Consider the following 72,089-nt stretch of genomic DNA (forward strand, 5'->3'; position numbering starts at 1 on the left):
CTTAAAAATGTTCTATTTCACCCATTTCATGTCCATTTCTTTCCAAAAAATTAACCAATGATCTAATTACCATTTAAGGACCTCCAATTTAAAATTTCATAGCAACTTGACACCTCTAGCTCCTAGAACTCAAGTTTTGCACTTTTTACAATTTAGTCCCTTTGATTAAATTAAGTGCTTAAACGTCAAAATTTTCGAACGAAATTTTCACAAAACAATTCCATAAAATTGTAGACCATAAAAAATATAATAAAAATGAATTTTACTATGTCCGATTTGTGATCCCGATACCACTGTTCTGACTAAGCCCAAAATCGAGTTGTTACATATTTAACATTCCACTTTAATAATTCACCACTCATACATATACACTAAACCATCTTTCCCTTTTAATTACACATTTTATCATAATTACTCAAAAATCATATTTCATTTCATGTAATCACATACCCCTTAAAGCTTTATTTACCTGTTGAACCAATGAAACAACCTCGAATACTCAGAAAATACTCATATAACCATTTAATTTTCTAAGCACACAACAAACATAACTAGATAACATATTTATAGACATATGAAACATATAATTACACCAAGGCATTAATATTCATTACCAAACTATACTAATCAAAACATTCATCTCGTATAATTCAATATACACAATGGTTCAAATGAAAGCAATCCAAGCTTTAGACACATATTGCAGCACCTCATACCTGGCTTAGATTGTAACACCCCGAACCCGAGAGCGTCGCCGGAGTCGAACACGAGGTGTTAACAGACTTCAAACCACTTATTCGACATTTCCCAGACAAGCTGCCAATCTGCGTACTAGTCGCTTTAAAAATCATATCTTGAGTTCTGAAACTCGAAATCCAGTTCCGTAAATTTTCCCTGGAACTAGACTCATATACCTATATGGTAGAATTTTTGTAGAATTTTTGGTCGGGCCAATTAGTACAGTTTATTAGTTAAATTCTCCCCTATTACAGGGTGCGACTACACTGACCTTCATGCATTACGATTTGGATAACTCCCTGCACAAAGCTTCAATACTGATGCTGTTTGTTTCTATAGAAACTAGACTCAGAGAGGAATCTATACATATATGGCATGACTCCTAATTATCTCTGGTTAATTTATAATGAATTTCCAAAGTCGGAGCAGGGAACCCAGAAACCGTTCTGGCCCTGTCTCACGAGAACCTGAATATCTCTTAACATACTGTCCATATGATCATTTCGTTACTTCTATATGAAAATAGACTCATCGAGCTTCGATTACATAATTTATTCACTATTTAGTTCCATTCCTACTAATTTTTTTAATTTTTCAATCCCACGTCACTGCTGCTGCCAGCATCTGTTACTGAAGCAACTATGCCCATTTCGTGATTTCTCATTGATCTAACTAGTAATTCATCATACATATCACAAAATTATAATCATGACTAGCCATACCAAAGGCTAATCATTGTCAAACATCTCCCTACTACACTATTGCCATATCATGAATCTTAACACCAAAATTAATCAGCCATGACATATGGCATAAAAATCGAATTACCAAGACTTACGACCTAACGTTATAAAACCAAATTCAACCGAACATTTATGCCATTTTCGCATGGCTAAAAGTTTACATACCAAATCTCAACAAAACATATTAGCCTATACATGCCGAAACGTTCTCCTAGACCGACTAAAAAGAAGATACCAAAAGTTGCTAGCCGGTGTGATGACTCCGATGACGGCCCGATCACGCAAAAAGAGACGAGTCCAAGAAACCTAAAATAGGTGACAAGGAAACACCGAGTGAGTATATAACTCAGTAAGTCATAAGCAATGCACTACCATCCATTAATAACATTATCACAAGAGGAAGCAAAATGGAACGAGGCTAGTTACTCCATCCATACCGAACCATACCATAGTTCCTCAAACCTATCGGTTCAATCTCATACCAAGTCATGCATTCACATTCCATATACTAATCAATAGGATATTCGAGGCATTTTCATACATCATTTTATTTTCGTTACAATCATACAACTAAACGACCTTTCACCTATTCCACGATAAATCTTATGTACGTGACTTCAATTATAATTGTCACATAGGTTCAAACTTACCAAGCTCAACTTCAAATATAAACATAACGCCTATTAGTCACGAACTCAAGGTACTTACCCGATCCGCTGTCCGTGATCAACTCAATAATGTCGCACACTTAGTGTCCATAATGATTCAAAAGTATATATTAAGTCCGCACACTCAGTGCTATATAATCAACTCGCACACTTAGTGCTATATAATCAAACTCGCACACTTAGTGCTACATAATCAAACTCGCACACTTAGTGCTACATAATCAAGCTCGCACACTTAGTGCTACATAATCAAACTCGCACACTTAGTGCTGTACAATTTAAACCCGCACACTTAGCGCCAATCTCATGATCATAAATGTTTATACCCGCACTCTTAGTGCCGAGATCAACAACTCAATACATCTCACCTCTTTTCTCTTCATTCAACACTTTCATCACCACATACATACATGTATATATATGTATATTTATCATTCCATTCAGCATCATTACATAGACGTTATGATCATTTAAATTAATACAAACTATATGCTTAATGACTTACTTTGTGTTGGGTAAGACGGTTCCAACTCGGCTACTCGATGATCTTTTCTTTGCCTTTGCTTGATTCTCCTCCTTTAACTCCTTGAGCTTAATCAATAAATCAACTAGTTTAACCATCTTGCTAAACATTTATAATTCAATTACACATGCATATGTATGTCTGTATATTCGGCAACCATCCTCACTAATTACCCATTTAGTCGATTATACACATAATTAAAGGTAACATCACGAATGGGCATACTTATGTATATGTATATATGTATATATATATATATTTCGGAATGGGCATCACAATTAGATTTAACACCACCTTCATACTCAATTAGATGGCCGAATGCATGTATATATGCACAATGTCAACTATAACATCATTTAAACACCTAATTTCATCTCATGAACACTCGACCCATTTTTACCCCATATGGCCGAATGTGTAAGATTACATTCAACACCACCGATGTACTTAGTTAGGTGGCCAAATATACCAAGTTAGACTTGACATTATACGTCACAAGAACTCTAATTTAATTTGTCAATTGCTTGGCCAAGAACTCACAAGTGCCTTATCTACAACCTATTCGGCCTTACTACTTAAACTTAGCCTTTCATACACTTATCTCTATTGTTTTAGAAGGCCGAATCCTTATGTGTTCCAACATCTAGCTTACTCAATTCAACACATCAAAACGACATTTAGGCCGATTTTGCTAGCACACAAGCCTTTGACCGAATGTCCTTGACCTCTAGTCACCTAAATTTTTATTCTTTAAAACTCATCCAACTCATATTTTTCATTGACAACCTCCTTAACTTCAATTTATTCACATCTTTAATCATGCTACATTCGACCATTATTTAACAATAATTCATGTATCCTTTTTATTAAACACTCAAAATCAACCATCTTCATACCTCATCACCAAAGACATCAAAATACCAACCAAGAATGTAACATTCATGGCTGAATATCATCTCCATCAATTAACAAAATTTGAACCATGGCTAGGTAGATTTCAAACTTACAACTTAAAATATACATGAATCTCAAAGAATAATATCAAACATACCTCAATCTAGTTACATGCATGGCCAAACTTCTTAGAAACTTTTCCCCTAGGCACCGAATATTCAAGAGCTTCTTAATCAACTTGAAGATGACCAAATGCCTTAACTTCACTTTCTTCTTTTTCTTTCTTTAGGTACGACAATTGTGATAAGGAAAAGGATGAACACTCCTTCTTCCTCCCTTATTTTATTCATCTTTTTTTCTTTTTAATTCCTTTCTTTTATTTATTCAAATTTACTTACCAATATTAAATAATAAACAACATAAACTTGGAGGAATGGAACCATGCTTGGCCGGCCACTTATCAAGAATTGGGCACTTTGACATGCAAACCCAAACTTTCCTATTTTAATACTATTTGGTCCTTACTTATTTACCTATCATAATTTTCTAAGTCTCTCAACTAGATCCTTTCAAGCAAAATTCACATTCCTAATACAAAATTAAAACATCAAATTTTTATACAAGTACTATCACACATATAAGAAATGCAAATAAAATTTTAACTAAATTTTATGACTCGATTTTGTGGTCCCGAAACCACTTCCCGACTAGGGTCAATTTTGGGCTGTCACATAGATGCTAGGCCAAATATAGAGATGTCGCATCACCGTCTCATGTCATATACAACAAGTAAAAGTTTATTCTAAACGAAACGTCTTTCATATCATCATCCGTATGGGTTTTAAGTTAATTATACTAGCTAGTTATCATTGTCACGTGCTAAACTTACATTAAATAGTCTTATAAACATATTAAAACATGTATAAGGTCCATTCAGTAAAATTCTCAAACCAGGTCCATAGGTATCGATACTAACACTAAGATATCAATATTTTTTTTAAGTGCTATTGATACCACCTGGAAAAACGATACCAAACTTGCATTCCATTTCTCGCCAAATTTCAAAACACCTAAAAATATCGGTATCTTTCGCAAGGTATCGATAATTACACCATCAGTATCAATACTTAGGCTAAAGTATCTATACCAAATATCTATTCTAACTTCCTGCATATTTCAAAACACAGAGGTATCAATTTTAAAACTCGATTATCGATACTTTTGCTCTAGACCTCAAAAATGCAGTATATATAAGTAATTAATCCATTCCAATTTAGTTCCTAAACATCATGCATCAATTACCTTGACAAATAATCATTCAATGGCCTAATTAATAGGTCAATATTTCAAAATCGTGTTCGAGCAAGTAACGTCAATCCATCCTCAAGTTCGTGAACCCAAGCATAACAATAACATGTAATTCTTATAAATCGAACCAAAACCAGCAAATTGCCTAAAAGTTAACATGGCCATAAACAAGTCTACCATATTTCTTTATTCCCCAAAATGTAAATAAATATAGAACACCTATGAAAATAATACAAAAGTCTTGGTTGGATCACCTCTCGAAACCACACCACTCACACCGGCACAAAACTAATCTGCAATGGTTAAAGAAGAGAGTGGGTGAGCTTAACAAGCTTAATGAATGCCTAGAACAACTACAATGCAAACAATTCATCAAGCATTAATGAAACAACCATATAGCATAGCCTTAACAGTTCCAAATTTAGTGTCATAATATTCTTACTTGTGCATTATTATTAGTTCTTTTACATGGTAAACATATTCACTTTTAAGCAGTTATCCTATTACACATATAATCACCTAACGTTCAAGCATATATCAAAATATTTAAAGCATCTTTTTAGATAAATTACATACTGGTTACACGTCATATAAACACATATCACAATACACACATATTCATAATTTAAGATAATTTGGCACTTGAGCTATGAAACATAAAAGTGAATTCTATCATCACTCATCGGATACACGAATCTCCAACACACTACATAGACTCATAGAGTCAAACATGTCCCAAAAGTGAAGCATAAAGCTAACACTCTCCTTATTTCCCCTCACATGTCTCGTTGAATGGAGCTTAGCTCACATTCCCTTATCCCTCCAACATGTCCTAGGGCCTCAAAGCCCAGAATCACTGTCCATATAGGTGAGTACTCACAATCCTATGGCATGTCAAGTATATCCAACGGTTTCAAGATCACAAGGCCAAAAGATCTAAAATCAAACACATATCACTTACTAATTATCCATGCACTATCGCTACATATTTGCATATTTAGCAAAAACACTATCACTAACATTTAACATATACATAACATGTACACATTTTCACTTTCACAACAATTATCATAACCACATATCACATGTTATAGCATCTCATCTCAATTCACATATTCACAAACACATAACCACATAGTTCAAAAGAAAACATAGGTATGAGAAAGCTTACACACGGAACTTAGTGTAGGGGTTTAGGCTACTACTAAATTCCCAAGTAACGTATTGAATGATGTCCACAAGCAATTATTCCAAACACTCACCAATTACGCTTTCGCCGAAAAGCCAAATGCTCAAACTAGCTTTTCCTTGCCTTTATCTCTACTCATAAAAGGTTCTATCAAATCTGAAACTTCAACAAAACAAATTTACAGAACAATACATCCAAAAATTAGTCAAGGACTCATTACAAGCATACAAAATATAAGCCTAAACTAAGTTCTCATGTAACCGAAACCTTTAACATAGCCAACTTAAACTCAAATATCTCAATCTATACTCAATCTTTTCACCTAAAACCAATTCCGTTAATCTTATAATTCACCTACGACTAATTTTCGACCTTTAAAATACAATAAAATACTATAGTATCAACTTTTTTGACATGCTTTATGGATATTTTCCTAACATTCATTAAATCTCAAAAATTCTTTAACAAAACTTCAAAGTAAGTTTAAAAACCTTCTAATCATATTAAACAAGTTGAAAAACACTTTGAAATCACGTTTTTATGCAAAATCCCAAAATTCACCATTAACAACCCGTTTTTTGGCTTTTATTTAAAGCATGTCTTTCAATGGCTACAAATTCAATTTAAGTGATTAGATATCATTTAAAACGCATAGAAACTCGAACGATTATCTTCGATGGAAGAAAAATGAGCTTTGATGCAAATCCTGAAAAACCCACATTTGGAGAAGAAGATATAGATGATGAAGTTTTTGGGTGATTTTCTTTGTTTTCATAGGGGTTTATGATTCAAAGGTGATACATATCAAAGCAGATTAGGAATTAGAGTTCAAAATTGATTGGAATAGCAAGACAGAACAAGGGACGACAAACACTAGTTTTGAGGGTTGTTTTTACGTGAAATTATTTGGAGAATAGGGTTTTTTAGCTTGAATTTTAAAATCTTGTTAAATTCCTTCATAAAAACTCTCAATTTTAGCTCTTTTACAAATTAGTCCTATTTTTAAAATTAAAGGTATTTAAAACTCTTTTTCAGAAATTGATTTAATTTTTTAAAAATAAGAATTGAAAACATTACTGGTATGCCATGTCACAAAATTTTGAACACTCTAAAGCTAAAATTTCTAAAATACCCCTAAAACTCCTAGGCCCTATTTTGGGGTGTTACACATATACATATATACACAAACATTTCATTATACATAAATCCAACTCAAAGAGTAATTTAATATTTAAACGTAAAATTCCATGGCCCGTTGAACTATAGCAAATTGACTTGAATACTCGGGTTTTCCCCCAAAACACACTAGAGAGCATCGAAATGCTAACAGAGGCACCAAAGTGCAAACAAAGGCACCAAATTGTGATCCCATACAAGCCCGCGTACTAACCCTATTGGCATGCCAATCATATCCTAATCGTTTACTATGTCCAAACGGGCAATTTAACAAATTTCGTAACTTTCATAAATCAAGGGTTCCATGTTTTTCAATACACATGTTGTAACCAAACCGTTTCGTAACTTTCATAAATCAAGGGTTCCATGTTTTTCAATACACATGTTGTAACCAAACCGTAATCATTCCAAAATCAAATATATCATATTTCACAAATATTCAACAGTTTTCAAATAAGTCCTTTCTCACATTATATTCAGTTATAATATTTCAGTTCTCAACTCACAAATTAAACATCATATATATACATTCACAAATCAGTAATAAACATTATATATATATAAATATGTACATTTCTTTACCTATGAACTTAACTAATTTGATTTTGTAGTAAACACGACTCCAAGGACTAATTAGAAATTTTTCTTTTTTCACATTTGTCCATCGATTGATTCGTTTCTTGATCTATATATATTAATTTAATTCAATTATCCAATTAAAATACTTTAAAATACTTAAATTATATAATTTACCCTTTATCAAAATTTTACACTTTTACCTTAAACTTTCACCTTTTATTCAATTTAGTCCCTAAACGCTAAACTTCAAATTTAACATAATTAAACTCAAATCATGCTGAACGAATGTTCCATAATCCCTATACAACCCATATTTATTACATTTTTCACAAGAATTTCATGTAATTTTACTATTTTAACAGCTTAGTCCCTAAATACAAAATTAACAAAATTTACTTTACAAAATTATCCTATTTAACTATCAAACTCAAAATATATCATAAAACTTCAAAAACATCACCAATTCATCAATGGAAACTTCTAAAAACTTTACAGTTTCACGAAATAGGACCTGGGCTAGCTAATTGCAGCTCCCGAGATTCCAAAAATATAAAAATTACAAGAAACGAGCTAGAAAAACTCACCAATTTGAACCACAAAGGATTGACCGAAAGCTTTAAAACCAACCCTAGCTTTTATTTTCTTTTCTTTTTGTGGGAAGAAATGATAAATGAAAGGAATGAAATGCTTTCCTTTTTGTTTATTTTTCTTTAACTGTTATTCATTAGAATATGATTATAATATAATACATTTTAGTTAAAGAATTCCTTCCACTACCGTCCATTCACTATTGAAAATGGTATAATTACCATTTAAATGCTTAAACCAATTTTAGTCATGCATTTTAGTTAATAAAATCAATAGAGATTAACTTTTACATCTTTTACAATTTAGTCTTTTTTTTTAATTAACTAACAAAACACTAAAATTTTTGGACCGAACTTCAATACACCATATACTAACTCCATAAATATTTAATAAAAATATTTATGGATCGAGTTAAGGAAACGAGGTCTCAAAACCTCATTTTTAAAAACCATTTGATATTAGGGACAAACCACTTGAACTTAACTATTCATTTAAATAACAAAAATTATCAAAACACAATTTATTATAATATTCTATTTGACTCGAAAATATTAAATGATTAAATACAAGCTTGCTTTTCAAAATCATGATCTTGAAACCACTATTTCTGACATCACTGAAAACGAGCTATTACATTTACTCCTTACAGGGCTTCCACAGTTATCTCTCCTTTGAAGCAAGGAAGATAATGAAATAAGGGAAGAAAATGAGGCAGAATTGAGATGAATCCTCTTTCAAAAGTCACCTCTCAGCTATTTATAGCCTTTCTTGCATGGTCTACAACCATGTAAAATCCACCCTTTAAAAATCATTATGTTTCCCACTTACGAGTCAACAAGTTTAAATCCAACCAAACTGGCCTTAGATTTCAACCAAATCCTAAATTGGTTACTTCCTCCCCTCGATTTTCCAATAAAGGTCACCAAATTATGTCTCCTTTCAATTTAATCCGTCAATTATTTCTAAATTTCCAGACCTAATGAAAACTAAAAGAAAAATTAATTATAAATAAGCATACCAACCTACTAATTCGCATTGAAATCTATTGCATAAAACTATATAGCTCCAAATTATCAAAATATACCAAACCATCAAAATAAACACCATGTCACAAGACTCAACCTAGGTACATGCCAATAACATTATATACATACAAAAGAACACGAAGTTGATTTGAGTTGAGTTGAGCCACTGACGTTGTATGCTTTTTGACTTTGATCTACTAAAAACCTGCTCAAGACCTATGTACGGAAACAAATATAACAAAACATTGAGTATTGAATACTTAGTGGTGCTAACATAATTTGAAATCAATATATAAACAAATTGAAACTAAATTAAGCAACATAGGTAGAAATCATTGAATCACGTATTAACAAGCTTTAGATTAACCTTTCAATTTATATAATATTCCATGTTATTTGTAACACCCCACACCCAACATAATTGTCGAATCCAAGATGTGAGATGTTACATTCTTTGCCAAAGCAACTACAATTTCATTTCAATATTCAAAAGACAAATCATGCAAACGATTGAGTATTAAAACTTCTAAAAACATTAATTCTTCAAAATTAGGTTATAAGTAAGCTTACGAAAGCTCTTACGAATCTTTGGTAATAAATAAGGGACTAAAATGTAAAATTGACTAATATAGGGGTGTTGCTGCGACATCAAATGATGAATGTCGTGACATTGAGGGCAGTAGTTTGATGTCGTGACTTCAATAGGGATGAGTCACGACCATGAAGACAATAACTCGATGTTACAACTTCAACTAGGGCATGTCGCAACATTGAAAGTAGAGGGCTTAATTCGCGACTTTAGCTAAAGAATGTCACGACAATGAAGGAAGTTCCCTAAATTTTTGCATCTTTTTCCTCAACCCTACCAGGCGTCCATTTCATTTGATCCAAATGACCCAAAAATTCAACTTATTACTTTTTACGTATTAACACAAATACCAAATTACCATTCTTGACATATCAAACACCTATCAATACATGATCACAAGTACATAAACATATTCATTTACTTGGCAAACAAGAACAACTAAATCACAAGCATAACATGGCCAATTAGGCAAGTAAACCATTAACTCACTAGATGAATACATATACATATAAATTTATATGGTCATGCTCAAAAAGTAAACTTTTCCTATCATATGTACCAAACGGACAATTTGAACCCAAGGACCAACTCAAGCATTAGGTACACACCATTTTCTATAAACATAAAAAAAACTATACAAACTTAGCTGAGCCGAGAGTTGAATTTTGGATATTGTCGTACTCTCAAATTCTCAAGATCTAATGATACCTGTGTACAGAAATAAATAAACCATACACTGAGCAATAGGGCTTTGTGATGCTAACATGATTTAAACAATAATCAAATAGAAGCAAGATATCAAATGCAACCAAATTGTGATCCAACTATCAACTAAATCAAGTTTGCATTTCTTGTCTCATATGCATAACCTCATATCATACATCATTTAACATTTCATACAGAACATCAATTTCCTATTACCTTTATATCTTAATTACATATATGGCATAGCATATCACAAAATCCATTCCATTTTCTCATTACTATTTCAAATCCACTAATTCATTTTACAACCGAATTGGCCCTTAGGGCTCGTAATATGTAACAGCCAAATTTTTCAGTGGTGTCGGAAACAGTGATTCGAGATCACTAAATCCGATGAGTAAGTTTAGAAATTTTAACAAATAATGATTATAGGCCAAGCGCGAACTTAAAAGAATTGTTTTTAATTTGTGAATTTTGCGATTTTAAAAGAATTAATCAGGTAAATTGGGTTGAAAACTAGGTATCGAGACCTAGGATTCATAAACCGAGCCATAAATATTTTTATAAATACTTATGGAGTGTTATTAAGTTAGTATTAAAGTTTCGTTAGAAATTTTTAACGTTTGGTTAGTCAATTAATTAAAAAGGACTAAATTGAAAATAATGTGAAATTTATTAAATTGTGATTAAATAGTTTAAGTGATTAAAAAGGAGGGATTTAAAAGGAAATTGGGCCCAAATTGTATGGACTGGACGGTTGGGCAAGAAAATCAGCAAAAAAAAAAGACAATGAGAAACAAGGGCAAAATGGGAAATTTTGCAAATTAAACATATAAAACAAGACAAATTTGAAAAATCTAGAGATATCATCATTTTTCTTCAGAAAAAACGCCATGGGAGGTCTGAAAGCTGCTAGTTTTTCATACTTTGACATATGTGAGTTCAATTCTTGTCCTTTTCTTTGAGATTTTTATGTTTTTGTGACTTTTACAATTAGGTCCAAGTGTTTAATTCATTAGTTTTTGATTTTATGAACAAAATTAAAAGCTATCATTGATAAGTGTTGGCTGTTTATGATGAAATAAAATGAATTTTAAGCTTTGATTTTGTTTTTTTATGATTTTATCAAGTAATTTCAATAGAAATTGATTTTAGGACCTAATTGTGAAAAAGTTGTGAATTAAGGTTTAGTGTTAAAATTCTGATTTTAAAAGGTTGTATAATAGTTTAGAATGATGGAATAAAATGTTAAATGATAAAAATTATCTTAATAGATGGGCTAATTAAGCAAGAACTGAATTGTATGACCTGTGAAATTTAGAGGAAAAAATGTAATAAACATCTTGAACTAAAATAGTTTTGAACAGCAGCAGTAGGTTGACTTTGAAAAATCACCATAAATTTTAAAAATCGAATTAGAGGATTAATTATATATGAAATTAAAGCTTATTGAGTCTAGTTTCTCATAGAAGAAATGGCGTAAGCAATTGAATTGTAAATTATGAGATATAATGAATTTTGTGAGACAATGTTAGAATGAATTCGGGTTCCCCTGTTTTGACTTTGGAAAATCACCAAAAATTGGATAAAATTAATTAGAGGCTAAAATTTATATTCTTAGAATCCGTAATGAGTCTATTTTCAATATAAATCAACAGGAACATTATCCGAGTTCTGTACTGTGATATAATTAATTTTTAGTGAAGAGGGGTCAGAACTGTTTGATAGTGAAATATGGGAAATTTAAATGAATAAACTGTACGAATTGGCTACACCAAAAATTCTGAAAATTTTATGGTGGAATTATATGTGAGTCTAGTTTCATAAAAAATTTACGGATCTTAATTTGGAGCTTTGTAGCTCAAATTATAAATAATTTAGTGACTATGACTCGTGTGAATAGCTTGATGTGAGCATTAATAAGTAAATTGTGAAATTGTACTCACAAGAATGTTATATACATTAAGGATGTGGAATGGAGAGGAGGAGGAAAACAAATTATATATGTTTATAAGAAAACAGTATGAGAATGATACATATCATGACATGTATATATATGACTAGTTTCAATATGATGCTTGTTGGGTATGAAGTTGGATTGAAATGTCTAAGGCAAGTATTTTATTCCGCGCATCTGAAATGTGGTATTTTATAAAGATATGATCTAGCTTTAAATAAAAATGCTTGATAATTAAGCTGAAAATATTTGGTAAGATGATAATCATGGTATAAAAGTATAAGTGGTACCATAATAGACAAGGTAAAATGAGTATGAGAGACACATGTATGATGACATATAAATGCTATGTTTGTAGTTTAATTGAGAATGTTTAATCATTAAATTAATATCATGTTATATGTTTTTGATTTTGTATAAGTGCGTAAGAGATTAAGATTGACCAAGGCTTGGAAATAGGTTAGACATTGACCACACAGGCAGAGACACGGCCGTGTGTCTCAGCCGTATATGGAACACGACTTTAGGACACGGGCGTGCGATGTGGCCGTGTGCCCCTAAATTGATAATGATGTCATAAACAGAAAGCTCCACGGACAAGGGACACAGGCGTGTCCCAAGCCACACGGGCGTGTGGAATCCACACGGCCTAATCACACGAGCGTGTGGGTATTGTTCACAAGTAAAATTGTTTTAAAAAAAATTAAGCGAAAAATTTTATGAGATATCAGTTGAGCTCCGACTTGATTTTAATGTTCATGTTGGGCTTCGAGGGCCCAAATAAAGGTCGTTATATATATATGATCTCAGAAAGTGAATAGTAATGTTTCGATTAATCTGTAAATGTTCTGTATGTATTGGTAACACTCTGTAACCCTGTTTCGGCGATGGATACGGGTTAAGGGTGTTACATAATAACTAGATCATATGATCTTTCACATGCCATACTTTTAATGCTTAAAAATCTAGATACCATTATACAATTTAATATCAAATATCAATAGACAAAATAGATATTTTCATAATCCCTATTAACTGAACATGGATTTAAGATAGATAGGCGAATAATCTAACCATCATACCATCATAATCGGCATCTAGTGCCTCATTGGTATAAACCGAAGTATATAAATGTGCCTAGAACCTCATCAGTACGTCCGAAGTATAATATGCTCTTTATGCCTCATCAATATAAATTGAAGTAAAACCTCATACACCAATCCTATGGCATGCCAACTATACCCCACTCGACCTAAGACTATTAATAGTGTCACATCCCAAATTTTGGTCTAGTAGATTCGGGTTAGTGGACCAGGCAGCTGATTCGGGTCTAGGAATTAAATTCGAGTCTAGGAATTAAATTTGGGAATAATAATAATAAAATAATAGTGGTCTAAATTTTCGTTAAGGAATTTAGAATTAAGTGGTCGGAAAATGATTACTTTAACATAGTTTTTAAAAACAAAATCGGATTTAAAAAGAATTAAGCAAAAAAGTGTTTTAATTAAAAGATGACTGATTTGTAAAAGGGTCAAACTTTAAAGTTGCCCAAAAGCAATTAATACAAGTTTTAAAAATCATTTTTTTGTAGGCAACTATAAAACCATTCACCTTTCTTCCCTCCTTTATTTTCTCATTTGAATTTTTATCAAACACCAATCTAAACATTTTTTCTCTCCAAATAAATAGATCATTCTGATTTTCTCACCTCCCAAACACTATATTTTCTCTCAATTTTAAAGAAAACACTCAAATTCTTCCTTAATTTCTTCATTCTTCTCTAAAGATTTTTCAAGCAACTAAAGCTTCAACTAATTTTCTTCTTTAATAATGGTTAGATTCTGGTTCTTGATCATATTTTTAAGTATGTTGCTTTTACAAACCAATATTTGATCATTTATAATAGATTTCTATGGATCTAAAGTTTTAAGTTGAAAATCAACTTGAAAATGGTGAAATTTAGATTTTTAAGTTAAATTATTGTTTCTAAATGATTTTTATCTTATTTTAATATGATTAAAAGGTTTTTAAACTCAATTTAACATATTATTAAAAGATTTTAGAGAATTTATGATTTTCCCTCTCGAATGCTCACATGTGATTATTTTTTCAAAAAATTGAAACCTGAGTTGCTAGGTGTTTAAAATGGTTTATAAATATTTAATATGATATATTAGATATTTTGAATCATGTTGAAGTAATAGAAATAATAATTTATTAAGGGAATTAATTATTTCAGTAAATCTAGTCAAACTTTCAGTTTAAAATGGAAGAAGATGTATTTGTGTTTTTGTTTTTGTTGATGTTTAAATGTGATTGTGGATGCTAATGATTATTTTACCTTGTGTTTAATTTGTATACAAAGTTTTGGATCCGTCAGATCCCTCTACAAGTAAGGCGAAAGGCAAGGAAAAGCTCGTTTAAACTTTCGACAATCGAGCGACAGCTAAATCAATGAGTGATCTGAAGTGCTACATGTAAGCACGATTCATAGAGTTAATTGAGAGCTTAGGTTAGCCTAAAGACCTATCCTAAATTCCGAGTGTAAGCCTTCTTACTCAATCTTGTTTTACCTTGCAAATAATGCTTGTATGTTGTGAGATGTGATCTATAATGAGTTTATAACAAAATGTGATGTGTTTATATCAATATATGACTTATGATTTGTTGGTTTTATACAAACAGATGAGATTATAGTGTTTGTGGCTCAAAGAGCATTGTGTTGGCACTTGAAAGTGCAGTACATGTGATGTGATAGTGTTGTGAATGTGGACAAACAAGAATGTGCATAAAATAATAAATAATTGTATTTAAATGGATATGTTGGCCTTGTGATCTCGTGAAATCATTGGATATAGTTGGCATGTCATAGGATTTGAGTACTCACACGTGTTTTGTATATAGGCATTGAAGCCCCAGTATATGTTGGAGAAAAAAGGGAAAGTTGAGCTTTGACTTCATTCAATAGGACATGTTAGTGTATTGGAGAGTGATAGCTTATGCTACACTTATATGGGACATGATAGGCTCTTTGAGTCATTGATGTGTTGGAGATCCATTTATCCTATGAGATATGTTTGAATATATGTTTTTTGAATCACAAGTAGCCAATATATCAATTGCGAATTGATTAAATTATGCTTAAAAGTGCAATATTGATCGCCTTAGTATGCTTTCCTTTAACCTCAGATATTGTGTATTATTGTGGCATCCTTGAGCACTCACTGAGCTTTGAAAAGCTCACACTCGTGTTTACACATTTTGTAGAGAGATAGCTCAGTCGAGAAGAAGGAAGTAGGCAAGCAAAGTGATCCATTCAAGGCTATTTGGTTGAGCATGTGTTGAGGTTTTTGAACTCCTTAACAAAGGCAATGTGGGTAGTTTTTATGGGACTATATTATTTCAATGTTGGTACTGTATAACGAACTTTAAGGAATGTTGTGAAGAAATTTAAACTTGGGTTGAGATCTTTTGATTGCTTGTGAATGATGATTTTGATGATGCATGATTGCTTATTAAAGTTTTGTGTTAAAGGTTTGCTTGAATCTTGGACAAAAATGTGACAAAAATGGTTTAACGGTATCCTAGAAGTTTTGGTATGTTTTAAATGACCAAATAGGTCTAAAATAAGCATTTAGGATCTTTAGGAAAGCATGAATTGTTTTTATGGTATGTTGTCTGATTGAGTGTGAAGTTAAGGACTTATATGCTAGCATAACAAATTACTTGGAGTGTCAAATTTTGCTAAGGTGTATAAAAATGTATTAGAGCATGTTTTGAATTATGTATGCTTGCAATATGACATGTTAGAATAGAGAAATAGGCCTAAATGTACGAAATTGTATGTTTGGTAATGAGTCAAAATGAAAAATGCAGGTTGATGGGTTGTTTCTACAGAAATTACATATGACGTTGCAACAAAATTTGAACGACGTTGCGACGAGGGATCGATATTACGACACCCAAGTTCGTGTCATCGTGACAAGGGTCCTTTTCTAGATTACGTTGCGACGTGACAATCGTGTCGTCACAACGTGGCACACCGAATGCATATGCCTTGTTTTGCTTCCTTTGCAATCTAGTCCCAAGTTTTAGGAAATGAAATTGGAATCCAAAATGCAATAAAGTGCTTTGAAAATTTGCATGAATGAGGTTTTGATGGTTAATTTTTTTTGGTGCTACTTACAATTTTGTAAAATGGTTACTTCATACAATTTGTTGTTGTTTTTACGATTTGGTCCCTAAAAACTTTATTTTTTTAAAATTAATCGAGGATTATTGATTAGTTTAAATTGATTCTTTGAATATTGTTTTTAACATAACTATAGATTTGAAATTTATTTTTAAAATTGTTATTTATGAGTGATTCATATGATGAATGCAAAATAACGATTTTGCCCTTGAATGACTTTTGAATAATTTGTTAGATAAGCGAGATTTATAGGATTTGTATGATTATCCTAAACGATTTAATTTCTAATTATGTGTGAAAATGTTGTGGTGTGAATGGTGGTTTATGATGTAGTCACATAAGTGACTAATGTGACGTTCCGAATTCGAGTCGGACCATCCCGGTTGGATTTGGGGCACTACAAATAGAGTAATCAATATTCCAGAACATACATGTTTCACATATTATGAATCATGACATAGTAAGTTTGTAACACCCATTACTCGACCCGATCGCCGAGTCTAGGTACCAAGTATTTCTAAATAATCTAAGTTGCTTAATTAAAAATATAGCTTATTCTATTCACAACTTTAAGTACACCATGATTAATTCGAATTTACCAATTAAATATGTCTTTTATTCACAACAGGTTTCAAAATAGAACTACAATTTAACTTTCTACCAGTTCTACACTTCTTATGTACTTTCTACCAGTTCTACACTTCTCACGTACAATTCTCCTTAACAAGCATGAATAATTAATTACATTAACTTGAAGCCTAAGACTTCACTACAGACACACTTAAGCAAATCCTCTGAGGTGTAGCCTTTAGGGTGCCCTTTTTTATGCATACGTTTATGATTTATGCATTACATAATATATATTATGTTTTTGTTTTTATAATATATTATATTTTTGTTTTACTATTATATTGTTTGTGTTTTTTATATGTTTACGTTTAGTATAATTATGACAAATCTATATTGTTATTTTTTTTAAATAATATTTATTATAAATATAAAATAATAGAATATAATTTTTGAAAATTTTAAATATATATGTAAAAATAATTCATCACCATATCAAAATTTCATATTAATGTCTTTAATAGTCATTTTCTATTTTCACCTCACCGCTACAACTAAATTTTAATCTAAACAAAATGCTATTTTTACTCTCATTGCTACCATAATCAATCTCACTGCTACAATAACTAATTTTACTACCACCATTATTTTTCATCTCACCAAAGTCAATCTCATACACCACCATCATTTTTAATCTCACTAAAACCAATCTTACTAATCCAAAAAAGAAAAATTTATACCTAAAAGAGGAAAATCTCACTGCTCATAAAAAAAATCGTAAACCGGGAAATGAGGGATTTCAGGAAAACCACAAAGCCTGAAGCCTAAATGTGGGGTTTTGAAAATTTCAAAAGCTGAAGTTTATGCATAATTGATTAGTTTAAATCCCAATTTGAAAATTTGATTTAACTTGAAAAGTGGATTGTTTAAAATTGCTTATGAATAAAAAAAAAAACATGGCTCAGCATGAAATGCTACTTTGAGATGCAATTCTAAACAAACCCTAACCCTGGCCAAAAAAACCGTGTTGATTCAAGTCAAAAGTTGACGTCTAATATCGGATTCAAACCCCAGACAACTTTTAGCAACTACAGAATCTCGTCAACCCATGGCGGAGTTTTTTCTTTTTTCGGCCAAAACCATTGCTACTTAATAGAACAGACAATAAAGCATATATACAGAGTTGGAGTTGACATATCAACATCGGCTTATCATACAAGGGAACTTACCAGGGAAGGAAAATTTTCCCCTACACATGAAATAGATTATAAAACAATGAAAACAAAATGCAAGTTGTAATAGTAAATGGAATATAATGTACATATGGTCCAAACTGATACAAAATTTAGTGCAACAGGCTTAATCAGGCAACTGCATTTGAAGCTTGAAACATGGCGACCTAAGGCCGAGGCTCAAGAATTGTACTTCAGAGTCTTGGATCAATGATTACATGTCTGAAATATGCTACAGAAAATAGAATAAAGCACCCGTACAATCCCATTATCATCTTTTGCTACAGCTGACCTAACTTTTCCTGTTAGAGAACATGAGAAGCAACCATGTTTAGAATATAATAGCAAGCAATATTTAAGCATATCATAACTATGTTACTCCAACTCCTTATTTTTTCCTAGAAGTACTCATGTCCAACATATTCAGAGTTAGAGGGACATGAAACTTTAAGAATACTCCAACTATATGAAAATGCTTTAAAAAATTTAAACATACTGGTGACAGACGCATACCCATATCAAACACAAACCCAAGTCCGAGTAACATAAAATCAGATTAATGTATACATGCATCAATGTTTCATGCACATATATGGATACAAGCCATATAATATAGGACAAGTTGAATAGCTCCTCAGCAGAGCAATTTAGAAGTTAAAAACTTTGTTGATCAGAGATGTTACTACTACATAATTAAATCTCCTTGAGACAAGCAAGAATTAATGTAGAAACTGAACCTGAAGCATCTGCATTAACTTCGGATGCTGCTCCAATAGCTGGCAAAGTTTCTCTCGATCTCTCAACAAAGACTGCATTTAGGAAAAGTAAAGACAAAATTATGATACAGAAGATGTCAAGCAGATGGCATTCCCTCTTCATGAGGTTATACATGCACAAGACTTACCTGAATAGCTTCTGGAGACTGGAAGTACTCATGCAAGGACATTCCAGAATCTTGTTGCTGTGATGTACCACCAGTTTGTGGTGGTGCTTGTTGTTGAGCAAGCTCAACTTGCATCTGTTGTTGCGCTGCTGAAAATTCAGGCTGTTGGGGCTGATAATAAGGATTAACAGGAGAAATATGAGCTTGATGCATCATCGGTAATGACTGTATTTGCATCTGAACAGGGGTTTGTGAAGACACAACTTGCTCCAACTGCTGTGATGATTGCATGGATGGCCTAAGATGTTGAGTTGGCAGCAATGGACGTTGAAGCTTCTGCAGCTGATTAAGAGAATGGATTGTTTGCATAGAAGACTGAGGTATTGAGGGGTTCTGCAAGATGCCAGGAGGGTGGTTCTCACCCTGATGCAGTGCAGGAGAGGTTCCATAAGGTGTAACAGGGATCGAAGGAGGCCTATTAAAAACTAAAGATTGCATCAATGGTGGAGGGGGATATGAAGCCAAGCCAGCAGCTGAAGTAGGAAGTCGAGCATCAATAGTAGGTCCAATAGAACCCTTAGGAAGTTCGGTTTTCCCCATACCAGACTGATTGTACAGTGCTGGTTGAGAAGCAGAAGTATTTAAGGAAGCTAAATTATATGGGCTAGATGCAAATGGAGCCGGTGTTGAAGGAAGGGGTGGTGGAGGCCTAGTAGTTCCACTAGGCGAAGGCATAGAAGTTCTCATAAACTTGGAATCTGACACGGGAATGGAAGATTGCAACAGGGAAGGACTGCCACTAACTGAAGATAAATAATCTGATTGGACCTGCAGAAAAGAAAGTGAACATTTAGAAAGTGTAAGTAAACTATCAAGCTAAAGCAGTGAAACAAAAATCTTATTTAGAAAGGCTGTCAGTTGTGAGGCCTATGTCAAGCATAAAACTAATAAATGAGGACAACTAATAAGAGAACTTACTGGCAAAATTGTTGGTGGGGGAGGCATTGGGGGTAAAGGTGGTTGATTTGGCAGAACTTTCAGCTCATACATTCCTCGAGATCCAGCCGCCACAGGAATGTTACCAGCATACTGTGCACTGCTCTTAGGATAGAAGTTTTGTGGAGTTATTCTTGAATCCAGCGACAACTGCACTGATGTTGCAGGTGTATTACTATAAATAGGGGCAGAGAATCCTGAACTATTTGTCCCAGATGCAGAATCAAACCCACTAGAGTTCTTAATTGAAACAGCATTCTTTGAGTCGTCAGATTGCTCAAAAATTTTCTTTTCTGAAGAAACACTAGGTTCTCGAGTTAAAGACATTTCAGGACGTGAAACTGACATTCTTGAAGAAAACTCACTTTGGGCATTCTCATCAGCATTAGATGCTAAAGGTGTAGCCATGTGAGAAAATTGACTACTTCCATTAACATCACTTTCAGTCTCTTCAACAACAGACTGCGGAGAACTTTGCTCAAAAATTACAGGAGCAAGCTGCTGCAGATTATCATCAGGCTGCGGAAATGGCAACTTATCATCTGTTTCAGATTCCTCACCATCAAACACTATATCAATTCCTTGAAGATCGTCATCGAGATCAGACTTAAGCTGCTTAGACTTGTTTACTTTTTCATTATCTGGGCCATTTATAGGAGCTGCATTCTTAGATTGTGTGGCAGTTTCAGTCCCTGATGCAGCAGGATTTTGACGCTCCCTCTGTCTAGCCATAAATTCATCGACATGAATTGAAGGAGGTCTACCCCCAGAAGATCCTACTCGCGGAACAGCTATTACATTAGAATTAGAAACACCATCAACACTCCTTTCTCGTGCAACATAATCATCCACATGCATTGATGGAGGCCTGCTAGTATTCGGTTTCCGCTGTCGAAAGCTATCCCTTCGAGTAGTACCAGAAGAGGCTGTAGATGGACCCAATCCCCGTTGAAATGCAGTTGGATTTGTTATCTCAGCCACAGAGTTGTCTCCTCTGGCACTCCTATTTGCACTGTCAGCTGCTTGCAGTTTCCTTCTTGTAGGAAGAGCTGTCTGTAACAATCTACCAGGTAATGTTTCAGGCAATTCCCATGAAAACTTGTCTTCAAATCCTCCCGAGTAAAGGCTGTCATCAGCCTTTCCGTCAAGCCCTTGTCCAAAGTGCTGAATTCCAGAAGGAACTTGAACATTGTTTTGTGGAAAAGAAAGACCTCCATAGAGAATAGCATCATCCACCTCAACAGCAGCAGTCAAGTTTTGGAAGAGTAACAACAATGACTTCACAGACTCTGAAACCTGTGCATCAGAGATAAGTTCAAGTTTTAAAAACAAGTCAGGGAAACGAAAGATGCAATCATTCTTAGTTATACCTGATGCATGGAGATATGAATATCGGATGAAGTTTGATAGTCCTCATCATTATCAATCCTTGAACTTAACAGGGTAGAAAATTCCTGAATATATTTTATGTTGTCTTCTGGGAAGCCACCTATCCCAGCCGTATCATCAGGAAGCCCAAAGAGGAATTTCAATGCTACAACAGAATTCATGTTCAAACTGATACAAGAGCACACCATAATTTAGGGACTAATACTCTTCCAATGAGCAGACTAACAAATAAACTAACATGCAGATGCAGACATTATATGGGATCAAACATGAACCAAGCTTAACATATCACAAAGCCTTTGGGAATACAGAAATAAAAAGCTAGGTCGCATTTGGGTTTCAAAAAGATTTCAGCTTTCTTTTTCTGTTTTGATTCCCAAAAGTCCTGTTTCTTTTCTCCAATCCCAGTACAAGCATTTTGTGAGAAAGAATACAGTGTACTCCTTTCTCTATAGAAAATAGTGAAACATGTTTGAATCATTCTCAATTTTCTTCTATAAATGGAGCTGACTTTTCTAAAACTCTTTCTCTTTTAATCACCAAGAGTTTTTGCAGGAGTTCTCTCTTTCCTATGAAAAAAAGGCAAACCACTACTCTTAAAAACAAACACATCACATCTTCCTGAAAAACATACTTAAGCCATAAGATTATGTTAACAAGTTTAAGATGGTCTAAAACAATGAAATGACAAGCCCTAGCAACAAAAAAATATTAACCACTATCCTCTAGTCTATGTTAAGTAATGCAGAAACATTATGAAAGAAATCGGTGATAGATGTGTGTATCTTACCTATTCCCACCCATGCAAAAGCCCAAAGTACCTAAAGACAACACATTAGCAGCTTCAAGTGTATAAGATGGTAAATGATCTTTTGAATCAATGGACTTCAATAATTTTATCCAGCAACATAACAATGGGGGAGATTTTCTCCATTCAGATTCATTAAGGAAATGAAAATTCACATTCTTTTCATTTCCTCTCTCTGATTCAAGTTCATCATGAGTAGAACTGCTGCTATTTAGCAAAGCAGACAGCAAAGCATTACACCCTTCTGTGCAAGAACCCATGTCTCTAAAAGCTGTAAGGCAAGACACTAATTCTTTTCCAACTGGTAGGACCTGTGGGGGAAAAAACGCATTTCGATTACAAGATTAGCTATCTTGTGATCCTAGACTAGGTCTCGATAACAGAATTCAGTAGTCTATCTCTAAAAGTTTTCAAGTCTTCCAATTACCTGGCAAAACTTCAAGAGTTGATTTATAAATATCGAACAATCTTTGGGGCTCAAACTGTCAAATTTATGCCTAGTAACAACAATGATTTTAAGTGAAACCATCATTAAGCAGTAAATATCATGTCCAATCTGCATTTCAAATAAATTATAAATATATAATAGAAAAAACAGAGAATGTCAATACAAGTAATCAACGCACATTTCATGTCTCTCATCATATTGGGAGAATGTTCGAGAACTGCATAGTAGTGAGATAGACTTAAAAACTGGGATGCACAAACTAATCAAAGCAACCCCATATTTAGCAGAATCCCTACAATCTGAAGCCTGCCTCCCGTCTGAATCTGTAGCATCAAAACAACTCTCCAACACTCTTGTTAGAATCTGAGGAAAACCCTCGCCTACCAAAAGCACCTGAGATAGGAAGCACCATGAGCACAATAAACTTCAAATCAAGAGGGGGGGGGAGAAAAAAAATCCATAGACAGATTGTAAAACCTTGGCATATGGATGCTCCAGTAAGCTAGTGAGAAAATCAAGGCATCTATATACCTGCCAAGGGAAAAGGAAATTATTAGGTATAACAGTCTAAACAACCACAAAAAAAAATTTAAAAAAAAGGTAATTTGGGCAAAAAAAACTTAGCAGTTATCACCTTGTAAGCCTCTGTGTCAGATAAAGATGATAAGTCAGAGCTATGATCATGTATCCATGACAATATAGGCCGCAGAAGCTTAGAAGCCTGTTCAGCTTTTTGGCAAGCAATGCGAATTATAAAAACTCGAAGCATGTCTTGTATGACTACCAATGCCTGCTTAAAAGGGATATATTAGTAGAGGCACATGATATAAAGCAAGTTTATCAAAATAGAATAACTACCCTGCCCCAACCATTTCGACATTCCTGCAATATCAAAGATTTCAGATGATAAGAAAACCAAAGTAGCATGCCAATGAAAGAGCACATACGGAGATGGCATAATGTTGGATAATCTGTGCAATTCTGTCAAGGTGTGGTGTCAATTGGTTGAACAACTTCTCAAGGTGACCACACTCTAGATACCAATCAACCTGTCTCTCCTTATGAGGTCCCAGTAAAGTCCCTATAGCCAGTGACCTAAGGGCACTCAACAAGGGCATTCCATTCTTCCAACGCCAGATACTTTCTTCAGGAAATAGATCATTCTTGCAATGCAAAAGGCAAAAGAAACCAGTTAATGCTGCAATTAAGGAAATGCCCATTGGAGCAAAAACATTTCTTAAGTTGAGAGAAGGGTCTTCCATTCCTGATGACAGAAAAGTGTTATTAAGAAAAGCAGCAAACAAAGTAAGCACAGTATCCGAATTTGGAATTCATTGTTTTCCAGGTTGGGATATAGAAAACAAAAGAGAAAGGTAAACAACAAGCAGTCTTGGTCAAAAACACTTCCTTAATAATTACCAACATAGATACGATATAAGCAACAACAAAAAATAACCAGGTAAATATTTCTTGATATGAGTAAGGATACCAGCGTGCTATTAGTATTAAAGAAAAGAAAAATTGAAATACCAAAAGACAAAGTAAACTGCAGGTCTCTTTTGGACCCAAGGCCAGTGATGAAGTAGTTTGAACACTGGCAAGAATAGTGTGGAAGAGGCCAGGACTCCAACCATATACTGGCCAATAAGCAAGAGCTGACACAGAAAGATGGCAGACAGCTTCAAAACCAAGTGCAGAATCAGGATAGGGAGAAGATAAATCAGCTGCACAAGCTGCAAGCTTTGGGCTGCAAGATAGCAATATGCTTAGCACCATTAACTCCATAAATGAGCATGGTATGCAAGAGCTTCCATAGGGAAATATTAATTACCTTACTTCTCGATGCAATCGTAACAATGCAGTCATCAGTTTCGTATTCTTGTGCTGTTCCTTAGCTTCCTATACATAGAGGACAAGACAATTCAATTCTCAAATTTGGAAGATGGTAAAGAATTAAAAAAGGTTAAGTACACTAAAAAATGCAGTTAATTATTAAAAAGAGTCTGATGTTAGGGGCATCAGTATCTAATGAACTTCACAACTAATGCTTCAGTCTTTTCTAAATTGGGAGGAAGAATTAATGCTCGAAAGAGCAAAAAGGAAGCAACCTTCTTCAGAAGTTTATGAAAGAACCAATTAAATCCTCCTCCACTAGCAACTATTCCGATCTAAAGAAGGTGGGAACATAGCATCTTCAATCTCACCATTTATTCACTAAGCTTTCCATGATGCTTTTTGCAGGAAGTTATCTTCCATATTGAACCAAAAGATGATTCATTAGGATATAGTCTGACAAACAAGCAACAAACCTGTAATCTTTGCAAAAGTGTGATCAGCAATACAAGTGACGGAATCAAAAGATCAACTAAGCACTGTTCACGGTTGCGTTCCAGCAATAAATCAGATGTAGAATTGCATTCGGTACCCTCGTCAACAAGATAATCTGTTAAAGACAGACATTGCAAACATGCATAAAACAACATAATTTTGAAAGGGTTAACAAGCAATTCACATAATACAAATCACAGGTGATAAAATACGGACAAAAGCATGCTATAATAGAGCCCAATAAAGCTTGATCCTATTGAGATCCGTTAAAGCTTCAGGTTCACTTTAGAGAGAGAGAGAGAGAGGTTTGAGACAACGAGTAAGCCCAAAAAGCTAAGGGAATGGTTAAAACATTAACCAAAAGCTTTACCATATTATTAGATGATGAATGTTTCAATGCTGATTGAATTCAGAATCAGATCCCAATGAGATCATATTAACTTTTAACCATATAAATTACAGAGACATCAGTTTCCATTTATGTGCTGCGATTACCGGTGAGAAATCAGTTAATTCAGTTAGAAATTTTTAAAAGCCAAATTAACCAAAGTTATATATTTTATTGACTGAATTTTATGAATTAACCAATAACAGAATTGTATCAGTTAACTTGGTTGGTTAACCAAATTAACTAAAATCAAATCAAAAGCTTTAAGCCTAAATTCCTACATTAAAGTTTACATTTTCTTGAACTAGTTTAGCTAGAATTTAACTGAGGCATGGCACCAATAGCTCTTACAACATGGTGAGCCTGTTTATTGAGCTATATAAATGACACATTGAGCTTTATCTTTGAAGAGTTATAGCTTATTGAAAAAGTAAATATATAAATGTCAAATTGATTAACATAAAACTTATTAAAAACGGACAAAACCATAAGCAACCAAATTAATCAAATGAGCCAAGTCTAACCCGAATTTAACTGAATAGAAACATTTTAACCAAATTGCTTCAGTTACTTTGACTAATTCAGTTGTAACCAAAAATTGCTCACCCCTAGATACAGTACAATTAAATCAGACTAGCAGCCCAGTCAACAACAATAAATATCAACTTACCATAACTGTTTGAGGACCTCTCAAGCATGTAGCTACAATTGACAAGAACCACATAGATAACTGTGATGGCACCTTCATCATACAAAGCAGCAGCAACAGTCTACAATGAAAAACTATACATTACAAGTCAAACCAATTTAGTTTTAAATTAGACATTACAGTATAAAATTGCATACTGGATTCTCTGAAATGAATGCCAAAATTCGAAATGCAGTTGTCAGCTGGGCTATAGAAGAGTCACGGAGGTTAACACCCTCGAAGGACTTCATAGAGATAATGCTTCCAAGATTCTCCATCACATTAATGTCAGAAGCATTAGAAGATTCTCCAACAATATTATCAACAACATCTGTTAAATCAGAAACTAGAATGTTGGTTGAGGTAAGGTGAGCATCTCCTCCAGAAGCCAAAACAGCAGCATATCTTAGAAGACCAACAGCCCCATTTTTATGATAAACTAAACCAGCATCAATCCACTCCAATAGCCGTGTAGGAGCATCTTTCCTATTGGACCCAGGGGAAGAAGAATGTAAAGCTTTATGAAGTTCCATAGCATGTCCAATCCAAGAGGAAAGAGACGTTGCAGTTGAATCAGTAACAATGACTTCAACAATCTCAGCAGCTGAGTGTAAAATTGCAAGATTAAGAGGTGAAGCACCTGCATATCCAGAAAGTTGCAAATATGAGGTCATTTATATTATGCAATTAAAAAAGAAGCCTTTCAACTAATTTAACCTAACCACAAAATAAACAGTACCACTATTCTTGATGACAGGCTCTGATTCCTTGACAGAATGCAAAGCTTCAATCAAAACAGAAAGCACCTGACAAAAAAGGGGGAAAATAATGGCATTGACATGAACATATGTCGGTTATCAAATAGAAGCCAAGTCTCCGCACGTCGTAAAGAATATAACCATACAGTACATTTTTCAATACCTCTGAAAAAAAACTCATGGCCAATAAAGCTTGGCGTCCACAATCAGACCTGCCAAACATAAAACAAGTTTCAGTCAGAACCACCCATGTTCAATTCCAAGGTAAAAGAAATAGATCAACTAATTCACCTAGCAAGACCACAAAGCTCCCACAATACCCATAAAAATTCTTCAGACTGTGGAGTTGCTGAAAGCAAACGATCTATGGCATTAACCTACAATAAGATACCCACAAATAACTCATATTCAGTCAAAATTTTTAGTGAAATTCAAAAAAAAAAAAAAGGGAGATTATCAATATTCATATCAACCAAGAAAAGGAACTAACCACCCTCAAATGTGTCTCAACAATGATTCCAACTTCCTGTGGATTGCAAGTAAATCCTTTAGATATTAAAACAGAAGCATACCGAAGCGGAACACACTCTTCCTTGTTCATAGCATCAGCACCCTTCAGGGCATGAATTAGTGTAGCAGTAAGGTCAGGCTGATGTAGGAGAAAAACTAAGCCTGAAACAGAGGTAACACAGCATCAATCACAACTATAATTGAATTATTAATACAATGCTATCTTCGCTGCAGAGTCATTAACAAAACCTGAGCGACAAAACAGTAGGGAGAGAATTATAGATCCAATGGATGACACAATCTCCAAAGAAGTGTCCACAACATCTGCAGCTTCAGAATGCAAAACAGTAGTTGACAACAGCGCAGCTGATAAAGGAAGAAATCCTCGATCCTGCTTCAAAAGAGACAATATTGAGATAAATAATAGAACCACTATAATTTGATCACACCCGACCAACTCATCCAAAAAGAATTTGGAAAATAATAGATTTCTTGCAGAGTTGCATTACGCCTACAAAACAAAAAATAATAGACGCTCCATATATCATCACAGTAACTAGAAAAGAAAGAAAAAAAAAGTTAGGGATACCAAGAGGGATTCTTATGGAAAATCGTAGACGAAGTTTACCCCCCTTCCCAAGCCAATGGCTAAGGTCACTGGTCCTTCATCAACAATGTCTTTATTAGTCCAGGGGATAGTGCCCTTTGTGGTCAGTAGATCATGAGTGTAGTAATTTGTCAGTTTAATTGAGTTTTAGTGTTCTCTCTCTATCAGTATAATTCTATCATATCAGCAACAAACATGGCATACAATAAAAATTATCATATTCTACTCTTCATCTTGCAAAAACCAGCATAAGGTGAGATACAATCGTCCACTTTCTAACCTTATAGTAACCATTTCATCATCTTCGTACCAAATCTATCCTAAAAGAAATAAAATAATGATGAAATGACACTGATTGTGTTAAAGTTTATTTACGCCTTAGATCATAACACTTCTAAAAGATGATTAAACAAGTCTCAGAACAGATCATCTGCTATAAAGCTAAAATCAAATTTGCAAAAGCAACAAGCATGGATATGGAACATTCAAAAAGTTCATAAGAGCTAACTGAGCAACCTACCTTAAGAAGTGCCAGCAAATGCAAGTCAATTTCCCAATCTGAGAAGCAACAATTTGAAGAAGCAATCAACCCACTGGTTGCGTTATACGATACTAATCCATCAGTTTGACCAAGAATAAAATATCTGCTTGCATGGGCTACTGGAGATGGATCTTCAATTGGGCCATGTGAAATTACCAAATGCTGCATTAACATTGAGTACAAACATCACAAAATTACATTTAGAGCAGCCACCAAATATTTCGAAAACAACAAGAAAATTAACGCAGTTGAAAGATTGACAACTGACCAGAAGCTTTTTAAGTAGTGATCCAACACCTCTGAGCTTGTTTGAAGCAGCATTTGTCCCTTTAGTAGTAGCAGAAAGGCCACCCAGTATGGATAAGATTTCGGACTGGTAAAGAATAAAATTACAAGCAAAGAACTTTAAGATAGTTTTGGATATAAAGCAACTGCCCAAGCAAAAAGGCAAGACCAACTTCATAATCATACCTCATATCTCGAAATAACTTCATAAAATCTTAGTCGATGAAGGATATAAGTTGCTAGAGAAGCAACATCATGTCGTGGTTTTTGCAGCAACAACTTCAGCAAGTAACTGTAACCATCACTAGTGCCAGAAGGGATATTTTCATCCTCACGAGGCCACCAACCAAGAAATCCCTCACATCCAACAGAATGTCGAGTAGCCTGCTCAATAACTCCAAGTAGCAACAATGTAATGGTAATCGAGTTCTGCGTCTGGTGATCAAAAAGATATGCAAGCTGATCCATTCCCCCACAGTTGACAAAGTGAAAGCAGCTCTCCTTAGTGGAGCACAAGAAAAGAGCCACATTCAACCCCAAGATGACATTCTTACTCTGTAAATTGAGATTAGCATATGAAATATGGATAAGCATTAATTTCATACCGAAGTAATGTTATATCTTTAAATTCAAAAAGGAATGCAATATAATATAAATAACAAGGAAAACAGCCTCTATCTCAATCACCTCCGGTAGCTGGCCATGCCCAAAATTAGAGGAGCTCCTATTGAAATGAAAACATGGTGATAGCATTTCCACCAACTGTTTGGAAGAAGCCAAATCAGCATCAGACTCCATAAAGATACATTCTGTCAATGATTCAGAGGACTTGTTCGTGGATTTACGTTGAAGAGTCTCATAGAGCTCAAGCAGCTCTTTTCTGGCCTCACTTATACCATGGTTCAACTCCTTAAAATCTTTGTTTCTTCCTGATGTAAGATGCTTCTGATTGATTGCATTAGATTCTAAGTCAAAGGTTACAAATGAAGCAGCCGCTAATGCTAGAGTATGAACAACTTTATGTACTTCGTGACCAAGGTTTGGCAATTCCAAAATTTTCAACATTTGCTGCAGTAATTGCTTAACCTCTACTGACAAATCTAGTGTGACTACTGGTAAAGATAAAACATTTAAAGAAGATAATGATTCCTCAAATGTCCGATTAAACGCACGTAAGGGAAGAGGTAGGTCTTCAAGCTTTCCGTCAGCAGAGCCAACAAGATTAGTTAGAGAGCTATCATCGAATTCAATGTTGAACTGCCCCAAATCCTCTGCTGTATTTCCATATATGACCAAACTTAAACTCCGGTAGCTACCTCTTACAACTAGATGGTTGGTTACAACTGCCTGCAAAAGATCACAGTACAATTTTAAACAAACTCGGTGTCCACATATAGCTTTCTCAAAATAAAGACACACCAGGTGGACAGATAGGAAGCATAAAATACTTTTAAATAAAGGATAGATAACCATAAACGGGAGATGAGAAGATAAGCAGAGCTATCTTATGCTAAAGATGATAAAAGTTTTCTGCAGCCTCAACAAACTGTTTAATTGCACATCCCATCAATCAAATTGCTAATGCTAGCAAATTCCCAAAAAAAAATTTGTTAATTCAGTCTTTTTAAAACATTTTATTATGCAGCAATCAACCTATAGGTGTACATAAATGCATATATATGGATAAAAGTGCAGGCTTACATAAACCATTGCATAAAGTGAGGTAACATAACCTGAAAAAGTTCAAATTTAGAATTCAAATAAATCCCAATGGTATAGGAATGGTAGAATCACCTCAACTTCAAGCACATTTGATGAAGAATGAGAATATAGAAAAGGCTGACAGAGGCGCCTAAATCTTGTCTCTCCCTCACTCTGAACAAACACCTCCAAAGCAAAAGAAGGGGGTGAAGTGGCCCTGTATAAATTACAGCATAGAAAATTAGGTTTTCAGAAACCTCAATATTCCAATAACTGAGAAGCACAATAGCCAAATTTATGGCATCAATTAAAATAATGTATATCCTTTCTACTAGTTTGCGCCTAACCCCAACAATGGAACACATGCTGAAATTTGTTATTAATATAATAATGTATCATACTAATTAAACCATATACAAAAGAACATATTTGTGATGCACCAATTACTGTTTATAATCAACAAAGTCTCAGATTTCAAATCTGTCAATTAACAAATTCAGAACTCCACATTCCTCGCTCAGCTGGATGAAAAAATCATGGTAAGATGCAAGGGTTTGAAAGCACTCAATCTAGGCCATGATAAAGCAGGTGCAAAAGGCTTCGACTTCCTCGCCTGTTTAAGAAGCTGTTGTTGCTTGAGGTGAATTAGATGAATTTGGTTCTAACATTTACTAAGAAAGAAGCTGCTTTTAAGAATGAAAAAGGTAGATGATCTTCACCATCAAGTTCATAAGAGAAGTGAGAGAAGTAGATGAAAGGTATGCCAGATTCATTCTTGCTTTTGCTCATCAGGAATTTTGGCAGAATTTGGTTTGACTTTTCAAAGCCGATTTGATAGGAAGGCAAGAAGAAAGAAATATTTCTAGACGAAGAAAGGGAGAGAAAAACATTGCCACTCTTGAGAGAAATTGGATAAGGCAGAAAAATAAAGAATTGGCAATCAATAAATGGAAGAAAAGAAAGAGGAGAAGTCTCATCTCAACATATTAAAACAATTCAAATCAATTCATCAATCAACAATCATTTTCCTTAAATTTATTTTGACTCGCCTAAAGGAGGAACAATTCCCACCAATTAACCCCTGCTTACCATTCCTATTCTTTTGCTGTTCTTTCCCTCCAACGAAACACAATATAAGTGCCAAATTAAAACTTCCACTACTGAACTACATCATACCAACAAAACAACATATAATATATTTCAGGAGAGGGATATGTCAATTGTATACATACTTCCCTAGCTTCTAATGACCATAATTCAATAAAATCATGCGAAGAAAACAAAATTATAACACCAACATTATCATGTACATGAACAGTTCCCATGAGAAAAATAACCCTACAAACTGTACGAAGCTTACTAGCTTAACATACCCAACAAGCGATACAGCTTGAGAAGCTGAGGACGCATTCTGTTCAAGGAACTCACACGCAGTTATAACAACTGGTTCAGCAAACAATACCTGAGAAAAACAAGAAATCAAAATCAAAATCAAAACACAACCGAAACCCATAAATTAAATTCTTATAAAAGAAAATGCAATACTACATTCAATCAATAAACCAAGAACCAACGAAACATTCCAATAAAATCCTGGATTACCACAAAAAAATATCATTTAATTATTCCTTGCCAACCCATTTCATAAAATGCCAAAAAGGAAAGAAAGAATCCACACCAAGAAAACAAGATACCTCGTCGACGTATTCGTCCAAGTGAGTGTGAACAAAAGTCTGAGAAAACAGAACGCAGGGCTCGGGTCGACCCATTTTGGTTTAGGGTGTTAGTTTATCGATCTTCGGGTCCGATTAACGAGGGGACATGAAAATCTGAGGAAAAATTCTGGATTTGGGTTTGTTTAAGATTTTTAGGGTTTTGGATTTGATTTCTAAACCCCCGCCGCCGATTAAAGAGTGTTTGGTTCTGGTTGAAAGGGGGTTCAGTTTTTGTTTTTTGGCCTAACCGGACCTTGAACCAGAGAGGGAAGGCGGAGTTAGAACAAGGTTTTACTAATTAAAATTAAATACCTTCAGATTTCAAAACTTTTCTTTTTTCCTATGGAGATTTCAAGATTTTTCTAATTTGATCCTTCGTTACATTAAGTAATATTTAGATGGTTAAAATATGTCACAAGTCCCTGTACTCTTTATAAATTAAGAATTTAGTCCTTTTAACTTTATTTCTAGGAATTTAGTCCTACTTTTCAGATTTCAAAATTCAGTTTCAAATGTTAATATTGTTAATTTTTATTAAATTTATTGGTGTGACATTTTTAAAATAAAATATTCACTTGGTAGTTATATAACTAAAAAAATGGTGTTGTAATTAACATAAATTTAACAAAATAATTTTAACACGGTTAATAGTTGGACCTAAATTTTAAAATATGAAAAGTAGAGAGACGAAATTCCTAAAAAGAGAAGTATATGGACTAAATTCCAAATTTTTGAAGAGTATAAGGACTTATGGGATATTTTAACCTATTCATAATTTAGTTTTTATATAATAACAATGATAAATTTAATCCTTAATATTTATATATTTTATCTATTTGACCATAATTCTTTTTTAGCTAAATTTGCCCCTAATCTATTTAAAAAGAATCAATTTTTATAATCAACCTTTCAAAAAGAGTTGAATTACTATTTTTAACAAAAATATTCAATAAATCGTTAAATTTTTAAATATGACAACCCACGTGTACGTCATACTAATTTTTTTAACTTTTTATAATTTTTTTATTTTTTAAATTTTTAAATTATTTATTGACGTAAGATAAATAGTGTAATGTTAGCATGAAGTACACACAGACTCTCACGCGGGTTGTTACATTAACATCAATGAAAAGTTAATGTTTTGGTCAACATTTCTGTTTAAAAAATTGATTTTACTCTTTTTTTAAATGTTAATAACCAAAGTTAGCTAAAAAGTTAAAAACCAAATTGATAAAAAAAACTGTAAAAGTTGAGGACTAAATTTATAATAATTTATATATTTAAGGGTAAACTACAAGTTTAGTCATTATATTTTCTAAAAAATCTGTTCTGATCAATAAACTTTTAAAAATTATTATATAACCACTAACGTTATTGATCTATTATATTATGATCACTTAGTCGTTAAAGGTGTAAAATAAGCTAATATGGCATGTTAATGTAATCATTTCAGATGAAATTTTAAATTAAATTATACAATTAGCCCCTGTACTTTTTCTTTCTGAGTAAATTTTTTTTCCCTTTTTATTTCTTTATTTTCTTTCTCTTCTTCTCCCTTCTATTTTCTCACATTCTTCAATGGCTACCATTTTTTCTCCCACTATAGACAAAGTTTTAAAACATTTCTTTGAACTCCATTAATGGAACTTAAGTCACTATAATGGCAAAAAAAATAACCCTTTAACATTTTCAAAAAAAGAAAATATAACAACCCGTAATTAAAGAAAAAATCCACATTCAAAATTCTAAATTCAGATACACTATTAGGTATAAAAGGGAAATATAAAAGAAAAATGAAGAACATACAAATTTTGATTTTTGGCAACTATTCCACATCCAAGATTCAAAATTCAGATAAAAAATGGGTTTAAAATGGGATGCATTAACAACTATTCCTCTCTTCAAGCTCTTTTATCTTTTTTTTTTCCATTATAAACCCATTTTTTAACTAAAATTTGAATTATAGTTGTGGGTTTCTTTGACTACGGTTTTTATGTTTTTTTTTTAATGTGAATGGATTATTCTTTGTCATTATCATGACTTAAGTTCCATTGATGGAGTTTAGAGTGTTTTTTTTTTAAGTTTTGTCTTTATTGGGAAAAAGATAATCATTGAAGAAACAGAAAACAAGAGAAGGAAAATGTAACTATAACACTCCTAACTCATATCCATCGCCGGAACAGGGTTACGAAGCATTACCGGAGTTTACAGATCAAATAAACAAACATTTCATATCATATACGTTCATGTTAGAAACCAATCAAAATTAAACATATTGTCTTTTATACGAGCCCTTGGGGCCCAAAATACGCGTTAGAAATAAGTTGGGACTAAATGGATACTTAAAAAAATTTTCAAAAAACATTGAAATTTTTCAAAGTTGTAGAGGTCACACGATTGTGTTGCCAGGCCATGTGACTCACATGGTCAGGAGTCATGCCCGTGTCTCAGGCCGTGTGGGCATTCGAAATAGGGACGCACGGCCGTGCCTTAGCCCGTGTCCATGCCCGTGTAACTCTCTGACTTGGGTCATATGGCCAAGTCACACGCCCATGTGCTAAGCTATATAAGTATACTGAGTTGCATTCTTAAGAAGATACAGGGGACACACGGTCGTGTCATTTGGTCGTGTGTCACATACTCTTGTGTCTCTGCCCATGTGGATTAAAATAGGTCAATTTCCAAGCCACATTTCTCACCCAATTTGACACCAACCTAACTCAACATTTTTGCACATCAACAAGCCATAATAAGGCATTCAAAACAAGGCAAAATCAAGTCTTAAACATGAAATATCACCACATACAACCAATATGCCCTGAGGCACCTCAAATGATGACTTAAAAACATGTCAACCAAGTATCCAAACTTACCTAAATAACCAAATACATATATGCATAATCCCAAATGGTACCAAATATACCATTCTAACAAACATCAATATGATAAGACCACATATATATACATCAAAATATACCAAACATAAGTCATTTAAGTGGTTAATCTCAACAAAACACTTATATGCCAACATTAGCCAAATTAACCTATATATGCCATTATAACCGGAATTAATTTACTGAAAGTACCAAAAGAGCCGATGGATAGTGTGAAATAGCTCCGACAAGCTTCCAACCCGAACGAGCTTCCGAATTACTATAAAACACAGAAAATAACAAAAAATAAGCATTTAAGGTTAGTAAGTTCGTATAACAAGAAAATTAACTTACCATTTAATCACATTTAAGGTAAGCATACAAAACATATCCAAATCAATTTGGCCAAAAGCCTAAACACATATCCTCAACATGTTAGCCATGTAAAACACATATAATAGCCAATAAACATGGATGAACATAACCACTAAGCAAGTTTCATATACATGTATCATCCATTTCATGTTTCAATATATCATGCAATATCATTTCTATGTATTTCATGTATATACCTGTAATAGTTCGTATAAACTCATATTGTCTCATAACAGAACATCGCCCGTTAAACATTTTAAAATATCGCTGGATACACAGGTAATACACACGAGGTGTACTAAACTGTAAGCCGTCAATTTATGTACATGTATGCTCATGCGAGCTATGAATTGGTATGCTCTCACGAGCTGTGAATCGGTAAGCTCATACGAGCTGCAAATTCGAAGCTCATACATGCTGCAAATTGGGAAGCTCATATGAGCTGTGGTGTGTCTGTAACACATTCAGGACCCTAATCAAATCAGTAACTATAACACCTCCTAACCTTATACTGTCACTAGAATAGGGTTACAGAGCATTACTAGACATATCGAACAAATTACGAATAACTCACAAATAATTAACATACAAAGTATAAATTTAATCCTTAAGTCCCTATAATGGACCCTCGAGGCCCAAAACACGTATTAGAAGTGGATCGGGACTTATCCAAGTGCTCAGAGAATTTTCGTAAATTTTAAATTTTTTTAACTCAATATAACCTCCTTTATATACATTTAACCTCCTTGCAATTTCAAACCGAAACCAATCCAATACCAATGATATAACCAATTCAATTCATATATGTAAACATCTAAAACATACCAAGATTAATACTAGAATTTACTATGTGATCATTCATACCATTATTCAAATTAAATTAAAAGTTCTATTCAATTATCAATTCAAACATAATGTCATATTTATACCATTTCAAATATTTAATCGTTCATTTACCAATTTAAATCATTACATATTATCCTTACAATCCAAAACCACATTAATTCAAAATACAAACTAGGTACATGCCACATATACCAAAATAAAATATACATCACCAAGGTTGCTGAGATCGGGATTGGTTCAGATGCTGGACCAGATTTTGACTCCTACTGACCTGCGCACAGAAAATAACCGTATGCTGAGTATAGACATACTCAGTGGTATTACTATAATTCAAACTATAATAACAATAATTCAAACTATAATAACAATAATGAAATATAAATATTAAACATGTAACAAATGAATTTTCTCAAATATTAACTCATTCTTAAACTTCATTCGTTAATAATAGTAACACAATTTCAACTATTTATCAGTTTCAATCAAACATCATAGACTTCAATTTTCTTCACTACATCAACATTTAGTTCATGCCTTCCATTTTCAATCTCAATTTCAATCCACAATTTAACTTTCTCATTTCTTTCATTATTTTAAATAATACGTTCAATCTAATTTATTTAAATTTCTCATTTTAGGTTTTCACCCTATTAACAAACCCGAACTTTGGCAGATATACGGATCCAACCAAACACACCAAAATGGCGTCCAGTGCCTCATCTGATAGTTCGAAATAAAGTTGACACCCAGTGTCTCATTGGCCTAGCCAAAGTAAAGTGGTACCCAGTATCTCATCGAATCTATCCGAAGTAAAATAGTGGCACCCAGTGTCTCATCGACTCAAGGTTGAAGTATCCCTAAACACTTCAAATCCTATGGCATGCCAACTATATCCGACTTAGCCCGACTAGTTAATAGGGTATTTAATTCACTTTCTCTATTTCAATCAATATTCACATAAATTCCACTTAAATCACAATTTCACTTTCATTTCAAAAATCCACTTTCAAAATTAAATACACTTTCCATTCACCAATCAAAATACAATTCAATACTAATAGATATTTCTCATTCAATTCAACTTCACTTTAAATCCCAAATTCTCTTTCAATTCAACAATTCAATCATAACCCAATACTAAAATTTATTTAACAACCATTTCAATTATCATTCAATTCCATAACAACACTTACCTCATAATTTACTTAACAAATACATAATTTAATTTAACATTTAATGAATAAATAAATAATTTAAATTATAGTAATACAAACCCGGATTTATTTGATTACTCATCGATGACTTTTTCGTTTCCTTTCAGTACCAATGCCTCGAGTTCTTTGCTAGCTACGAAAATAGTAATAATTTTCACTATTAATTACAGCATTAAATTATAATAAATAATTAAATTTTATTCAATTCCTGCTTATTCTCAATTTAATCCTAACTAAGTTTACTTACTTTTCTAACTTAATTCATACTTCTTTTCTACTTAATTTCTTGCCATATTAAACTCAACTATTCAATATTTATAATAAAACCCTAATTTAAAACTTTTTACAATTTAATCCCTATAACACAAAACTTATAGCTTCTTTTACAATTTAATCCCTTTATTAATTCTAACTTGAAATTCATTTAATTAATAATTTCACAATTTGTTTAACATGAACTATACTCAAAAACTTATGAACTTTCAATATATCAACTTAGTTTCATCAAAACCTTATTCTAAAGCTTCTAAAACATCAAAATTAAATAAAAAGGACTTAATTGACTTACCGATTAAACTCTAAGCTTTTAATCTCAGTTTCTCCTTTTTCTTTTCTTTCTTCTTATTTTCGTATGGTTCTCTCTAACTATTTCTCTTTTTCTTTTGTTTCTTTATGACTTATATATATATATATATATATATATTAGTTTATAATAATAATTATTATAAAAATCTATTTAATAACAAATGCTTATATTACAATTGGTCAATTATATGTTTTACACTTATCTCCATTTAATTTGTTTACCTCATAAAAATCTTATAATTTAATTAATTATCTAGTAAACATCTTTTATTAAATAATAATAAATATCTATTGCATAATTAATCATATATACACATTTGTACTCACAATTTATTACATTTGTACATCATCTATGCCATACATTTGTCAAAATCTTAATTTATTTAGCACATAAAAATCTTATAATATAATAATTTAATTAATAAATATCTTTTAACTTAAAAATAATACATAATAAATATCTACTTACCAATTAAACATAAATATTACAAATGTATGTATTTTTATTAATACACTTGTATTACATCATCACCTTTCATTTGTCATGATTTTATTTATTTCATTTATTTTATGTAATTTAATATAAAAATCTATTTGCTTAAATAATAAGTAATTAAATAGAAATATTACAATTGTATAAATATTATTATTGCGTATGTATCATTTAATCACCCTACATTTGTTAATTCATTAAACTATTCATTAATTTAATAATATTATACTAATTAAATAATAATTTATAATTTATATCTTAATATTAATTAATATATATAAATAATAATCTAAAAAAATCTTTAGATTTTTCATTGATTTGTCGCCTCAACTATGCTAAATGGCCTATTTTCCATTTTGACCCTTTTATTTTCTTTTTAATCTACAATTCAACTTTTACCCTTTATTCACTTTAGTCTTTTTTTTATTTAATTTCTCTCAATTAAGCTAAATTTACTCAATTAAAACCTAATTAGACACACTGCTAGACTCATAGGTATTTCTAATAATTATTTATGGGTTCAGTTTATTGAGACGAAGGCCCAATAATATACTTTTCGATGCCCGTGCGTTTTGGGTCATTACAGTAACCTTAATGATATGTCATTTGTATCCTACGAATTCCTAAGGTTCAAACAAGACTCGGTAATCGTCGGATATGTGATCAGTATTTATACATAGCAATTATACCACATACATATGATTCAATTAGAACATATAAATACTCAATTTAATTACACGAACTTACCTCGATGAGTGTACGTAAACACGAAGGCGACTAATCCGATATTTTTTCTTTACCTCGATCTAACTCTGTATGATGTCTAACAAGATCTATATGAATAAATTTAACTCATTTGAATACAATTCCCATTCAATTTAATCCAATGTGGAATTTTGGCAAAATTACCATTTTGCTCCATACTTTTAATTCCTTTGTAATTTAGTCCCTAGGCTCGAAAAATGAAATTCATACAATTTAATCCTTACTCAAGCCTAGCCAATTTTTTACATATTAATAGCAGCCCATATATTTCACAATTTCACAAATTTTACCATAATTTACCACCTTTTTCAATTTAGCCACTAATTGATGATTTCATCAAAATTCTCTTTACAAAATTTGTTTATCTAACAACAACCATTCATTTTCTATTATCAAAATTCAAAACTCAAGTATGTTCATCAATGAAAAAACCCAAATTATAACAGCCCATTTTTAGTCAAATTGGAACAGTGGTTTCAAGACCAGAAATTTGAGGTCAAAATAATTATTTATTTATTATTTTAATATCTATAGCATGATAGCATGATTGTGTGAAAATTTTGTTAAGAAATTTTATCGTTTGAATGGTCAATTTGATAAAAAGGACTAAATTGCGTAAAGTGCAAAAGTAGAGTTATATTAGCTAAAGGTGTCTAATAGCTATGGAATCTTAAATTAGAGGTCCTTTTTGTAATTAGACTATGGTTAATATGAGCCGACAATGATGGACATGTGTTAAGTGATTTTAATGAATTATAACAAAGGTTAAATTGGTAATTTAGTTAATGAAGAAATTAAATAAAAATAACATGGCTATCATCTTTCTATTCTTTTTCTTCAACTAATTTTAAAGGGGAGAAAAATCCATAGCTAGGGTTCTCATTTGGCCAAGCTTCCATTGTCTATTTAGGTATGGTTTTTTTTCTTATTTTTAATAATTTATACGTTTTTGAGATTGTTGCAGCTTAATCTAGCTAGTCCAAAGACTAATTTACAAAATTGTTAAAGTTTTAGGGTTTTTCCATTGATGAATATAGGTGTATTTTGATGTTTTATGATAGAAAACGTATGCTTGTTGTTAGATAAACAACATTTGTTAAGTGATTTTTGGTAAAATTGCCAATTAGGGATTAAAATGTAAAATGTGTAAATTTTGTGTTAAATTGTGAAATAAACAAAAAATATGGGCTAATATGGGTCTATATAAAATTTATCTAGCATGGATAGGGACTAAATTGCATGAATTTATATTTTTATGAGATAAGGACTAAATTGTAAAATGTTGAAATATTAGGGGCAAAAGTGTGAAGTTGCCATAATATGCATTTGGGCTAAATTGAATAGAATGATAATTAAATAAGTTAATTTTGATTACATATAGATCAATAAAAGCAAAGTTTGGATTTAGATCAGGGGAAAAACAAAGTTCTAGATTAGTTGATCTACTTCGTCGTTTTTGTGAATCGAGGTAAGTTCATATGTTAATAAGCATTAATATAATTGTGTTTTTAAATGCTTCATTATTGAATTATTTATGAATACGACCTTGCGGATATGTTTGATGACGATTCGGCTATGAGAAATCCTGGTTGAACCTTAGGAATAGATTAGGATACGTATGACATGTCATTAGGGGTTTTGTGATTTGGGTGCTAGTCCGCACATCCAACCGGCGGCTGAGTTATCTGGCATGTGTTGTGGATTCTCGTCAGCTTGTGTGAGCAGCACCGTGTAGCTACATCATGACCGTCAACTTGTGTGAGCAGACCCGTTGATAGCTCGAGAGTGAGCATTATATGTGATATGAGATTGAGATAGCTTCGGATATGTATTGGCACTTAGGGTGCGAGATTCCCGAGTATCTGATACTATTCCAAATGGTTCAACGGGTATATCAAGGTTATGGATGAGTATGAGATTGATACGAGCTTGTACAGGTATGTATGTGAACTATACAATTATTGAATCGGAGAAGTTGATGGAAATTGTGTTTAAATCTTTGAATTGAATACATGTGTTAAGTTATGCTTCAAAATTTGAATTGCACTATATGATGTTTATGTTATTGAATTGTTGGTTGGTAAGTTTTACACTATATGATGTTTATGTTATTGAATTGTTGGTTGGTAAGTTTTACTTACTTAGCATACGAGCATACGAGCTTACTAAGCTTTATAGCTTACTTTATTTATTTTTCCATGTTTTATAGTGAATATGGAAGCTAGCTTGGATTTGGAAATCGTCGGAGATCTCATCACACTATCAAGCTATCACTTTGGTACTTTTGAACCTATGTTTCGGTTATATGGCATGTAAAGGAATTATGGTCTTTTTGGTTTATGGTTTGGTAATGAATTTAGCCATTTGAGTTGGCTTGTAAATGATAAGTGTTTGGTTTTTTGTATAGCCATGAGAGTTGGCTTATTTTGGTATATTTGGTAATGTATATATTAGTGCAAATGCCTTTTGTTGTGTGGTTGATAATTGTCATTTTACATGCTTGTTGTGAATTGGTATTTGGAGTATCATATGTTTGAAATTTGAAGGATTGGTATGCATGTCATTAGAAGTAAGAAAGTACGTATATGGAGTTAACTAGTTAAGTGAATGGAGAATGTGAATTTGGTATAAAATTGAATAGCAATTTGTGGTACTTGTGTGCCTTGTAGTTGATGGTATTGAAATGGCATGAATTATGCTTGGTTGAGATTGGTTTGAATGTCTATTGATGCTTTGTTTTATGCCAATTGATGTTTTTAGGTGGTTGCAATTTGGGTGACAAAGATGGCTTCGTAAATAGCATATTTTTGTCCACATGGGCAGTGACACTGGCGTGTGTCTCAGCCATGTGTGACACACGGTTAGGTGACACAGCCGTGTGTCCCCTGATGTCTAATTAGAAATCAAGTAAGTATGCTTCACACGGCCCAGCACATGGGCATGTGACTTGGCCGTGTGACATAAGTCAGTATACCTTACAGGTTTGGCACAGCCTAGCACACGGCCTGGCACACGGGCGTGTAAGGCCATTCCAAAGGGCACGTGGGCTGGTCACACGGGCGTGTGGTTGGCAGTGTGACCCAAGTTAGAGAGTTACACGGGGTCAGACACGGGCTGGAACACAACTATGTGATCCCATTTCAAATGTCCACACGGCCTGTGGCACGGGGCGTGTCTTTAGCCGTGTGAGACACATGGTCGGGCCACACGGGCGTGTGTCCCTTGTACTTTGAAACATTTTCTAAGTTTTCTGAAAATTTTCTAAGATATTAGTTTAGTCTCAAACCACTTCTAAAGCATGTTTTGGGCCTCGTAGGCTTATATTAGGGACGTTATGAATGATTGTGAATGTTTTATATTTGAAATGGAAAAATGTATGTGAAAATATGTTCGATTGTATTATAAGTTCGGTAATGCTCCGTAACCCTATTCCGACGACGGATGCGGGTTAGGGGTGTTACACTAATACTTTAACAGTTTTGCAAATTAATCCCCGAGCTAGCTAGATTAAGCTACTACGATCTCGAAAACATAGAATTCATCAAAAACAGGATAAAAATTCATACCTAATAGTTTATTTCATTTAATTTATTATAACTTTAATCACTAATTTCCCAAATTAACCTTAATACTTCATTCAATTTCCAATGATGACTATTCATGCTTATTCATTAACAACTTGAATGGCTAATTACTATATAAGGACCTCCAATTTAAAATTCTATAGCTATTTAATACCTTTAGCTATTAGAACTCAACTTTTGCACTTTACGCAACTTAGTCCCTTTTGTCAAATTAAATATATAAATGCTAAAATTTCTTAACGGAATTTTTATACGGTATTTCTATCATACTATAGACCATAAAATAATAAAATAAAATTTTTTCAACTTCAAATTTGTGGTCCCGAAGCCACTGTTCTGATTTCACTAAAAACGGGCTATTACAGTAACACACCTAACCTAGACTAATGACAATCACAATTAGGCAATGCTACATCCGATCCCTAGAGGCAACTCAAGTAATCTTATCAATGAACGGTCTTTCTAATGACTGGGGCAATTTTGATATTATCATATGGTCAATTTGTGCTAGTTATATATGATTCTGGGACCAACTATGTGATCTCTATGTCTCTAGAAATGGGTATGATGTGCCAATATCCATATGAAGAGTATCGATACTTGGCAACCTATGGGTATCAATACTCATTTATTGGGTATCGATACTAGGATCCCATATTTTCCAAATATAGTTTTTATGTTTGCTTGTACTAATACCTCAGCTAGAGGTATCAATACAAGGACCTCAAGTATTGTTACCTAGAGGGTAGGTACCAATACAACACTACTTTCAAAAGTTATTAGATATTGACTTTGTAGTTATTGATACCCCTATGTAAGGTATTAATACATAGGCATAGTAACACTCAAGGAAGGCTTTCTAATGGTTCATTTTCTCACAAACAAGTCCTATAACGACTTTGGCAACACTCTAATCTAACAAAATAATCTAAGACCTAAATGGTCTCATTTTAACACCTAATATAAGCATATCTATTGGGACAACCAAAAATACACTACAAGGCTATGCTAGGGCTTATTTTGAACCAATTCATTTATCTACCATAATTTATTGTGGCAAATTAAGCTCTTTTCACCACTAAAGGAGCTTGTATTCAAGTGATTTTATGTCTTTTATGTTTATTTTTAGAATTATTTATTTTTATGTTTAAATTGAATAAAATTGATCTTTTGTGTTGTTTTATGACATTTAGGCTGATTGGGGCTTAAGAAAGAACTAATAAGTTGATTGAGTGTGTAAGACAACAACTTAAGTCGAGGAGTTAGTAGATTGCCATGAATGTCGCAACATTCAAGGGGAAAGTCACGACATTGAAGCAAGCCTCAACACTTAGCCAATTTTCCAACTCAAATCCACGATGCAAGCTACTAGAGACAATGCCACGACATCATAGAGGTGAAGTCATGACATTCCACCTCAAAGGTTCAAAACAGGGCGTATTTAGAGGGCTGGCAAGGGCCCTGGCCCTTCTAAAATGGAAAATTTTCCATTTAAGCCCTTTAAAATTTTTAAAATTTTAAATTAGTAAAGGTAAAATTTCACTTTACCCCCTAAAAATGATAAAAATTCAATTTAATACTTTAAAATTATAAAAATATAGGTTATTTAAATGGTGAAATTGGATTTTTACTATTGCAAAAATTATAATTTAATTTTGGCCCCCCTAAAAAAATTTATGGCTTCAACCTTGGTTCAAAGGCAAAGTAGACTACCAGCAAAGTCGTGACACCAGCTATAGGGTGTCACGACAACGATTCTACGGCCTCAATAATTTTGCAAGGTTGTTTTTGTCCGCACAACCGCATTTAACCTATTAAGTAACTTGTAATTTGTAATAGCTTTTTTCAATGGTACAAGAAATGGTAGTTTCAGAACCTCATATTCTGATGATCAAGTCAGTAAATATTATTTAATAATATTTATGAGTTTAATATGGTGTTGTATTGGATTTTAATCTGATAAATTTGCTAATTGGATAGTTTGTTAAAGTTCAAGGGGTTTGACCCTAAAGTAAGTGGTTTTGAAAAATGAGGTAATAAGATCTCGTTTTTGTAAACCGAGCCCATAAATATTTTTATTAAATATTTACAAAGTTATTATATAGGTAATTTGAATTTTGAATAGGTAACGCACACTTGAGTGCAGTCATTCGTACGTACAAATACTAGCATCGTTTTACTATGCAACTGTAAATCATTACACCAAATAGGTCATTTCTAAAGCTAGGTTATATGCCTTTTCAAGCAACCATCACATTAAGGCTTGGCTTATATTCACAAATAAAAAACTATCAATATATAAACTTATTCTACCTATGTCATTTTAGCAAGGATTTAAAGGATTATAACGTTAAATAAATCATACTTTAAGAGTACTTATAGTTCTACATACAACCAACCTATGGCTCAATTTGTCACTAATTAATAAACCTATATATGCATGCCACAAATCTATAAAATGCCAAATCAAAGCATTTATAACAATGGTGGCCGACTCCTCAAGTTTACAGCTTTTTGTACAATATATGCTCACCAATGATCCACGGCCTATTCATGGAAATAATGAATTAAACACGTTGAGCTTTCCTCAAAGCTCAGTGGTGCTCAATCAAACTTTACCACTATCTTATTCTAAGAGGTATTATGTGATCAGATCGTAATACGAAAAGATAACTTTGTATTAGTAGATAAACCTAAACATATCCTTAGTCTAATCAGAAATGAGTAAACTGATTGAAAGACTAATATGTCGCCTATCAAGTCCGATTGGGGAGATTCTTTGTCTTGAATATCGAAGCAAATGACCCCCCAAAGATAGAGACATTGTAAAAACCCGTTTTCAGTGATGTCGGAAAACGTGGCTTTGAGACCACAATTTTGATGAACGAGTTGTTATTTCATTACTATTTTAATGTCTACGGAATTATAGTAAGGTGACATTAAAATTTGGTTAAGAAATTTTGATGTTTGCATGATTAATTAGGTGAAAAGGACAAAATAATAAAAGGTGAAAGGGTTGAGTTCTATTTGTTAAAGGAGTCAAATGGTTATGAAACCTTAAACTAAAGGACTTGAATGGTAAATAAACCATTTAATGAGTTAGTGGATATGTATGGATAGATTTTAATGATTTTAAAAGGTTAGTTTGGTAAGTTGTTAATTAAGTTAAAATGTTAAGTAAATTAAAAGGTAAAAGATATCATCTTCTTACTTTCTTCACGCCAAAACCAATTTTAGCCATTAAAGGAGGGGAAAGTTTGACCAAGACTTGTTTCTATTGCATGGTATGATTTTCAACCTCGTTTTAATGACTTTTATGTTTGTGAGATCGTTTTAGCTTAATCTAGCTAGCCCGGGGGTTAATTTGCAAAATTGTTAAAGGTTGAAGGACTTACCATGAATTTTTTTGGTTAGGTTTTGATGTTAATTGATAGGTTATGAATCCTTGTTGAAAAATAAACAAGTTTTGTATTAATTTTGGAATTAATGATTAAATTGTTAAAGGTACAAATGTTAGGGTTTTGTTATGAAAAGATGGTAAATATGGGTTGTTTCAAATTCCCTTGGAACTATTGTTAATATGGATTTAGTTAAAATGGTTAGATTTTAAGTTATGAACTCAAGGACTAAATTTTGAACAGTTAAAATGTTAGGGGCAAATTGGTCATTTTGCAAAAATATGAACTATGGATTAAATTGAATACTTGAAGTATCTAATTGATGGAAACTATCTATATAGTTTAAGATAAACCATGTTTGGACCAAGATCGAGTAAAAGCTAAAGCTTTGGATTAGCTCGATCTGACTTCTACACCCTAGTTATTGAGGTAAGTTCCTATGAACTGTAACTGTTTTTATGCTAGTTAATGTAACACCCCGTACCCGAGACCGTTGCCGGAGTCGGACACGAGGGGTTAACAGACTTAATTCCCTTATTTTTACAGTCTATTTTAAAAATTTCCAGACTAGTTGGCTAACTGCGTCACTGTCACCTTAAAAATCATATCTTGAGTTCCAAAACTCGAAAATCAATTTTATGAATTTTCCCTAAAACTAGACTCATATATACATCTACAAATTTTTTTCTAGAATTTTTGGTCGCGCCAATTAGTACAGTTTATTAGTTAAAGTCTCCCCTGTTTCAGGGTTCGACTGCTCTGACCTTCATACGTTACGACTTATATATCTCCCTGTACAGGGCTTCAATACTTATGCCGTTTGTTTCTAAAGAAACTAGACTCGAAAAGGAATCTATACATATATGGCATGACTTCTAACTATCTCTGGTTAATCTATAATGAATTTCCTAAGTCCGAACAGGGAATCCAGAAACCGCTCTGGCCCTGTTTCACGAAAACTTTAAAATCTCATAAAATACTGTTCATATGATCGTTTCATTACTTCCCTATGAAAATAGATTCATCAAGGTTCAATTACATAATTTATTCACTATTTAATTCCATTCTTACTATTTTTAGTGATTTTTCAAATCCACACCACTGCTGCTGTCAGCATCTGTTTTTAAGGTAAACCTTACCTATTTCATGGTTTTCCATGAATCAACTAGAGTTTGTCATACATAGCATCAAAATAACCATAATTAACCATTCCCAATGGCTAATCGTTACCAAACATTTCCATACCTCTCAATGAACAACATACAAGACGATTATAATGCTATGCCCAAAGTGTATATAAGCCATTTTCGCATGGCTATCCAAATTTATACAAAACCAAAGGGTACATGACCAACAACAAAAAGGGTAGTCCTAGACATGCCATTTTCAGAGTTCAACCAAAAGTGTACCAAAAGGGCTTTGATAGTGTGGACGACTTCGACTTCGACAATCCCGAGTCCAATAGCTGACGAACCAAAATCTATAAAACAGAGATTCAAAGAACGGAGTAAGCATTTAATGCTTAGTAAGTTTTGAGCAATAAAATTAGGCACAACTGAAGTATAGCATTCATATAACTAAACGGATAATTTCATATACACATATTCTCAAAAATCAGTCCTACTTCACATTTCCAACCCTTATATTCATACATAAGGGATCAACTTAACCAAAGGCCCGAAAGCTCACTAATCGACTGAGCGGATAATATTTAAACGAAATCACTACTCCAATGCATATACGAAACGTACCTTATCGTTGGGATTTTACGAGCGTATTAATTGAAATTATTACAGCAAGATCACTCATTCCCAAACCAAGTACCTTCGGGTTTAGCCGGATATAGTTACTCGCTCAAATGCCTTCGGGACTTAGCCCGGTTATAGTAACTCGCACAATTGCCTTCGGGACATAGCCCGGTTATAGTAACTCGCACAATTGCCTTCGGGACTTGGCCCGGTTATAGTAACTCGCACAAATGCCTTCGGGACTTAGCCCGGATATAGTAACTCGCACAAATGCCTTCGGGCTTAGCCCGGTTATCAATCCGAATATGCATGCACATATCAATAAATCATGACACATCAATATTTCATTTTCGTAACTAGAATTCAAACACAAGTCACTTATCAAGCATTATCATTTCCAGCTCAAAAGCTACATACAAAGGGCATGATTTTGATTTGCTTATAACATAATCTAATCGAATCATAATCTAAGTTTCATTACTCGAAAACTTACCTCGGATGTGGTCGAACGATTTCGGCGGCTATTCGATCACTTTTTCCTTTCCCTTATCCAACTTTGATCCTCTAAGCTCTTGAGCTTAATAAACAAATAAATTTATTCAATTACTTATCCAACTTTACTATATACAAATATCTATTTATTTAGATTCATTTCGAACTAATATTAGGCAACCGATCATATATTCTCCCCATGGCGATATTCAAACATTGTAGCCAAAGAATCACAATTATCGAATGTTTAACTATGATCGGACATATGATATTACCCGTAAGTCTTAAGCTAATTGCCGAACCTATTGCCTCAATTTGTGTACATATCAAATATAGTAATCCTTGCTTGAACTATTAACCAACCTTATCAATGAACAATTATACTTAAAATACCATATATATATATTCATAAGTGCATAGATACTATGTTACCAACAATTATTTCCTTGCTTAGCAGCCGAACCAATATACACATTACTCCATATCTACCCGTCACGTTTACTCTACTTAAACCGAATAAACTTGCACATAAGGTCCTTGGCCGAACCTCACTAAAAACATGTCAACCAAAATCTTAGTATTCATCTTGTGTATAACCTTATTTACCTTCCAAAAATCACAAAAACATCAAACTCTTAATGTTTATGTACAAGGCCGAATCTTAACATGATCCAACCTCCAACTCATTCATTTCAATCACTCACACGGCATTTGTTCAATTCTTTAGACAAATCTATGTTTGGCCATTGTACTCATGAGTATTAAAATTTATAATTTGACTACTTAAACCCTTCTCTTCAACAATTCTTCATAAAACATAAAGATTATAACCCAATCTCATCCTTTAATAACTAAAACCGAATGCTCAAGCCATCACCAAGATTTCGAAATTTTTGCCATGGGTTGTGTAAGAAATTAGCTAATTAACTAGAAACAAGTTTAAAATTTAAGAATCTAACACAACATACTAACCTCCCCTTAAGCTCAAGGTGACCGAAACCTCTCTTCTTCCTTTCTTCAATTCGGCCAAGAAGAACCAAAGAATGAAGCTCTTTTTTTTCTTTCAATTCACGGCAATGAAGGGGGCAACCACACACATTTTTTTTTGTTTCTCCTCCTACTAACACTAATATTTTATTGCCCATGTTCTTTATTTTATTATTCCTAACATAAGTATTAACATAACATGTTTATGACATGTTTTGCCCATAACATTTTGTCCACCCTCCTTGTCATGGCCGGCCACTTACTAATTAAGGGGGAAATTGACATGCAAGTCCACCCTTTTGATCTCATGCACTAATAGATCCTTATAGATCGACCTATCACATTTCAAAAGTGTCACACATAAGTCCTATTAGCTAAATTCACATGCAATTGACTAAATCGAAGCTTAAAACTTTCACACATTCATATTCACATATTTTAGACAATAATCATTATATTCAAATAATTTGGTGACTCGATTTAGCGGTCCCGAAACCGCTTTCCGACTAGGGTCACTTTAGGGCTGTCACAACTCTCCCCCACTTAAGAAATTTTCGTCCCCGAAAATCTTACCGGTAAACAGGTTTGGGTATCGTTTTTTCATAGGGTTCTCGGGTTCCCAAGTAGCTTCTTCCATCCCGTGTTTGAGCCATAACACTTTTACTAAAGGAACCTTTTTGTTTCGCAACTCTTTCACTTCACGAGCTAGGATACGAATTGGTTCTTCTTCATAACTCATATCGGCTTAAATTTCAACCTCGGAGGGACTTATTATGTGTGAAGGATCAGATCTGTAACGTCGAAGCATCGAAACATGAAAAACGTTGTGGATCCTTTCGAGTTCAGGGGGTAAAAGCAACCTATATGCAACTGGACCAACTCGTTCGGAGATTTCATACGGCCCAATGAATCTCAGACTCAACTTGCCCTTACGCCCAAATCTGAGTATCTTTTTCCAAGGTGAAACTTTAAGAAACACTTTATCTCCCACCTGATACTCAATGTCCTTTCGTTTCAAATCCGCGTACGACTTCTGACGATCTGATGCTGCCTTCAGACTTTCACGAATTATTTTTACTTTCTGCTCAGCATCTTTAATCAAATCAACTCTGAAAATTTTTCTTTCACCGAGCTCGGTCCAAAACAATGGTGTACGGCATTTTCGATCGTACAAAGCCTCGTAAGGCGCCATCTTAATGCTTGACTGAAAACTATTGTTGTAAGCGAACTCAATCAAAGGTAGATACCGTTCTCATGAACCACTAAACTCAAGGATGCAGCATCTCAACATATCCTTGAGTATCTGAATTATCCGCTCGGATTGACCATCGGTTTGGGGATGAAAAGCGGTGCTAAAATGCAACTTGGTACCCAAAGCTTCTTGCAATTTCTTCCAAAATCGCAAGGTGAATCTCGGATCTCTATCCGACACAATAGAAATGGGCACCCCGTGTAATCTCACAATCTGAGAAACATACAATTCAGCTAGTTTATCCAATGAAAAATCCGTACGTACGGGAATAAAATGAGCCGACTTAGTCAGTCTATCAACAACAACCCAAATCGCATCTTTCTTACTTGTCGAAAATGGCAACCCAGACACAAAATCCATCGTGACTCGATCCCATTTCCATACAGGTACCATGATCGGCTGGAGTAAACCCGTAGGCACTTGATGTTCCGCCTTCACTTGCTGACATATTAAACACTTCGAAACAAAATCGGAAATGTCTCGTTTCATACCATGCCACCAAAACTGACGTCTCAGGTCGTTGTACATTTTCGTACTCCCCGGGTGAATTAACATTCGGCTACAATGAGCTTCGTTCAGAATCATCGTAATAAGTTCTGAATTTCTTGGGACACACAAACGACTTCTGAACCTCAAACAATCGTCATCGTCAATTTGAAACTCTGATTCCATGTTCGAAACACATTCAGCCCGTTTTGCAACCAATTCATCATCGACTTTCTGAGCTTCACGAATTTGATGAATCAATAATGGTTTGGCCTTTAATTCAGCTACTAACACATTGTCGGGTAGAACAGACAAGTGTACATTCATCGCTCGTAAAGCAAGCAGTGATTTCCGGCTTAAGGCGTCCGCAACCACATTAGCCTTTCCCGGGTGATAATCAATGACAAGCTCATAATCTTTTAACAACTCAAGCCAACACCTTTGTCGTAGATTCAAGTCTCTTTGAGTCATCAAACATTTGAGACTTTTGTGATCCGAAAATACATGGCACTTCTCACCAAATAAGTAATGTCGCCATATTTTCAAAGCGAATACGATGGCAGCTAATTCGAGATCATGGGTTGGATAATTTTTCTCATGTGGTTTCAGTTGCCTCGACGCATAAGCTACAACTCGACCTTCTTGCATCAATACACAACCCAACCCAAGTAAGGATGCATCACTATAAATGATGAACTCCTTGCCTGATTCGGGCTGCACTAGTACTGGAGCTTCCGTCAAATGGGTTTTCAATTGATCGAAGCTTTTCTAACACCTTTCCGTCCATTCAAACTTAACATCTTTCTGAAGTAGCTTCGTTATTGGTGTGGTTATCATCGAGAAACCTTTTACAAACCGTCGGTAGTAACCGGCAAGTCCCAAAAAGCTCTGAACTTCAGTAATATTTCTCGGAGGCTTCCAGTTAAGTATGACTGAAATTTTGCTCGGATCGACTCAAATGCCCGATGCAGATACCACGTGACCCAGGAAGCTAACCTCTCTTAACCAGAACTCACACTTACTGAACTTAGCATATAGCTGCTTATCTCGTAAAATCTGCAACACTAATCTCAGGTGTTCAGCATGCTCAGTTTCATCTCTTGAGTAAACCAATATGTCATCAATAAACACAACTACAAACCGATCCAAATACGGTCTAAAGATCCGATTCATCAAATCCATAAATACCGCAGGGGCATTAGTGAGCCCAAACGGCATCACTAAGAACTCGTAGTGACCGTATCTCGTTCTGAAAGCAGTTTTGGGTATATCCGAATCTCGAATTCGCAACTGATAATAACCCGATCTCAAATCCATCTTTGAAAACACTAAGGCTCCCTTTAGTTGATCAAACAAATCATCAATGCGCGGTATCGGATATTTATTCTTTATTGTCACTTTAATCAGCTGACGATAGTCGATGCACAACCTCATGGTTCCGTCCTTCTTTTTCACAAACAATACTGGTGCACCCCAAGGTGAGAAACTTGGTCAAGCGAAACCTCTATCCGTCAACTCTTGCAAGTGAGCTTTCAATTCCTTTAATTCCGTTGGTGCCATACGATACGGAGCTATCGAAATCGGTGTAGTCCCAGGTTCAAGCTCGATGCCAAACTCTACCTCCCGAACAGGTGGTAAACCCGGTAATTCTTCGGGAAAAACATCCAGGTAATCACAAACCACCGGAACAGATTCAGGCTTCTTTTCTAACTCTTTGTCATCAAGTACATACGCAAGGTATGCTTCGCACCCCTTTCTTACATATTTCTGAGCCAACATTGATGATATTACAGCTGGCAACCTATTCAAGTCAGTAGACTCAACTCGGATTATCTCGTTATTTACACACCTCAGATCGATGGTTGTTCTTTTGCAATTTACAATTGCATCGTGTACGGTCAACCAATCCATACCGAGGATAACATCAAATTCGTCAAACGGTAAAAGCATCAAATCGGCCGGAAAACAGGAACCTCTGATTTCTAAGGGACATTTCTTACACACTTTGTCGACAAGCACGTAACGACCCAAAGGATTTGACACCCGAATTACAAACTCAGTAGACTCAACAGGTAGAGTCTTACTGGATGCTAAGGTTTCACATATATAAGAATGAGTAGAACCAAGGTCAATCAAAGCAATCACATTAGTATCAAAGAGAGTAAAAGTACCGGTAATAACATCTGGCGAAGAAGCATCCTCACGTGCGTGAATAGCATAAGCTCTAGCAGGAGCACGAGCCTCAGATCTGGTTGTAGCATCTCTAGATCCTCTCTGACCACCACTAGCATTGCCCGTATTCCTAGATGGTCTACCCCGAGCAGTAGTAGCACCAGGTTTCCCACTCTGATTTACATTCTGTTCAGACAACCTCGGGCAATCTTTAATAAAGTGGTCAACTGATCCGCACTTGTAATAGGAGCGGTCATGGAATCTACAACTCCCTGAATGCCATTTACCACAATACTGACACTCCGTTCTGTCTCGACGATCATTTCCAACACTGGCGACCGAAGTGACTCATGCACTCATAGGGGGTCGATCACGATCTCATCTAGAAAAACCCGAAGTGTCTCTAGATCGGCCCAAATCATCTCTAAATTTCTTCGATGACTGTTGAAAGGGCCTCCCTGAAGACCTCTTACGAAACTCCTTTGCTCCCATATCAGCTTTTCTTTTCTCCATACTGAGCTCCTCGGCTTTGCAAGCTCGCTCGACAAGTACCACAAATTCTCGGATTTCCAAAATGCCAACATACAGCTTTATGTCATCATTCAGTCCATCCTCGAAACGTTTACACATTACGGCTTCTGAAGAAATGCATTCTCGAGCGTACCGGCTAAGCCTTACAAACTTTCGTTCATAGTCGGTAACCGACATGGAACCTTGTTTAAGTTCAAGAAATTCCTTCCGTTTTTGGTCAATGAATCTCTGACTAATATACTTCTTTCGAAACTCGGTTTGGAAAAACTCCCAAGTTACTTGCTCTCGGGGCACAACAGAAATCAACGTATTCCACCAATAGTAGGCAGAATCACGTAGCAAGTAGATAGTACACTTTAGGCACTCATCGGGTGTGCAAGATAGCTCATCGAGTACCCGAATAGTGTTGTCCAACCAAAATTCAGCTTGCTTGGCATCATCGCTGTCAGTAGCTTTAAATTCAGTAGCCCCGTGTTTTCGGATTCTGTCAACTGGGGGCTTATTTGACCTTATTTGGTCAGTTACCGGAGGTATTGTAGGTGCGGGGGTGGTATTAGTCGGGAATGGAGGTTGTGGAACAGCCGTATTAGTTCGAATGTATTGGTTAAACCAATCATTCATCACGCTATAAAAAGCTTGCCTAGCCTCATCATTCGGATTGCTAGCAATAGGTTGAGAGTCCGCCGGTGCTGTTCCTTGTACGGGAGCAGGCGCTACACTCTCAAGATCATCAGCTACCGCTCGGTCGGGATCGGGATCCATTACTATAAATAAACACATTTGCAAATGTCAGAAATCACCACATTATCAAATAATCACAAAATGGCATGTATAGCTAGACCCAAACGTATTACGGTAGTCCTAGAATCGACTAAACCGTAGCTCTGATACCACTAAAATTGTAACACCCCGGACCCGAGACCGTTGCCGGAGTCGGACACGAGGGGTTAACAGACTTAATTCCCTTATTTTTACAGTCCATTTTAAAAATTTCCAGACTAGCTGGCTAACTGCGTCACTGTCACCTTAAAAATCATATCTTGAGTTCCAAAACTCGAAAATCAATTTTATGAATTTTCCCTAAAACTAGACTCATATATCCATCTACAAATTTTTTTCTAGAATTTTTGGTCGGGCCAATTAGTACAGTTTATTAGTTAAAGTCTCCCCTGTTTCAGGGTTCGACTGCTCTGACCTTCATGCGTTACGACTTATATATCTCCCTGTACAGGGCTTCAATACTTATGCCGTTTGTTTCTAAAGAAACTAGACTCGAAAAGGAATCTATACATATATGGCATGACTTCTAACTGTCTCTGGTTAATTTATAATGAATTTCCTAAGTCCAAATAGGGAATCCAGAAACCGCTCTGGCCCTGTTTCACGAAAACTTTAAAATCTCATAAAATACTGTTCATATGATCGTTTCATTACTTCCCTATGAAAATAGATTCATCAAGGTTCAATTACATAATTTATTCACTATTTAATTCCATTCTTACTATTTTTAGTGATTTTTCAAATCCACACCACTGCTGCTGTCAGCATCTGTTTTTAAGGTAAACCTTACCTATTTCATGGTTTTCCATGAATCAACTAGAGTTTGTCATACATAGCATCAAAATAACCATAATTAACCATTCCCAACGGCTAATCGTTACCAAACATTTCCATACCTCTCAATGAACAACATACAAGATGATTATAATGCTATGCCCAAAGTGTATATAAGCCATTTTCGCATGGCTATCCAAATTTATACAAAACTAAAGGGTACATGACCAACAACAAAAAGGGTAGTCCTATACATACCATTTTCAGAGTTCAACCAAAAGTGTACCAAAAGGGCTTTGATAGTGTGGATGACTTCGACTTCGACAATCCCGAGTCTGATTGCTGACGAACCAAAATCTATAAAACAGAGATTCAAAGAACGGAGTAAGCATTTAATGCTTAGTAAGTTTTGAGCAATAAAATTAGGCACAATTGAAGTATAGCATTCATATAACTAAACGGATAATTTCATATACACATATTCTCAAAAATCAGTCCTACTTCACATTTCCAACCCTTATATTCATACATAAGGGATCAACTTAACCAAAGGCCCGAAAGTTCACTAATCGTCTGAGCGGATAATATTTAAACGAAATCACTACTCCAATGCATATACGAAACGTACCTTATCATTGGGATTTTACGAGCGTATTAATTGAAATTATTACAGCAAGATCACTCATTCCCAAACCAAGTACCTTTGGGGTTTAGCCGGATATAGTTACTCGCTCAAATGCCTTCGGGACTTAGCCCGGTTATAGTAACTCGCACAATTGCCTTCGGGACATAGCCCGGTTATAGTAACTCGCACAATTGCCTTCAGGACTTGGCCCGGTTATAGTAACTCGCACAAATGCCTTCGGGACTTAGCCCGGATATAGTAACTTGCACAAATGCCTTCGGGCTTAGCCCGGTTATCAATCCGAATATCCATGCACATATCAATAAATCATGACACATCAATATTTCATTTTCGTAACTAGAATTCAAACACAAGTCACTTATCAAGCATTATCATTTCCAGCTCAAAAGCTACATACAAAGGGCATGATTTTGATTTGCTTATAACATAATCTAATCGAATCATAGTCTAAGTTTCATTACTCGAAAACTTACCTCGGATGTGGTCGAACGATTTCGGCAGCTATTCGATCACTTTTTCCTTTCCCTTATCCAACTTTGATCCTCTAAGCTCTTGAGCTTAATAAACAAATAAATTTATTCAATTACTTATCCAACTTTACTATATACAAATATCTATTTATTTAGATTCATTTCGAACTAATATTAGGCAACCGATCATATATTCTCCCCATGGCGATATTCAAACATTGTAGCCAAAGAATCACAATTATCGAATGTTTAACTATGATCGGACATATGATATTACCCGTATGTCTTAAGCTAATTGCCGAACCTATTGCCTCAATTTGTGTACATATCAAATATAGTAATCCTTACTTGAACTATTAACCAACCTTATCAATGAACAATTATACTTAAAATACCATATATATATATTCATAAGTGCATAGATACTATGTTACCAACAATTATTTCCTTGCTTAGCAGCCGAACCAATATACACATTACTCCATATCTACCCGTCACATTTACTCTACTTAAACCGAATAAACTTGAACATAAGGTCCTTGGCCGAACCTCACTAAAAACAAGTCAACCAAAATCTTAGTAGTCATCTTGTGTATAACCTTATTTACCTTCCAAAAATCACAAAAACATCAAACTCTTAATGTTTATGTACAAGGCCGAATCTTAACATGATCCAACCTCCAACTCATTCATTTCAATCACTCACACGGCATTTGTTCAATTCTTTAGACAAATCTATGTTTGGCCATTGTACTCATGAGCATTAAAATTTATAATTTGACTACTTAAACCCTTCTCTTCAATAATTCTTCATAAAACATAAAGATTATAACCCAATCTCATCCTTTAATAACTAAAACCGAATGCTCAAGCCATCACCAAGATTTCGAAATTTTTGCCATGGGTTGTGTAAGAAATTAGCTAATTAACTAGAAACAAGTTTAAAATTTAAGAATCTAACACAACATACTAACCTCCCCTTAAGCTCAAGGTGACCGAAACCTCTCTTCTTCCTTTCTTCAATTCGGCCAAGAAGAACCAAAGAATGAAGCTCTTTTTTTTTCTTTCAATTCACGGCAATGAAGGGGGCAACCACACACATTTTTTTTTGTTTCTCCTCCTACTAACACTAATATTTTATTGCCCATGTTCTTTATTTTATTATTCCTAACATAAGCATTAACATAACATGTTTATGACATGTTTTGCCCATAACATTTTGTCCACCCTCCTTGTCATGGCCGGCCACTTACTAATTAAGGGGGAAATTGACATGCAAGTCCACCCTTTTGATCTCATGCACTAATAGATCCTTATAGATCGACCTATCACATTTCAAAAGTGTCACACATAAGTCCTATTAGCTAAATTCACATGCAATTGACTAAATCGAAGCTTAAAACTTTCACACATTCATATTCACATATTTTAGACAATAATCATTATATTTAAATAATTTGGTGACTCGGTTTAGCGGTCCCAAAACCGCTTTCCGACTAGGGTCACTTTAGGGCTGTCACAGTTAAATTGAATGTTAGTTATGTTGATTTGATATAAATGAACTTATATACATACAAATTTATCATTGTTATGACGAATTGACGGATATCGAGTCCCGATTGAACCTTAGGAATTATTAGGACACAAATGACACGTCATTAAGGATTTCATGTTTCGAGTTTTGGTTTTGAATGTCCTACCGATGACTGAAGTCCTACATTTGTTGCAGATTCTCCACAGCTCATGTGAGCAGCATCATGTAGCTTACATTCCGACCCACAGCTTGTGTGAGCAGATCCATTTCATAACTTGTTTGAGCAATGATGTAAAGGATTTATGAATTCAATGATGTATTTCATATGGAAATCTACTTATCTTATGGTCAAATTCATTTGGATCATGTAAAAGTGTGCTAATTTATGAATTTGATGATGCTATATAGGCTTATGCCAAGCTTATGGTTTTAGTTGATATTACACTTATGCTTTAAATTATGCAAATTAAATGGTAAGTTAAGTTTTGGTTTATACGAGCTTACTAAGAACTTGTTGCTTACGTAGTTTCTTTCTTATGTTTTATAAATTATCAGAAGCTCGATTTGGTTGGAAACTTGTTGGAGATCTATCACACTATCCAGCAGTTAATTCGGTATTTTTTGAGAATTTTATCCAAGTTTTATAATGGCATGTATAGGATGTTGTGTAATGGTGCTTTGATATGTTTAGGTCTTAAATATTATATTTGGTTGGTGCACTTTTATGTTTATAAAATGCTATCATTTTTGGTTACTTGTTAAGGTTTCTAAATAAGGCTCTTATAGTATGACTTGAATGGTTTGGAAATGTTTAAATGTGGTATGTTTTAGCATCTAAATGAACTAGGTTTGTATGCATGAAATGAGGCATGTGAACATGTTTAGGTAAGTGTTGTTTAGATGTTAATTGTGGTGCCTTTGAATGACATATTGGTTAGTTGAATTAGGGTTTTAGAAATGACAATTATATGTGTGCTTGGATGATGGTTTGGTCCTTTGATGATGTGTATAATTGGATTAAATGTTTATGCATGAAATGGTTTGATTTTAGGTAAATTTTGGATTCACGCGGCCTGGGACACGGGTGTGTGACTCAGCTGTGTGAGGTACATGGTTGCTTGTCATCTGAGGATTTTTTAAGGTTCAAGTCAGTAAGTTACACGGCCTTACACATGGCTTGGCACACGAGCGTTTGACCTTACTCAGTGAGTTGCACGGGTAAGGAAATGGGCTAGGACATAGCCGTGAGTCACTGGTTTGAAAGTTACACAGCTTGGGGCTATGTCACATGGCCTGGCGACACGACCATGTGGCCCATGTTTTGCAATTTTTGCATCTTTTCCTTAAACGTTCCAATTTGTTCCAAATTAGTCCCGAATTCCTTCTAAGCTATTTCTAGGTCCTCGAGGGCTTGATTTAGGGACGAAATGTATGAGAATGAATGGTTTATGATATTTTTAAATTATTAAATGATATGATGTTTAAATATTTTTGATTGTACGGTAATGCTCCGTAACCTTAATTCGGCAATGGAGACAGGTTAGGGGTGTTAGATTTAGTGGTATTGGAACTACGATTTAGTCAATTCTTGGACTAAACATAGCATGTATGGAGTCTAGAAATACATGCCATTATATAACTTGTGATAGTATGATAACTCCTGACTCAAATTGAACTATGTTTTCATATAGATAAGATGTTATCCGACCGAGCCGATTTCAATGAGGTAGAAAGTAACACGTAAGCCTCTATTTACAGAGCAACTTCTAGTGCTAGTGGGTCCCTAGCTGAGGACCAGGGAGATGAGACTAAAGAGTCTTCTTCCAGATGATGTCTGAATGGTTTACAGAGTTCGTGAAAATGAACCCCTTGGCTCAACGACCTTCTGTAATAGCCCAAAATTGGGTCTAGTTGGAACAGAGGTTTCGGGACCACAAAATCCGAGATAGAAATAATTATTTATGATTATTTTGAGGTCTATGATATGATTGCATGATTGTGTGAAAATTTCGTGAAGAAATTCTATGCATAAAGTGCTCAATTTGAAGTGGACTAAATTGAATAAGTTGCAAAACTTGCATTCTAGAAGTTTCTAGTATGAAATTGCTTTGAAATATTAATTAGGAGGTCTTAAATAGAAATTTGACCAATTTCTAAGTGATGGACAAAAATTGGACATAGATGGAATTTTTGAAAGTTTAGTAAGGAAGGGCATTTTGGTCATTTGGTAATTAAAAGAAATAAAAAGGGAAAATAAAGCCAAATTGACTCATCTTTCTCATGGAGGCCAAAATTAGCATGGGGGAAGCCATGGATAGGGTTTTCAAGCTTTCCAAGCTCAATAGTAAGTCCGTTATAACCCCATTTTTCAAGTTCTTTACGTTTTTGGAATCCCGGTAATTTGATTAAGCTTATTCTAGCAATAATTTAAGCTAGGGTTCATATTTGGAAAAATACCCATAGGTGAAATGTGTTTATTTTGATGTTTTATAATAGAATATGAGGTTTTAAATTATGTTACACAACTTGTGCTCCTCGCTTTTGAGTGAAAACGAGTAAAAGGGCTTAATCGGTAAAAATACCTAATAGTCATAAGTCTATGTTAGAGTGAGAATTTGATGTTGCCATAGAAGGGAAAAGTGATCAGCATGTCATAAAACATAAGAATAAGGGATGAAGTTTAATTCTCGAGCCTAGGGGCAAAAGTGTAAATATGCAAAAGTTTAGGGGTAAAATTGTAATTTTTCCAAAGTTTGAGTTAAGGACTTTTTTGAATAGTACATTAATTGAATAAGTAAAATATGGTGTTTTAGATCCCGAAAAATGAGATTTGAACCTAGAATGAGAGAAAAATCAAAAATTGGGAAAGTTGGTAAAATGGCCGTTTTAGTATCGAGGTAAGTTCATATGTATAATAAGCATTAATTTATGCATGTTTCAATGTAAAATTGATATATTCATTATGATTTCCGAGGTGTTGAAAGTATGTAAGTTGGTATGATAATAATACAGCAATAATGCTGTAATTTATATTTGAAAGTTAAATTTAGTGAATTAATTGAAATATGTTAAATTAAATGATTATGGTGCCAAGTTTATGAATTGATTTAAAAATATGTCTATGGTACATGAAGTGCATTGAATTATCATACATAAATGTGATTTCTATGATTATGGATATTATGGGAAATTGTAAGTTCATATGATTTTTAATAAGGCAATGTGTAATTTAATGTTATTGCCTTGATATTAAATGAGATGTAAGTTTATATGTAAGTAATACATCAATATTACTTGAATTATGATATTTTATAATAATATTGGAAATATGTTTGTGGATAATTACTTGATTGGTGAAATTATTGGAAAAGAGAGAGAAATCCCGGTTGAACCTTCGGAAAGATTGGATGATACAGATAGTATGTAGCTAGGTCACATGTATGGTGCTGAGTGCACATCATGTGTACAAGAGAGCTACAAGACATTATGATGTAGCTAGGTGGCATGGGTGATACTATGTGTACACCATGCAGACAAGAGAGCTAGGGATATATGTAGCTAGGTCGCATGCGTGGTTCCAGGTGAAGGACACCATGTAGACAAGAGAGCTACGAGATAAATTGGCTAGGTCACATGGTACTGAGTGTTCACCATGTGTACAAGAGAGCCGAACTATATGATGGGTGTAGCTATGTGCTAAAACCACCAAGTATCAAGGATTGATCTGAAGTGTTCAACGGGAGACTCTCTTTGTATTGCTTTGTGAGTTTTGTGATGAATAAGTGCAGGAACTTGATTATGTGAATGATGTGTTCATTAAGTGACTAGGATGTGGTGAGGTTATAAAAAAGTAAGTTATACATGAGGATGATTTTATGGTGACCTTGTGATCATGGGCCTATACTTGTGATGTATGAAATGTGGTGAAAATGATTTGTGATATGTATGTTAAAATGAGGTTAATACAAAGAAAGTGTGAAAGAGTGAATTAGCAATAAAACTGTTTTGGACAGTAGTAGTGACGTGATTTTGAAAAATCACAAAAAATAGTAGAAATTGAATCAGAGATTGAATGAGAAATCAAATTAAAGATTAATGAGTCTATTTTCATATAAAAGAAACAGAGCAAGAAAAAGAGTTCTATATTTTGAGATATTTACGTTTTTGTGAGAATGGTTCAGAATGATTACGTGATCCCCTGTTCTGACTTTGGAAAATCACAAAATTTCGGATAAAAATAATTAGAGGCTTAAACTTATATTTTAAAAATCCCTAATGATTCTATTTTCAATAAAAATCAACAAGAACATTATCCGAGTTCTGTATTGTGAGATAATTAATTTTTAGTGAAGAGATGTCAGAACTGTCAGAAAGTGAAACAAGGGAAATTTTAATGAATAAACTGTACTAATTGGCTTAGCCAAAAATTATGAAAATTTTATTGTGGAAAGATATGTGAGTCTACTTTTAGCTAAAATTTACGGATCTTAATTTGGAGCTCTGTAGCTCGAATTATAAATAAGTAAGTGACTATGACTCGTGTGGGCAATTTGATGTGAGCATTTATTAGTAAATTGTGAAATCGTATTTACAAGAATGCTATATACATTAAGGATGTGGAATGGAGAGGAGGAGGAGAAAAATAAATATATGTGGAATACATGGAAACTATGGTATATGAAATATTGATATAATGAAATAAATGATATGTGTTTATAAAAAAACAGAAAGAAAATGATATGTATCATGACATGTATATATATATATATATGACTAGTCTCAATGTAATGCCTGTTGGGTATGGAGTTGAATTGAAATGTTTCAAGCATACATGTTATTTTGCGTATCTGAATTGTGGTATTTTATAAAGATATGATCTAGTTTTAAATATGAATGCTTGATGATTAAGCTGAAGATATTTTGTAAGATGATAATCTTGGTATAAATGTATAAGTGGTACTATAATAAACAAGGTAAAATGAGTATGAGAGACACATGTATGATGACATACAAATGCTATGTTTGTGGTTTAATTGAGAATATTTAATCATTAAATGAATACCATGTTATATGCTTTTGATTTTGTATAAGTGTGTAAGAGATTAAGGTTGACCAAAGCTTAGAAAATAGCCTAGGTATATTCCACACAGGCAGAGACACGACCTGTGTCTCAGCCGTGTATGGAACACGACTTTGGGACACGAGCGTGTGGAGCCTTAAAGCATGAAATTTCCAAGATTTTCGTAAGTTCTCGGTTTAGTCCCGAACCCTTTCTAAAGTATGTTTTGGGCTTCGTAGACTCAAATAAGGGACTATGTGTAAGTGAATGAACGTTTTGAAATATGAATGAAATTTTATAGCCCGTATTTTAGTTTAATGTTTGTATGTTTGTCCGGTAATGCCTCGTACCTTATCCCTGCCTCGGGTACGGGTAAGGGGTGTTACATCTTCACCTCCACCCATACCCCAAGCTGTTCCTGTTATTCCTCAGGGTTTGGAACCAATACGTGCAAGTAAGCCTTCAGGTAATAAAATTTGAAAATATGGGGTTGAAGAGTTTAGTGGCACAGCTAAAGACGATCCTGAAAAGCCAAGTTTTGGCTTGAAAATACAGTGAGATTTTTTAATGAATTAACTTGTACACCTGTTGAATGCTTAAAGTGTGTTGTTTCTCTGTTGAAAAACTCAATGTATCAGGGGTGGAACAACTTGATTGCAGTAGTACCTAAAGACCGTGTGAATTGAGAATTCTTTTATACAAAGTTTAGAAAGAAATATGTTAGCTATTGGTTTCTCGATAAAAAGCGGAAAGAGTTTCTAGAATTGAAACAGGGTCGTATGACAATAGCCAAGTATGAAAGAGAATTTGTACGACTCAGTAAATATGCTCAAGAGTGTATACCCTCAGAGGCTATTATGTGTACCCGATTTGAGGATGGTCTAAATGAAGATATCAAGTTGCTAGTTGGGATTCTAGAGCTGAAAGAATTTTTAGTTTTGGTTGATAGAGCATACAAGGCTTTTAACTTCCCTTACCCGTATCCTACATCGGGACAAGATACGAGACGTTACCGGACTTAAACATATGCATACAAACACTTTCGGGTTATAAAGTTTCGCTCAAATTTTAAAACTTTCAAACGTCCTCTTAACGTCCCTAATATGGACCTACGAGGCCCAAGTCATGCTTTGGAAATGGTTTGGGAATAAACTAAATACTTTAGAAAACTTTGAAAAATTTCAACCAAATAGGGGCACACGCCTGTATGGAAAGGTGACACGCTCGTGTGTCCTCTTAACATGGCCATGTTGAAGGCCCGTGTAGTTCACATAGCTTGAACATATCGGGACACACCCGTGTCCTTAGCCCAAGTGGATTTATTTCTCAATCCAAACCTACAAGGGTTTTCACAAGGCTTAGCACACGCCCATGTCCATGGCCCGTGTGTAACACCCCATACCCGTAACCCACGCCAGAGCGGAATACGAGGAACTACCTAACTCGATCTCATGCACACAAATGTTCCCCAAGTCACCAAGACTTCGTCCAATTTAGAAATTTTTCAATTTCTACTTTCAACTTCTTATTATGGGCCTACGAGCCCCAAATTGACCATTAAAAACTATTCGTGAATCAACTCGGGTCCTTAAACCATCTATAGAAAATTTGACTTTGAAATAGGGCACACGCTCGTATAGAAGGGCAACACTCCCGTGTGGCCATTTCAACATGGTTGTGTTGATGGCCAGTGTGGCTCACACGGCCTAAGAAATACAGGGACACACCCGCGTCCTTCACCCATGTGAAATTAATTCTAAATGCACACCTACAGGGGTTTTCACATGGCCTGGCACATGCTCGTGTCCCTGGCCCGTGTCCTTCACACGTCCATGACACGCCCGTGTCCTAGCCCATGTGCAAAAACATGGTCATTCTATTTTTGACATCAACATCCCCAAAATGTCACACGGCCAAGGCACACGCCCATGTGTAGGCCGTGTCCATACACGGCTGAGACACACGGCCGTGTCTCTGCCCGTGTTTTTACTACCATTTATACTGACTTGAAATTTTTATGTGCAGGGGACACACGGCTGGACCACATGCCTATGGGGCAGATCGTGTGTCACACACGGCCTAGACACACGCCTGTGTGTCTACACGTGTGGACGATATAAGGCTATTTACCAAGCCTCTTTGCCACCCTTACTTACACGACCTACACAAAAGCAACCAAACCAATACAAGAATAACTTATTTAAACCAATCAGCCACAATAGACTTCATATCAATTAAACAATTACTCATTCATGAGAGTAACTTCATTTGTATATATCAAAATGAATATTTGCCATCAGTCAAGGCTTAATAAAAAATGAAGGGTTTCCAACCCAAGCCAACACATTTGGCCAGTTCTCAACGACACAAAAATAGGAAAGTCTAAGCCCTATACATGCCATATTCAAAAATATAAATCAAACTATACCGAATGCTTCGATTGATAGTGTGATCGATATCTCTGACTTCCTTTGGTCCTTGAGCTAGATAGGTGGCACTATAAGAAAATGAAAAGGAGAGAGAGTAAGCAAAAAGCTTAGTAAGTTGCATATAAATAAATATACAACATAACTTTACCATTCATCAGCAAGTATCATAATACACAAGTGGCATAAGCAAAACTTACTCATCAATATTCAATTCACCTCATATAGCATATATTGAGCTCACATTTCATACATACCATATAGGTACATGTACCACTCACAACACGGTTATACTTTCCTTGTTAACTTGAAATCATACTTTTACTGTTGAACCATTTGGAACATTATCGGATACTCATTTAGCCTCAGACATGGGGTCAGGTGCCGATGCCATGTCCCAGACATGGTCTTACACAAGTTATAGCATATCTGTGCCGATGCCATGTCCCAGACATGGTCTTACACTGACACATCTCATAGCCGATGCATGTCCCAGACATGTCTTACACTGGCTTACGTCTCGAGGCCGATGCATGTCCCAGACATGTCTTACACTAGCACTCGTCTCAATACCGATGCCATATCCTAGACATGGTCTTACACTGGCTCTTATAATGTTGCCGATGCATGTCCCAGACATGTCTTACACTAGCTCACACAAGTGACCCAAACATCATGGCATGAATATCCGATTTATTTCCTAAGGGTCAATCAGAAATTCTATTATCTTTATTCTCATCACATTTTCTCATTTCCACAATCAAGCAATTTATGCTATAATAATTTCAGTACAATTCAAATACATATATTATTAATGTAGTTGTACTATTTACATACAACTTACCTTGGATTACAAAATGTTGCGACTAGTCGATTTAGTCGATTTGCTTGGCTTTCCCCCGATTTAGGTTCAAATTCGGTATTTCTTGATCTATAATAGCAAAATGTACTTATTTATTCACTAATTAAAATTAGGCAATCGAAAATTCATATCTTTGGTAAAACGACCATTTTACTCCTAGACTTTGACAAAATGACCATTTTGTCCCTAGGCTCGAAAATTGATTTTTATCAAATTTCTTCTTATCTTAAGTCTAGTTGAACCCTTTTTACTCTTATAGCAACTCCAAATTCCCACTATATCACACATTTATCATCTATTTTACAACTTATGCAAAATAGTCCTTTTAGGTGTTTTCATGCTAACACCTTTCACAAAAGTTGTTTATTAGACACCCAAGACTCATTTTCTTCCTCAAAAACTCAGAAAACATTACAAATATTTTCATGGCAAAACCTTAAACGCTTAATCATTTTGCAAAAATAGTACCCTCATTTGAAAGCTCATGTTTCAAGGGTCTCAAAAATGTAAAAATCATCAAGAAAAACTATCAAAATCACTTGTGAGGATTACAAGTTGTTGAAATTTTTTAAGCTTTCAAACACCCTTCAATGGCTGATTTTTGATGGGGAAAGAATATGAAAAAGGGATAATATCATCTTTCCTTTATTTACTCCTATTTTAGTCAAAATAAGCCACTTAACTTACCAAATTTTGAAAATTTGACCACCATTGCCTCCTATGGCCGGTGATGCCTCCTTAAAGGGTCTAATTGCCCATTAAAGACCCCAATTTAGGCTCTCTCACTATTTGGCGCTTTTAGCTATCAAAATAGGACTTTTGCATTTTATGCGATTTAGTCTTTTTTTTCACAATTGGCCTCACAAATGTCACAATTAACTCACCAAAATTTTCATGCACTCTTAAAAAAATGCTATAACATCTAAATAATTATAAAATAATTTATTTGACTCTGGATTTGTGGTCCCGAGACCACTGTTCTGACTAGGCCCTAAATCGGGTTATTACACAGTGTCCCTCACACGGCCATGACATGCCCGTCTCTCAGCTAGTGTAAAAAACCTTGACATTCTATTTCTGACGTCATCAACCATTTAGGGGTACACGGCCAAGGCACATGGCCGTGTCTCTGCCCATATGGTTACTACTGGGCATTCTGTCTTGCCAAATTTAGGTGCAAGGGGCACACAGCCTGACTAAATGCCCATGGGGCAGACAATGAGTCACACACAGTCTAGGCACATGCCTGTGTGTCTACCTGTGTGGAAAAAAAGAAGGCTATTTACCAAGCCTTTTTGTCACCCTTACTTACACCCACCTACAAAAACATCAAACAATACCAATACCACATAAACACATGACCATATCAGCCAATACCTAGGCATCCGTACATCATTTCCAATCTATTTTCTATCACATACAACATCTCCTACTTATCAACACAAACCATTGAACAAACACATCCATGAGAATTCTCATCAAATGCATTTAATAATAATCAATATTAGCCAACATCAATAGCCTATAAAAAATGAATATCACATCCATATGAGCCAACACTTATGGCTAAATCAACATGACACTAAACAAAAAGACCAAGTCCCTATACATGCCACGCTCAAAACATTTAAACTAACTATACCAAAAACTTTAGGTGATAGTGTGATTAATGCCTCTGATGTCCCTTGATTCTCGAGCTAGCTTGACGGTACTATAAGAAAATGGAAAAGAGAGGAAGTAAGCATAAAGCTTAGTAAGTCACAAGTAAATAATTAACATCACTTCACCAAGTAATATCATACTCATAACATATCATACACTTGCACAAGATTCTCGAATGACTATAGACATAACTTACTTATTTTCACCCTTACTACTCATATACACAACCCGAGCTCATTCTTATAAGTTTCGTGTAGGTACCTGTACCACTTGCAACATAATCGTAACTTTTCTCAATCGTGATATAATCTTTAAATCACTGCTGAACCATTTTGAATAGTAAATGGATACTTGATAAGCCTCATACAAAAGCGTAAGATGCTGATGCCATGTCCCAGACATGGTCTTACATTGGCTCTCATATATCAGTGTCGATGCCATGTTCCAAAACTGATATTACACTAGCTCACATATCATGGCTGATGCGATGTCCCAGACATGGTCTTACACTAGTTCTCATATCAATGCCGATGCTATGTTCCAAACATGATCTTACACTAGCTAGCATATCGAGGCCGATGCCATGTCCCAGACATGTTCTTACACTAACTCTCACATCAATGCCGATGCCATGTTGCAAACATGGTCTTACACTAGCTTACATAACCCTAGTATCATGGCATGAATATCTGAACTATTCCTACGGTTCAGCCGGGAGTTTTACCACATCAAATCTTGTCATGCATATTCATAAAAAAATTGAACATTTCATGCAATATCAATTATTTAATGCATAATAACAATAGAATTGTGATATTTACATGCAACTTACCTCGATATACAAAATATGGACGACTAGTTTGATTTAGTCCACTAATTTGGTTTTCCTTCGGTCTAAGTCCGGATTTTGTACTTCTTGATTTATAAGGAAAAAATTATTTATTTAATCATCACATTAATCAAGACATTCCAAAATTCCTACTTTGGAAAAATAACCGTTTTTCCTTAGACTTTCACAAAATTACAATTTTCCCCTAAGCTCGTAAAACGATTTTCATTGAATTTCCAAATTAACCAAGCCTAGCTGAAACTACTTTAAGCCTATAGTATCTCACAATTTCAAATATTTCACACATTAGCATCCTATTTTATAAACTTCACAAAATGATCCTTTTAGGTGTTTTCATGACAACCACTTCACAAAAGTTGTTTATTTAACAACCATGATTCATTTTCTTCTATAAAAATTCAGCAAACAACATGAATACTCTCATGGTAAAACCCTAAACTTTCAACCATTTTGCAAAATAGTCCCCTCATTAGCTAGATTAAGCTATAAGGGTTCCAAAAACACAAAAATCAACAAAAATAACCAACAAATCACTTACTTGCAAGGGATAGAAGTTGCTGAAATTTTGAGCTCTCAAAAACCCCCTCTTTGTTGAAATTTTTGGTGGAGAGAAAGGAAAATGCAAAAGATGATAGCTAGCTTTTAGGTTATTATTTTATTATTTTATTTACTCAATAAGGACCTCTAATTTAATGTTCCATAGCTATTTGACACCTTTAGCTAGTAAAACAATTCTTTCGCACTTTATGCGATTTAGTCCTTTTTCGAAATTAAGCAAGCAATCTCTAAAATTAGTTCACCAAAATTTTCAAATATTCATATAACCATACTATAACACATAAAATAATATTAAAATAATTTCTCTGACTTTAGGTTAGTGGTTTCAAAACTGCTATTCTGACTAGGCCCAAAATTAGGCTGTTACATTTTTCCCTCTTAGGGATTTTCGTCCCTGAAAATCTTACCAATGAAAAGATTTGGGTATTGGTCTTTCATGGCCTCCTCGGGCTCCCATGTGGCCTCTTCAACCCCATGTCTATGCCATAATACCTTCACAAGTGCTATACTCTTATTCCTAAATTGTTTAAACTCCAGAGCTAAAATCTTAACCGGTTCTTCGCCATAAGTCATATCTGATCGAATCTCAATCTCTGTTGGTGAAAGAACGTGCGAAGGGTCAGAACGGTAACGACGTAACATTGACACATGGAATACATCGTGGATCTTTTTTAACTTAGACGATAAAGCTAATCGGTATGCTACCGGTCCAATTTTCTCAATCACTTCATAGGGTTCAATAAAACGTGGACTTAATTTTCCTTTCTTATCGAATCTGAGGACTTTCTTCTGCGAGGATACTTTCAAAAACACCTTATCACTGACTTGAAACTCAATTTCTTTTTTTTTTTCAAATCCACGTAGGATTTCTATCTATCCGAAGTGGCCTTCAAATAGTTACAAATTACCTTTACTTTCACTTTGGTCTCTTTGACTAAGTCAACCCCGTGAATCTGATTTTCTCTGAGTTTGGTCCAATACAAGGGGGTTCAACACTTGTGCCCATACAAAGCCTCATAAGGTGCTATTTTCAAACTCGACTGATAGCTATTGTTGTAGGCAAACTCTACCAGTGGTAAATACTTTTGCCAACTGCCTTGGAATTCAAGGACACAACACCGCAACATGTCTTCTAGAATCTGAATTACTCTTTCCGACTGACCATCGGTTTGAGGATGGAAAGCTGTGCTAAAATTCAACTTTGTCTCCAAAGCTTCTTGTAACTTTTTCCAAAACCACGAGGTAAACCTCGGATCTCTATTTGAAATAATCGACAAGGGCACTCCGTGGAGTCTCACAATTTCGGAAACATACAATTCAGCCAATTTTTCAAGCGGATAATCCATACGCATCGGTATAAAATGAGCTGGCGACTATTTGCTCGATGCGAATGAATAGCCTACTTTCTTTTGGACCCAAGAGAAAGGGAATTTTCCAACTGACCTTCAGAGGTGGGAATCAACTTGCCTGCTTCTATGCATTTTCCTTAAGTGCTAGTTCTACTTTCACTGGATTCTTGAAAGGCAGTTAGTTCTTTGATCCCAGTAAAGGCAACTCAATAGGAGCTGCTATAGAATCCGAATCGGGCTTTGCTGCTTTGAAGCTTGACTTTCTTCTTTCTGGCGTGACTACTTTCTTTGCTAGATGGGATCGAGCCCACATCTGGCTCAAGAGAAGCAAATGAAAGAGAAGAGGTGCATAACAAAATCAAACCATACTGCATCTTTCTTCCTTGGCATCCAAGGCAACCCGTACACGAAATCCATAGTAATACGGTCCCATTTCCATTCGGAAACCATCACTTGCTAAAGTAAACCCGAAGGTGCTTGGTGTTTGGCTTTCACTTGCTGACAATTTAGGCACTTAGAGACAAACTTTGAAACGTCTCTCTTCATTCCTGACCACCAATACATTTTCTTTAAGTCATTGTACATTTTTACACTACTCGA

The 72,089-nt window shown here is 34.4% G+C and overlaps 1 protein-coding gene across 2 annotated transcripts; it reads right to left on the reverse strand.

Annotated features, from left to right (window-relative positions):
- Positions 1–18,666: 18,666 nt before the first annotated feature.
- Positions 18,667–33,007, reverse strand: LOC107948598 (protein virilizer homolog). 2 transcript variants are annotated; one of them, XM_016883212.2, is made up of 28 exons: positions 32,698–33,007; positions 32,377–32,465; positions 31,097–31,220; positions 29,990–30,649; positions 29,489–29,857; positions 29,286–29,390; positions 28,997–29,179; positions 28,119–28,260; positions 27,850–28,031; positions 27,651–27,736; positions 27,523–27,571; positions 27,341–27,407; positions 26,760–27,241; positions 26,584–26,683; positions 25,507–25,640; positions 25,029–25,096; positions 24,728–24,944; positions 24,145–24,360; positions 23,832–23,987; positions 23,675–23,728; positions 23,376–23,590; positions 23,177–23,246; positions 22,732–23,060; positions 21,923–22,109; positions 20,535–21,848; positions 19,578–20,384; positions 19,411–19,482; positions 18,667–18,975 (listed from the first exon to the last, which is right to left on the reverse strand). In XM_016883212.2, exons 1-28 carry the CDS (start codon positions 32,770–32,772, stop codon positions 18,955–18,957), a joined length of 6,573 nt encoding a protein of 2,190 aa, XP_016738701.2. In that variant the 5' UTR covers positions 32,773–33,007; the 3' UTR covers positions 18,667–18,954. The 2 variants fall into 2 exon arrangements, with proteins under 2 accessions (XP_016738701.2, XP_040966929.1); XM_041110995.1 differs by having other exon boundaries at positions 28,119–28,263.
- Between the last annotated feature and the right edge of the window lie 39,082 nt (positions 33,008–72,089).

The sequence above is a fragment of the Gossypium hirsutum genome, chromosome A04, assembly GCF_007990345.1.
Source record: "Gossypium hirsutum isolate 1008001.06 chromosome A04, Gossypium_hirsutum_v2.1, whole genome shotgun sequence".
NCBI lineage: Eukaryota > Viridiplantae > Streptophyta > Magnoliopsida > Malvales > Malvaceae > Gossypium > Gossypium hirsutum.

Bases quoted from the DNA above. Each gene is read 5' to 3' on its own strand.
- LOC107948598 (XM_041110995.1), bottom strand. From the start codon at position 32,772: ATGGGTCGACCCGAGCCCTGCGTTCTGTTTTCTCAGACTTTTGTTCAC. The intron at 29,858-29,989 runs GTGATTGAGATA...CTCAATTTACAG, and splicing joins GGCATGGCCAGCTACCGGAG to AGTAAGAATGTCATCTTGGG. The intron at 23,591-23,674 runs GTTTTACAATCT...TTCCTATCTCAG, and splicing joins TGGAGCATCCATATGCCAAG to GTGCTTTTGGTAGGCGAGGG.